This window comes from Cucurbita pepo, chromosome 2 (genome assembly GCF_057944985.1).
Source record: "Cucurbita pepo subsp. pepo isolate OVF chromosome 2, ASM5794498v1, whole genome shotgun sequence".
Classification (NCBI taxonomy): Eukaryota; Viridiplantae; Streptophyta; class Magnoliopsida; order Cucurbitales; family Cucurbitaceae; genus Cucurbita; species Cucurbita pepo.
Window position 1 is genome coordinate 6,474,380 of NC_141799.1, and position 70,301 is coordinate 6,544,680.

The 70,301-nt window shown below is 37.8% G+C and overlaps 7 protein-coding genes, 1 long non-coding RNA gene, 1 other non-coding gene and 1 pseudogene across 21 annotated transcripts; 4 read left to right on the plus strand and 6 right to left on the minus strand.

Moving 5' to 3' along the window:
- Positions 1-4,380: 4,380 nt before the first annotated feature.
- Positions 4,381-6,338, plus strand: LOC111788052 (alcohol dehydrogenase 1). Its single transcript, XM_023668197.2, has 9 exons — positions 4,381-4,494; positions 4,584-4,720; positions 4,795-4,841; positions 4,940-5,348; positions 5,430-5,505; positions 5,579-5,640; positions 5,715-5,810; positions 5,898-6,059; positions 6,175-6,338. The coding sequence occupies exons 1-9, from the start codon at positions 4,458-4,460 to the stop codon at positions 6,289-6,291; spliced, it is 1,143 nt and encodes a 380-aa protein (XP_023523965.2). The 5' UTR covers positions 4,381-4,457; the 3' UTR covers positions 6,292-6,338.
- A 7,240-nt stretch (positions 6,339-13,578) lies between these two features.
- Positions 13,579-15,614, minus strand: LOC111785507 (alcohol dehydrogenase 1). Its single transcript, XM_023665901.2, has 9 exons — positions 15,459-15,614; positions 15,232-15,368; positions 15,112-15,158; positions 14,685-15,010; positions 14,519-14,601; positions 14,380-14,455; positions 14,152-14,309; positions 13,911-14,072; positions 13,579-13,825 (listed from the first exon to the last, which is right to left on the minus strand). The coding sequence occupies exons 1-9, from the start codon at positions 15,493-15,495 to the stop codon at positions 13,715-13,717; spliced, it is 1,137 nt and encodes a 378-aa protein (XP_023521669.2). The 5' UTR covers positions 15,496-15,614; the 3' UTR covers positions 13,579-13,714.
- A 4,373-nt stretch (positions 15,615-19,987) lies between these two features.
- LOC111785500 (alcohol dehydrogenase 1) lies at positions 19,988-22,077 on the minus strand. Its single transcript, XM_023665897.2, has 9 exons — positions 21,964-22,077; positions 21,738-21,874; positions 21,617-21,663; positions 21,110-21,518; positions 20,953-21,028; positions 20,818-20,879; positions 20,648-20,743; positions 20,399-20,560; positions 19,988-20,313 (listed from the first exon to the last, which is right to left on the minus strand). The coding sequence occupies exons 1-9, from the start codon at positions 21,998-22,000 to the stop codon at positions 20,197-20,199; spliced, it is 1,143 nt and encodes a 380-aa protein (XP_023521665.2). The 5' UTR covers positions 22,001-22,077; the 3' UTR covers positions 19,988-20,196.
- Positions 22,078-23,282: 1,205 nt separating this feature from the next.
- LOC111787736 (protein trichome berefringence-like 7 pseudogene) lies at positions 23,283-24,362 on the minus strand (annotated as a pseudogene).
- A 1,786-nt stretch (positions 24,363-26,148) lies between these two features.
- LOC111788058 (uncharacterized) lies at positions 26,149-30,296 on the minus strand. Its single transcript, XM_023668205.2, has 3 exons — positions 30,114-30,296; positions 29,654-29,999; positions 26,149-26,366 (listed from the first exon to the last, which is right to left on the minus strand). The coding sequence occupies exons 1-3, from the start codon at positions 30,242-30,244 to the stop codon at positions 26,301-26,303; spliced, it is 543 nt and encodes a 180-aa protein (XP_023523973.2). The 5' UTR covers positions 30,245-30,296; the 3' UTR covers positions 26,149-26,300.
- A 4,137-nt stretch (positions 30,297-34,433) lies between these two features.
- LOC147793431 (uncharacterized) lies at positions 34,434-36,499 on the plus strand. The gene is made up of 2 exons (XR_015420015.1): positions 34,434-34,896; positions 36,131-36,499. It is a non-coding gene; the product is annotated as an uncharacterized LOC147793431 (long non-coding RNA).
- LOC111789450 (small nucleolar RNA Z221/R21b) lies at positions 34,568-34,668 on the plus strand. The gene has a single exon (XR_002814348.1). It is a non-coding gene; the product is annotated as a small nucleolar RNA Z221/R21b (small nucleolar RNA).
- A 15-nt stretch (positions 36,500-36,514) lies between the features above and the next one.
- Positions 36,515-39,324, minus strand: LOC111788053 (uncharacterized protein C57A10.07-like). Its single transcript, XM_023668198.2, is given in 4 exon segments — positions 36,515-37,173; positions 37,373-37,497; positions 38,338-38,404; positions 38,406-39,324. Coding segments are annotated over 4 exon segments (1,041 nt in total). The 5' UTR covers positions 38,934-39,324; the 3' UTR covers positions 36,515-36,852.
- A 7,402-nt stretch (positions 39,325-46,726) lies between these two features.
- On the plus strand, positions 46,727-50,059 carry LOC111788057 (Thioredoxin superfamily protein). 3 transcript variants are annotated; one of them, XR_015418184.1, is made up of 10 exons: positions 46,727-47,020; positions 47,113-47,178; positions 47,266-47,346; positions 47,471-47,524; positions 47,606-47,674; positions 48,691-48,753; positions 48,871-48,953; positions 49,049-49,114; positions 49,214-49,384; positions 49,750-50,059. XR_015418184.1 is itself a non-coding variant. In XM_023668204.2 (9 exons), the coding sequence occupies exons 1-9, from the start codon at positions 46,802-46,804 to the stop codon at positions 49,242-49,244; spliced, it is 732 nt and encodes a 243-aa protein (XP_023523972.2). In that variant the 5' UTR covers positions 46,727-46,801; the 3' UTR covers positions 49,245-50,059. The 3 variants fall into 3 exon arrangements, 1 of the variants encoding a protein (XP_023523972.2); XR_002814095.2 differs by having other exon boundaries at positions 49,214-49,349; positions 49,458-50,059; XM_023668204.2 differs by having other exon boundaries at positions 49,214-50,059.
- A 3,812-nt stretch (positions 50,060-53,871) lies between these two features.
- LOC111788056 (PHD finger-containing protein 1) lies at positions 53,872-65,387 on the minus strand. Of its 11 annotated transcripts, none has more exons than XR_002814091.2 (9): positions 59,295-59,494; positions 59,133-59,205; positions 57,097-57,182; positions 55,462-55,782; positions 55,156-55,377; positions 54,938-55,062; positions 54,552-54,708; positions 54,404-54,472; positions 53,872-54,294 (listed from the first exon to the last, which is right to left on the minus strand). XR_002814091.2 is itself a non-coding variant. In XM_023668203.2 (9 exons), exons 2-8 carry the CDS (start codon positions 59,133-59,135, stop codon positions 54,423-54,425), a joined length of 912 nt encoding a protein of 303 aa, XP_023523971.1. In that variant the 5' UTR covers positions 59,136-59,205; positions 59,295-59,495; the 3' UTR covers positions 53,872-54,294; positions 54,404-54,422. The 11 variants fall into 11 exon arrangements, 7 of the variants coding, with proteins under 7 accessions (XP_023523971.1, XP_023523970.1, XP_086977088.1 ...); XR_002814090.2 differs by having other exon boundaries at positions 54,394-54,472; XM_023668203.2 differs by having other exon boundaries at positions 54,604-54,708; positions 59,295-59,495.
- Between the last annotated feature and the right edge of the window lie 4,914 nt (positions 65,388-70,301).

Sequence of the window (70,301 nt, forward strand, 5' to 3'; positions counted from 1 at the left end):
TACAAAAATTTTATTGTATTTTATTGTCAATTCATGTTATGGCGGTTAAGAATAGGAAACTGTAAAGATTAGAAAAATTGGGAAAAATCTCTCAAAATGTATTGAAGAATGAAATTGACTATTAGCATTACCGAATACACTAAAAACGAGGAAAAACAACCCACGTCTAACAACTTCTATTAATAATGTGTATGACTAAATCAAATCTAAATCAAATAACTGAATCAAATCTAAATCAGTCAAATAACTAAATCAAATAATCAGACATCCCTTAACAATAAGAATGTTAGCTAAATCTGAAATAACAAACCCTAACGATTCCTCCCTTCAAAACACAAATAGCAATAGGTTTATATCGAACATCTATGTACTCCTAATAGTCCTCAACTTCAAGAAAGCACCAATTTTAGTGGTTTAGTAATTAGGTAACTCCATACATTGAATCTCGTCTTATAAATCCATTTTACTCCAACCTTCTTTCAGCCCTTAGGTAACTCCATCAATTTCCATGTGTCATTTCTGTTTATTGCTTCCATTTCCAGATCCATGGCTTGCCTCAATTTCTCACTCTTCCATACATCTTCAAAGTTTACAAAGTTTACAAAGCTTACAAGTTTACAAAGTTTACAAAGCTTACAGGATCAGTAGTGGTAAACATGGTCAGTGAACTTCATTATCTTCTTCAGAAAGATCTTCTCCTGTTGCATAGTCTCTCATCCAAACTGGTGGTCTCCTATTCCTCCCCTTATTCGAGCTAGCAAAGCTTGCTTTAGCCAAAGAGCCAAATTTCCTCTGCAGCTTCTATATCAGATTCGCTCCCTTCTTCATTTTCATCAAACACATTTGTTGCCTCCTCTTGATCACCCCATTCTAGATCTCACATAATGGATTCTTCATAGGTCTTATCCCAGTCTCAACTCTTATCTTCCTCGAATACAACATCCCTACTTATTATGATCCTTTGTGAAGTTGGATCATAGAGTCGGTAAGTCTTTGAGTCTTCACTAATTTTCAGCAAAACACAACTCAAACTCTTATCATTCAGCTTAGTTCTTTTACTGTCAGGCACATGAACATGAGAGATACATCCAAAAACTCTAAAATGCTCAACTGAAGGTTTAACTCCACTCCAAGCTTCTTCTGGAGTTTTATTTTTTACAGCCAATGTTGGACTTCCATTCAGTACATGCACAGTCTAGTTGACTGCTTCAGGCCAGAAACTTTTTGAAATTTTCTTTTATGAAATCATACTACGAACCATATTCATAATAGTTCTATTTTTTCTTTCCGCAACTCCGTTTTGTTGTGGCGTGTATGCAGCTATCAGTTGTCTTTGTATACTATTTACATCACAAAAATTGGTGAATTCTTGTGATGTAAACTCTCCTCCTCGATCAGTTCGTAAGGCTTTAATAAATGAGTTTGTTTCCTTCTCAACATGAATCTTAAAATTTTTAAATACAGCAAAACTTATGATTTTTCTATTAAAAAATAAACTCATGTTTTCTATCACTGTGAAAGTAATCAAATACCTTTTCTTGCTGTTTGAGATTGGTTTGATCGGTCTACAAATATCAACATGCACCAATTGGAGAATTTGTGAATCTCGCCATGTGCTCCTTTTTGGAAATGAGTGCCTTTGTTGCTTACCCACCAGACAATTTTTACACAATCTCAATGGAGACTTGAGTTGTGGTAAACCATCCACCATCTTCTTTTGTGGAACAATCTTTAATCCCTTAAAGCCCAAATGTCCATATCTACAGTGCCAAACTTGCTCAATATCTTCTGTGATAGTATTGAAACACGTGGATGCTACAGGCTGAGATATAGCATGCAGTACGAAAATTCGATTCGAAGACATCTTTGTCTCCATGATTAAGCCTCTCTCAAGATGAAACACCTTGCACGTTCCATTTTGAAACAAAATGGTAAGCCCCTTTGCTTGCAATTTTCCAATACTCAACAACTTGTTTTTCAGCTCTGGCACATAGAACACTCTTGTGATTATCTGTATGATTCCATTCACTTGCAGCCGTACATTACCTTTTCCTGTTACAACCATGCTTGAGTTGTTGCGCAACTTCACTGAATCTCTGAAACTTCCATCAAAATCTGAAAAATATTCCTTCTTCCCACACATGTATTTGCTACATCCCGAGTCAAGGAACCACATATCTTCTCTATTGGCCTTATTCATATTCACGTAAGCTATCAGCAACATCTCTTCTTGAGTCTCTGCATAGCTTGCCTCCTTCTCCTTACTTTGACATTCTCATTGAAAATGTCCTAGCTTGTGACAATTATAGCACTCCACTATGACCCTGTTGAAGGTTTGTCTGCCTCATCCCCTTCCTTTGCCTCTAAAACTTCCACGACCTTACCCCTTCCTCTAGATTGTTACCATGAGAGGTCTTCAAAGCGTGTTCTTCTTCAACATGAGAACTCATGCGTTGTTCATGCATAAGCAGGCTGCTTTGAACCTCATCAATGATTAAGATGGTTGTATCCTTGGACTCCTCAATGGAACACACAATATAATCAAACTTGGGAGTCATAGATCTCAGAATCTTTACAACTGCTTCAATATCTCCTTTGTTCTCACCATTTATTTTCATCTTGTTGGCTATGCTAAGGGTCCGAGCAAAATACTCATTCACAGATTCTCCTGCCATCATGTGAAGCATTTCAAACTCCTTCCGAAGAGCTTGCAAGTGTGCACGCTTTACCCATGTTGAACCTTGATATCTCTACTTCATAGAATCTCATATGTTCTTTATTGTTTCCTTGTTAAATCTTTTAACTTCTGATCTTTAATGTGCTTCTCCTGAGCATATGTGAAAACAATGTCTTAGAACATCTGTGAAAATGATGTCTTCTGTTGCTACAGGAATCCCATTCACCACCAAACCTCAGTACTCCTTTGAACACAAAAAGTTTTCCATGAGCATCGCTAATGATCGGAATTGCAGGTTGCACAAATGAACTCTCCATCGACATGCTTTTATTATGACACACGTAGAAGACTCCTACTTCTAGTTTTAACTTGGCTCTGATACCAAATGTTAAGAACAAGAAACTGGAAAGATTAGAAGAATCGAGACAAATCTCTCAAAATGTATTGAGGAATGAAATTGGTTATTAGATAGCGTTATATAATACACGGAAAACAAGGAAAAGCACACGTCTAACAACTCCTACTCTCAGTGGTATATGACTAAATATGGTATGACTAAACAAGTCTAAATCAAATCTAAATCAATCAAATAACTAACTCAAATAATCAGGTCCCTCCACAATAGTAATGTTAGCTAAATCTCGAATAACAAAACGGGCACCTGAGTTAAAGTCTTGAAAACAAGTGGTGACACCTTCTCTCTACTCTAAACAAGAAAATACAATAAGTAAATTTAACTGATACACTAAAATGTAAATGGTTTCTTATAGGTCTTAAAACCCATCGTTTCAATTACCTTTTAGATGTAGGTTTTTTGGCTCCAACCTACTCTTTTTTTCAAACACAAAAACGTTATACGTAGAGATATTTCAAGAATTCATAGTTGATGTACCTATTTCTTCAAGGCTGATCATAATTTTCCAATTACAGAATTGTTACTTTACTCCACCATAAATGTGATCACTTGAAACACACTTTTCTAGATTTTTCTTTCCGATAATAAAAATATAATTGTTAAACAAGTTGGAATGATTTATCAAAATATATAGAATAGAACAAAGCATCGTTCAAAAAGCTATTTCGTGGCAATCATAGCTTATAGGGACCGATTTATTAATTTTTTTTTTTTTTTTTTTTTTTTTTTTGTTATAGAGATTTGTAATCGAAAGGAAACGATGTTTGTTTTCATTAAAAAAGACAAAAATGTGTAAGATTATACATATTATTATTAGTTTACAAATGTTTTTTTTTTTTTGTTAAAACCAATTATTAGTGCAACATGGGTGTAATTAGCATAATAATATAATGTGAAACAGCGAAAAGGAACAATCCACAAAGTTGCCATTTTTCTATCTTTTATTCCCACCCTTTGTCAAATCCCAAAACGTCATCAAGAACCCAAGGAACCTAACAAAACCACATAGCCCACAGAGGGATTATAATTAATTAATGGTTTTCTTTGCCACTACGAATATACCATGCCCAGTCAGAATTGATATCCAAGGTCAACGCATGGGAGATTTCACAAGGTCAACGCATCCAGCTCCAAGTTGACATTTTTGTGTGTTTGTTGTTGTTGTTGTTGTTTTTTAAATGCAAAAGGGAACCCAAGGCAGACAACAAAACCACAGACGGTATTCGTCGGCCACAAGGACTGCCTAATTATATTTATTATACTCCTAATGGTTTTGCTAAATACCCACTATAAAACACACCCTTCCAACTCCAAACATTCATCCATCAAAATACAAACCAAAACAACATCTGATTCTTCAAACTCATGTCAAGTACCGCCGGTCAAGTCATCACGTGCAAAGGTTCAAACCCCATTTTCAATTCTTCCAACTTCTTTACTTTAATCCATTTGATGATTTGATTTCAAGTTATGCTAATTGTTTTGGTGCAGCTGCTGTGGCATGGGAAGCCGGAAAGCCACTGGTGATCGAGGAAGTGGAAGTGGCACCTCCTCAAGCTAATGAAGTCCGTGTCAAGATTCTCTTTACTGCCCTCTGCCACACTGATGTCTACTTCTGGGAGGCCAAGGTAAAACAATTTTTAAAACATGTTTTTTTAGTTTGTGGGTCTTCTCAAAATGGCTTCTTTTTGTGTTCTGTCAGGGCCAAACTCCCCTGTTTCCTCGCATTTTTGGACATGAAGCTGGAGGGTATGTTTCAGATCTTCGAAATCTTTGTTTATGTTTATGTTTATGTTGTGTATGAACTATTGAAGTTAATTAATTAGTTGGTGTGTTGGGCAAATCAGAGTTGTGGAGAGCGTAGGAGAGGGCGTGAAGTATCTGAAACCAGGGGACCATGTGCTTCCAGTGTTCACAGGGGAATGTGGAGAATGCCGGCACTGTAAGTCGGAAGAGAGCAACATGTGCGATCTTCTACGAATCAACACCGACAGAGGAGTGATGCTAAGCGACGGGAACACAAGATTCTCCAAAAACGGACAGCCAATTTACCACTTTGTGGGAACCTCAACCTTCAGTGAATACACAGTTGTTCATCAAGGCTGTCTGGCCAAAATCAACCCTGCTGCTCCTCTCGACATTGTGTGCGTTCTTAGCTGTGGCATTTCCACTGGCCTTGGTGCCACTTTGAACGTTGCTAAGCCTCCAAAGGGCTCCTCCGTCGCTATCTTTGGATTGGGCGCCGTCGGCCTAGCTGTAACTAACTCCTCCCTCTACTCTCCTTCTTTTATAATACTCTTCTCTCAATCTCCCTCTCATTAATCATATCCATTTCAGGCTGCTGAGGGTGCAAGGATTGCTGGGGCATCGAGGATCATAGGCGTCGATCTCAATTCAACTCGATTTGAAGAAGGTACATAAATTACATAATTCACTATGCCTTTCCTATTTAATCATATGCTTATCTTAATTATTTGAATCCACAGCTAAGAAGTTCGGTGTGAATGAATTTGTGAATCCAAAGGATCATGACAAACCAGTCCACCAGGTTGGTTTTGTTTTGTTTGATCAATCAACTTTAGGGTAATAACCAATTAATTTGATTTTAAAAAATGAACACAGGTGATTGCCCAGATGACCAATGGAGGAGTGGATCGAAGCGTTGAATGTACAGGAAGCATCCAAGCAATGATCTCTGCGTTTGAATGTGTTCATGATGTAATTAATTATTACAGTTTCAATTATTTGTTAGATAGATGCATATCTGTTTAATATTAATTAGTGGATGATATGATATGTTATCAGGGGTGGGGCGTTGCTGTGCTTGTTGGAGTTCCAAACAAAGATGATTCATTCAAAACGCATCCAATGAATTTCTTGAATGAGAAGACTCTAAAGGGTACGTTCTTTGGGAACTACAAGACCCGTTCCGACATTCCAAATGTGGTGGAGCAGTACTTGAAGAAGGTTAGATATTAATCATATCCTTCCTTTATATATATATATATATTATTAATTGAGACAACCATATTCACATTTCATTTATTAATTAATAGCTTCGAATGTATATTAATTATGGCAGGAGTTGGAATTGGAGAAGTTCATTACCCACTCTGTCCCCTTTTCTGAGATTAACAAGGCATTCGATTACATGCTACAAGGACAGTCAATTCGATGCATCATTCGAATGGAGCACTGATATGTTTCCAAACCCCTTTGTGTTCCTCCAAAAATCAAACAAATAACCAAAACAAAACATGTTTTTGTTCTTTTTTTTCTTCTGTTTTGTTGTTTCTATGATTTTAAGTTTGGTTGTACATTTGAGTCATGTGATGTAATTACAGTTGGTTGAGTAATGTATTAATTCAAATATATTTCTTACTTTCCATTCAATTAGTTTCATCACAAATTTAATTGTCATAATAAGCATATCTTTGCATTAATTTATTATCAATAATATGTGATTACATATATGATAGAAACCTTATAACACTCCACATTAAAAATCTAAATTCAAATCGATATAAATAGATTTACTCTGATGATCAATATCAAGTAAGAAAAACTTATTTCTAAACCTAAAATTTGAATCTCTCGACAAATAGATTGATCTACGTTACTCAAATGATCCTACCATACAATTATAACCACAAGAAATGTAAAGAACACCGAGATTATGACTTTTGTAAGCAAAAGATGCAACTTTAGTTCAAAACCATAATATGAATTTAGGAAGTAATTAGTGTTTGGATTTATGCCCTAAAGTTTTATTAATTATTTTTTATTTACAATTACATTATCCTTTATTTACAATTTACATTATCGGTTATATAAAAATTCTAGGTCATGTAGGGTGATCTTGAACCATATATTATTGACATACGAGAGAATATTCATATTTAAAAAAAAGTTCTAAAGATTCTATAGTATCGGCTAAGATTGGAATCCTTATCTTGGTCATGCTTGTGACAGGGTGTATTTCTTGTTATGTGTTTACTAATCATGTTATGTTAATAAAGGGGTGTGACCATTGTCCAAAATCTAGACTAAAATGCCTCAAAATGTATAGAGAGATGCGACTAGTCTTCTATTCTTCATACTGAGGTTACACGCTATCAAAGTTTGGTTGTTGCTTAATTACTTTCTTACAAAACCGATCTCTAAATGGTTTCTAAAACTTTATCTATCCCTAATTCTAAAATATTTTCTAAGGAACGAGGTCGAAGGCTTAAGCATGCGTCATTCTTGCCAACAACGACCCAAATTCTAATTGGCTGACTTACTCGAGGTGAGAATAAGTGTCGCACAATCGCATTGTGAGTCCTATAGAGTGCGATTGCGATAGTTGGTATTAGAGTCGAATCGGCTTCTTGAATCTGAGTTAACAAACATGTCCACTACAAAACAACTAGGCAAGTCCAAGATTGATCCGCTAGTAAAGATCGAAAATTAGTTCCTCTATCTAAATTAAGTTCATAACAAAATGGGACTTTTGGAATCTTGCATTAATGAGATTGCCACTAAAGCTGACAAGATCAACGAAATGGCAAGCCACTTTGAAGCAATTCCCATGTAACGACCCAACTTATCATATAAGTAGCGATCAGGGTTGTTACGAAAAATAATGTGATTTATTTGGAAAAGGATGAAAACCATGCAAAACGATCATTTATTAGAAATCAAGTGCGGAGTACCCCTTAAAAAAAAACAATGCCGCCTAAAGATATTTAAAACAAGGTAGGAAATTTAAAATGAAAAGGCAGTCTCATGTGACCGCCTAGTTCCCACAAACTAGGCGTCCACAACATAGTTTAAATTAATAACAAAAGTGCGGAAACGTCTCTCCCACAAAATGAGACAAAAAAAAAAAAAAAAAAATCTTGAATCGCCCCATGACTGACTTTGGCATCCTACTCGTCACCTTCGTGCCACAGCTTCACCTGAAAAATCATTTTAAAAATAGGATGAGTACAAAAATACTGAGTAAGGAACTCCCCTATTGGGGTCAACATATGAATCGTCATAAGGCGATCAACCAAAACACGCAGCAAGTGATTATTGCTACCACAACATCAATGCCACCTTTACTTCTTAAAGTGGTTATTCCTAGTTGGTTACCCGAAACACACAGCGTGTAACCATTAAAAGAACCTCACCTCCTTAGTTCCTCCAATTGACTATGTTCAGAAGCAAGGAGTGGACTTCGAAGAGGTATTCGCGCCGGTGGCAAGGTTGGAATTTGTCTGCCTATTGCTGGCGATCACGGCACATCATTCCTGAAAGGTCCACCACATGGACGTGAAGTCCGCTTTCCTCAACGGAGAGCTAAAGAAGACCATCTACGTCCGACAACCACCTGGGTTCATGGACAACGACAACCCCGGTAAGGTACTGCACCTGCACAAGTCACTCTCCGGGCTTCGGCAAGCACCACGAGTCTGGAAAACGAAGCTCGACAGTACCCTTCTGTCGCTGAAGTTCAAGCGCTGTGCCTTTAAGCATGACATGTACACGCACGCCCACGACAAGCAGCGGCTAATTGTGGGAGTGTACGTCCACGACCTCATAATCACCAGAGGCGACATGGAAGTTCTTGGGAGATTCAAGAGGGAGATGTCAAAGAACTTCAAGATGAGCGATCTCGGTGTGCTCAGCTACTACCTCGGCATCGAAGTGCAATAGAGTACTACCGACATCACCATCTGTCAAGGTGCGTACGCAAAGAAACTGCTAGACACAGCTGGGCTAGCAGACAGTAACCCTACAAGCACACCAATGGAGGCCCGACTCCAGCTAAGGAAGGCCAGAACTACAACGACAGTCTACTCCACCAATTACCGCAGCATTGTCGGGAGCCTGCGCTATCTGGTAAACACACGCTCTGACCTTACTTATTCCGTTGGATACGTGAGTAGGTTTATGGAAGCACCTAGGGAGGAGCATCTAGTGGCTGTCAAGCGCATCCTGCACTATGTAGCCGGAACTAGAGGCTGGGGTGTGAGATACTGCACATGGAGAGGAAAAGAGAAGCTTCAGTTGGTCGGCTACAGTGATAGTGACATGGCCGGTGACGTTGATGATCGTAAAAGCACTAGCAGGATGATTTACTTCCTCTCAGGCGGCTCGATCTGCTGGCAATCAACTAAACAAAAGGTGTTTGCTTTGTCTTCATGTGAAGCAGAATACATCGCCGTTTCGATGGCGGCAACACAGTGGGTTTGGCTTGCACGATTGATGGAAAAACTCATCGGAAGAGAAGCAATCCACTAATGCTATACGTGGACAACAAAGCTACGATCTCCTTGATCAAAAATCCAGTCTTACATAACTGGAGCAAGCACATAGAGATCATGTTTCATTACATTTAGAAGTGTGCAGAGCGGGGGCTTATTAAGATTAACTTCATCCGAACAGAGAAATAGCTTGGAGACATCTTCACTAAGTCTCTGGTGCGGGTAAAATTTGAGGAACTTTGTTCAAAGATCGGAGTTCAAATAATAAGGTAGATATACCACAGGTTTTAGGAGGAGATTGTTGGATAAAAGCTATTTAGCTTTTACATGTTTTTACTTAGTTGGTTGAACCTTTCCTTTTGACCATTTGACATACTTCGAATGGATTACCATCTTTTTAGCTGGCCATTTGGGTCATGTTAACAAGAAATGACACACCATCTTTTTAGCTGGCCATTTGGGTCATGTTAACGAGAAATTACACATATTTAGTTGGCCACTTTAGGCCATTTTTAGGATAGAATAGTTATTGAAGTGAATCTAATGAGAAACAAATTACCGTGTTTTTCAATCAAATCCCAAGCCTTCAGTACTCTTCCTATTTCTGTTATTTTATTCCGCTCGTTTTTTCTTCTCCCAACAATTTCTTCTACAATTTTTTCTTCATAAGATTTCCTCACCGGCGCTCAGTCAGAGATAACATTTGCCGCCATACTGCGGGCCATGCCTCCACAGATGCTAGCATCTCTCTCCACCAAGCGCACCGCACAATCGACCTGAGAGGGGATCAAATCCTACCGGGTTGGTGTGCAACGAGTGCAAGAGTCCAACATCGAGCAGCTGTGGAAGGAGTTCTTGGAGATCTGCTTTAAGGACGGCGAATCCATCATGATTTTTTCATGCGAATCACGGGGCTCGCCAACAACATCACCACTCTTGATGGGAGCATCAGCGAGACGAAGATCGTGAAGAAGATGCTGCAGGTCGCCCCAAATCACCTCGAGCAAGTCGCAATTTCAATCGAGACATTACTTGACATGAACGACCTAACGGTAGAAGAGATGACCGAAAGATTGCGCAACGTCGAGTAGAGGAAGAAGAATGTCGCTTCAGCTGTCGACAAGTAGGGTCGTCTTCTCCTCACCGAGGAGGAGTGGTTTGCTCGCCTAAAGCTCTATGACAACTTTGACGAGAGCGGCGGGTCCTCTAGCGGCAAAGGTGGCAAGAAGTAGTGGAAACCTCAAGGGCGCGCACGGTAAAGAAGGGGAGCAGAAGAAGGAGTCGGCTGATGGCGGGTCAATCTGGTGCTCGAACTACGGGAAGAAAGGCCACTTGGGCAAAGATTGCTGAAGCAAGCCCAGGAACAAGGAGAAGACCCATGTGGCCCAATCCGAGGAGGAAAAGCCGATACTTTTCATGGTAAGTGCATTGGTCTCATCTGTCATCCCCAATTTCGATTCCAAATCTACAGAAGCAATTGACGGCGGTGCTGCTCTGGTGAGCGTCGTCGATGAGGAGTCGATAGATCCCGAGGAAGAGCTCTAGCTGGGCATGGCAGAGGCACCGACTGGGGAACTGATTCAACTGAAGGATGAGCGGCGAAAGGGGCGAGCAGCGTGAGCACCGAAGATGGGTCCTCAACACGGGGGCAACAAATCATATGACAAGGGCCAGGTATGCGTTCTCCGAGCTCGACTCAGGGATTCGCGGGACGATGAAGTTCGACGACGGCTCCATCGTCGAGATCGAAGGGCGCGACACCATCCTGTTCATCGGCAAGGGAGGCAAGCACCTCAAGCTGACCGGTGTCTACTTCATCTCGAGACTCAAGGCTAACCTTGTGAGCGTAGGTCAACTCGATGAGGTCGGCGGCTACATTTTCATAGAGTGCAGGCTGCTCAAGATTTGCTCAATCAATCGTGTTACGATTATACATATATGTTAGTACATCCAAATAATAGTGAAAACTCGATCCTAACTAGTCAATCAATCTTGGGATAAAGGCTATCTTGCACCTATGTTTATTTCTGCTCAACTCTTATGCATAGAAAATGAGACTCAATATTTTGACTAATTTTAATTTATCTAACCTGTTTTCTTTCACTCATATAACTATCTGATTTAATTAGTTGAAGACTTGTGTTTCAACATCAAGGAACATCTCTTTTTCTTAAGAATAAAATACATAATTATTTTGTTAAAGTTGTTGGAGCACACCAAATATTTCATCCAAGAATATTCAAAATTCTGCAATGATGAATGAATGGAAAAATTGGTTAAGGGATCATTATCACTACGATTTATATCTGATTAGATGGGCAAAAGTATTCCCACAATAATGGCGAAATAGAGTAAAAAAAGATCGTATGGTAAAAAAATAAAGATTTTAAATAATGTTATTCATATGAACAAAACCGATTAATTAATTACAAAAAAAAAAAACAAAATGATTTTTTTTGGACTTGGTGGAGTTTGATGTAACCTTGAGTTTGAAAGCATGCATAACTGCAAGAAGAAGAAGAAGAAAAAAAAAAAAAAATCAAAGATAATTCTAGTGAATATATGCTCAACTCAAATTGAAGGCAAGTCTAGAGCCAGTTTCACGAGGGCGTCCACATGTGGTCAGTCACGTGTATGCCTCCCTCCGGTCGTGTGTGAACACACGTGAGGCATGTGGGTGAACATTTTTTCTCCTGTTTGACCATTTTTGAGTTTGATGCTAATCCTATTATTACTTGACTTAGAACCAATTTAAAAAATTTCACGAAATTTAGAGAATTAAACTAGCACAAAAGATCAACTTAGGCACTCACGAGCAGGTAAGTGGTCGTAACGGATTTCTTTCCAGCAATATTTATACAATATGCTAGCATGCAAGTATGATTATCTGATATAGCTTATGTATGCATAACTTGGTACTCTATGCTACATAGGAAGATTTACTCTATACTAGGAACTCTAATTTAAATGAAAGAACTAAGATTTAGGTGATTAATAGATTTAAATCCGTTTGCAAACATGAATAGATGACCTAAGTCAAGATTATGACCTTAGAACTGGTATGGTTTCACGATGATGAAATTAAGACGTTTTTAATAAGCCGATCACCCATGGATAACAAGTTGTGATTAAATAACTAGACTTTAGTGTTCCCACAACACAATTAGCTACAGGAGCAGATAGTCATGGAAATAAGAATTCAAGTTATGAACTATCAAAATGCCCTACAACACCGAGTTTACTATCATGATATTTAGGAAAGACCAAGAGAGTTTACTATGCCTACTAGCATCGTAAATTGATAAGATAAGGAATCGGAAGTAAGATTCGGATTACCTTGTCGAATATCTCAAGGCAATAATATTGTTTGAGATTCGAATCACTCCACAAGCAAGATCGATCATGTCTAGCTTGAATGATTCTTGTTGATCAAATATCTCAAGGCAAGAACATTTGATTGAGATTCGAATTACTCCACAAGCAAGATTGATCATGTCGAGCTTGAATGATTCTACATGCAACCTAAACTACAGAATTGCAAAGAAATTGGCTAAGAAAAGCACCAATGTACTCTATTTTCCAAGTCCCTACAAATACAACATACATGGCTTTATATTTTCCAAGTCCCTACAAAATTGTAACAGAAAGTAAACTAAAAGTCTTAAAATACATTAATGAAATACAATAACTCTAAATTACTCTCAATTGTAATCCACCCAAAATTTAAAACATGAAACTTCATCCTTCTTCAATGTGCCATGAGTTGAAATATCTTTGGATGATTTCAACAATATTTTCTTCCCATCTTCATTGAAGCCTATTAATTGTAATCCACCCAAAATTTAAAACATGAAACTTCATCCTTCTTCAATGTGCCATGAGTTGAAATATCTTTGGATGATTTCAACAATATTTTCTTCCCATCTTCATTGAAGCCTATTGCATGATTGATGTCTCTTGGTTCATATTATGAATGGTATCACCAGAGCCAAGATTACAATTCAATACTTCGAGCTTGACTCAAATTTGTTACATATGATAGTGTGTTGAGGTTATTCTATGTCTAGTACCACTATATGTTTAGTACCCCTAGATTCAATGTGACTTTATAGTCCTATAGAATGGTGACTAGTTAATCTTTCAGACTCAAGATATCGATGATTCATTCACTTCCTCAACAATGTAAGATAGTACAGATAGAAGATAAGAAAAATTGGTTCACTCCAAAAATCACATAAGTGTTCAAGAGATGGTGAACATCAAACTCTGAATAGAGCTTTATTAGTTTCAGAGAGTGAAGATATGCATACAAAAACCAAGAACAACATGAAGGTTCCCCTCCAACAAAGCAAAACACAAAATTTCAGAACTCAAAATCAATCCACAATCTCACATCCTAATAATACACCTAATTGACTCCCCCTTCAGCATGTACTCGAATGCCTTGTTGATCTCAGCAAATGGCACCGAGTGTGTTATGAACTTCTCCAATTCCAGCTCCTTCACCAAACAAACCAAACCACCCTCACCAACAATCAAACAACTCTGTCATCTCTACAAAATACTAAAAAAACAGAGATCTTACCTTCTTCAAGTACTTCTCGACCACCCTGGGAATGTCGGTTCGAGTCTTGTAGTTCCCAAAGAAAGTTCCCTTCAGAGTTCTCTCATTCAGGAAATTCATGGGATGAGTCTTGAACGCATCGTCCTTGTTCGGCACCCCGACCAGCACCGCAACACCCCAACCCTGTCAACCACACAACAAGTTTGTTTCATGTTCCAGTTTGGTATATGCAACATTGAGGATGAGATTTGTAAGGAGTTACATCGTGAACACATTCGAATGCCGAGATCATTGCTTGAATGCTTCCGGTGCATTCGACACTCCGGTCGACTCCTCCGTTGGTCATCCCGGCAATCACCTCCTGAACAGGCTTGCTATGATCCTTTGGATTCACAAACTCGTTGCAACCAAATTTCTTTGCTGCAATTGTTGGGAAAAATAACATCATAATCCATCCTAAACTATGAAAGTCCTTGTAATTTGATTGTACCTTCTTCAAATCGAGCTGGGTTCAGATCAACACCAATGATCCTGGATGCCCCCGAAATTCTTGCTCCTTCAGCAGCCTTAAACCCAGAGAAAATTCAGTGATTCAAAATAATGAAAATCAGAATCTATTGTAAACTTACTGCGAGCCCAACAGCTCCAAGTCCGAAAATTGCAACAGATGAGCCCTTTTTAGGCTTTGCAACATTCAAAGTGGCACCAAGTCCTAAATTTCAAACCAAATTGGGTTAATTCATGAATTCATGCTAGCGTAGTATCATTAAAAACAGGGCAAAAAGTTGTGGAAACCTGTGGATATTCCGCAGCTAAGAACACAAACTTTGTCGAGAGGTGCAGCTGGGTTGATCTTGGCTAGACAGCCGAAGTGAACAACGGTGTATTCGCTAAATGTGGAGGTTCCAACAAAGTGGTGAATGGGCTGTCCTTTTATGGAGAACCTCGACTTCCCATCACTGATCATAACACCACGGTCGGTGTTGATCCGAAGAAGATCGCACATGTTGCTCTCTTCCGATTTACAATGGAGACAATCCCCGCATTCCCCAGTGAACACAGGAAGAACATGGTCTCCTGGTTGCAGATCCTTCACACCCTCCCCTACACTCTCCACAACTCTGATAACATAACATAACACAGCACAACACAACATCTCAGAAACAGAACAACCTTAACAACACTAAACATGAAACTGTCTCAAATTCATTCAAACATTTACCCTCCAGCTTCATGTCCAAAAATGCGAGGAAACAGGGGTGTTTGGCCCTAACAGAACACAAAAAGAAGACATTTTGAGAAGACCCACAAACTAAAAAAACATGTTTTAAAAATTGTTTACCTTGGCTTCCCAGAAGTAGACATCAGTGTGGCAGAGGGCAGTAAAGAGAATCTTGACACGGACTTCATTAGCTAGAGGAGGTGCCACTTCCACTTCCTCGATCACCAGTGGCTTTCCAGCTTCCCATGCCACAGCAGCTGCAACAAAACAATTAGGCATAATTTGAAATTGGCTCATGAAAATGATAAAATTAAGGAAGTTTGAAGAATTGAAAATGGGGTATGAACCTTTGCATTTGATGACTTGACCGGCGGTGCTCGACATAGCTTGAGAAGATCAAAGATTGAGATGAATGAGTATCTGATTTGTTGATGGAAATGGGGGATTTTATAGATTGAAAGAATGAATGTGGAAGGGTAGGCAGTAAAAGCAGTAGCGGTTGGCGCGGGGAGCAAAGCCGCTGGCGTGTCCAGTTCTCGGACGGCGCGGGTTTGTAGTGGCGACGCGTGGTATTATTAATAAAAGGTTTAGAAGTGGTCAAATACTCTTTAATTATAAGTTGGAATAGAGTTATCCAGGGTCCAGATATTAGGGAACCCATTTATTTCATCCACAATTGGGATAAGATTAACAGTAAGCATTGACGAGGATTGGGGGTTATCACCAAAACATTTTTCTACTTCTTATTCTATTCTTATAAAACAAAAACAAAACTTCCTCGTTTTTTCCATATAAATTATTAATTACGGTTAATTTATTCCTCCTATTAAAATATAAAATTAATGTACACATCATTAATAAGTAGCTCAGAGAATTGAGCGATCAAACGAGGAGAAATTTCTTCCCACTCCCTCTCCAATTTCTCATCGTTCGGGAAGAATCCCCACAAGATCCTTACGTTATAGATTAAATGAACGTCTCTGCTTTATAGTGCTTCAAGTTTGAGAAATTTGTGTATATTAAATTGGGTTTAAATTTAGGCTAAATTAATAAAAATATAGAATTTTGGGTATCTCTAGATTTTTAAAAATTTGAATGATATTCTTAAATTTTCGAAAATATCATTTTCAATAATAATATTAAACTTAAAAAATAAGCGTTAATATTTATGCAATTTAAAAAATATTCATAAACTTTCTAAAATAGTAATTATATGGCGAAGTTTTAGAAATAAGTTTAAAAGATTTTAGGGTTAGTATATAAACCGAACTCATTTTCTAACCTTAATTTTTTTATAAACATTTTGATACATATTTTTTATATTCGGTCGATCTAATTTTTTTACCACAGTTAAATTTTTAAAATTAAAAAAAAAATATGAAAATTGTTTTATTTATTTTCTTTACTTACTACTAATTGGATACTTAGACGAACAATTAAACTACATATGTGAGCCTAAATTCGAGAATAGATAATTTATCTGTTTTATTTATTTATTTTTATAATTGAAAGCTGAGCTCAAGATTATTATTATTTATTTATAATTTTCTTTAATTTAAAATTAGCAATAAAAGTAAAAGTGTGTGCACCACATCTAAGACCATGCCAATATAATTTTATTTAAATAAAATTTTGAAACAGTAAAAAATAATTATAGAATTTAAAGTTGTAATTATAAATACAACATTATTATTTTTAGGAATGATGTTTTCAAGATTGGTGATGGGTAACATTAGAATCCAAAGTTGAAGAAGATGGTGGCACTTGGATTGTGCTAGAATTGCTTCCTTCATGCTTCCCATGCAACCCAAACCCATGCCTATGTTCTTTCTTCTTCGCTATTTCGTCGATATGGACATCGTCCTCGATCGTCACCATCACAGCCTGCCGCCCGTGGGCGTCTTGTGCGACATCTTCATGGACCTTCCTGTGTCCATCGACATGGATGACCTCTGCAACTTCATCGCGTGGACATGGTTTCTTGTTTCTCTTTTTGATGAAACAACAAAAGAATGCAGCTGCGACGAATGTGAAGAACAAAAGACACGAGCCTAAGGAAATGAAAACGATTACGATAACTGCGGTGTGACCATTCGGGGACGGGGACGGGGGCGGAGGCGGAGAGATGCGAGCGAGATTGGAAATGTTTTGAGCGGCCATTTTGGTGTGTAAGTTGGTTGGTGAAAAGAGGTGTGGAGATTATGGGTATTTATAGAGTTTGATTTGTTGGTTTGTTTGGTTTGAGTGTTGGAATTGGAATGAAAGAATTGGAATGAAAGAATTGAAATGACTTGACTGTTATTCTAAGGATGGGTTTCTTTGGATTTCAAAACACTCCAACTCCCTCTATTTGCTTAATGTCTCTTACAACCTTATTATTATTATTATTATTTTTTTTTATAGCTAAGAATTTGCTGCTAATTGCTTTCCATTAATAAAATACTTAATTTAAACACATGAAATCTACTTATTTTGATGCACAAAAAAGAAAATAATTTATGGTTTCAAATCACTTTTTAAAGACACCCATGATTATTACCATAAAAATTGATAAATCACTCACGTTTGGATTGGGCCAGGGTCCAAACATTAAAGACGAGTTTACTATGTCGCATGAAAGTCCCACATCGACTAATTTAGAGAATGATCATGTGTTTATAAACAAATAATACTATCACAATTGGTATGAAGCCTTTTGGGTAAGCCCAAACCAGGAGACTTTATGCTCAAAGTGGATAATATTATACCATTATGGAGAGTCTTGTTCATCTAACATAATAATTCTTTTCAAAATTCGAAGATAAAAAGTGCCCACGGAATTGAACCCACTTGTCATAATCACACTTTGATGGCAGCAGACTTGCGATTGTGCGGCACTCACTTCTTAGCCAAGCAATGTATGCTCGAGCCTTTGAGAAGAAAGTTTTAGTTTTAGTTTTAGAAAGCAGGGCCTCTGAGAAGAAAGTTCGAGCCTTTGAGAAGAAAGTTTTAGTTTTAGTTTTAGAAAGCAGGGCCTCTGAGAAGAAAGTTGTCGCATGCTCGAGCCTCTGAGAAGAAAGTTTTAGTTTTAGAAAGTGGGGGCAAGAGAGTTTTAGTTTTAAAAAGTGGGGCACAAAGATTGAGAAGAAAGTTTTAGTTTTAAAAAGTGGGGCAGAGAGATTTGGAAGGAGAGTTTTGAAAGTAAGATCGGTGTTACATGAGAATGTAAGCAAAAGGAACCACCCTTACTACGTCTAACTATGAGAAGTTGACAACTAATCATGTCCCCTATAATACATTTTGGGGCATTTGTGAATATAATAATTCAATCATTTGTTAACTGCTCCAAATTAGATTCAGTTCAAATAAATAATAATTTTATGAATTGAGTTGGAATCAACCGACTTGAATTAACTATTAATTTTAAAATATATATTTTTAACTATGTGAAAGGTAAATTTTTACCCTATATTGAAATTGAGTAACATAAATAAGTAAATATATATTTTATAAACTAATATTTTACTTTTATTAAAAAAAAAATTCGAATAATATCGGAACTACCCAAACTAAACTCAAGATTCACCATCTAATAAAGATTGTTTATGTTGAAAGAATTTACAACCTAAACAATTAGGTTGGGTTTAAAAAATGTTGTAGCTCGGCTAAGCTCATTCCATGAACGCCTCTAATCAAATTAAGAATGTGCATGGTTCAAAATATGAATTTTGTACGTGTATTTGATACTCCTTAAATGTCACACAACTTCTTTTTAATTACCTTTAGAATTAAATATAGATTTTAACTTCTTTTTAATTTTATACCTGATTCAAAATATGTATTTTGTCGTACAAAATAAAGTTTTCGAGAGCCATAGAAGGGCAAACCCTTGGACCTTCACCTTGTTATATTGGACCTCATCTCCTAGTTGGGGTCGGGGTTGGGGTTTGGTTCCCTACTAGTGTCAGGTGAGGGTTAGCTTGGCACTCAAATCTACCACTTCTCTGACAACCTCAAGGACTGCTCTTATGTCCTCGTATATTTTATAAACCATTTGAATGATAATATCTAGGAATTGCTTAGGCTCGTGCTAGTCAAGCTATCCTCACGCTTGAAGTCAATAGCTGTTATGACCTTGTCTTCTAGCGTCTCAACCCTCAACATTAGTTCATAGATAGGCATTGCCACAAAGTGGCTTGCCATTTCTTCGATCTTGTCGGCTTTAATTACAATCTCATTCATGCGAGATTACTAAAATCCCATTTTGTTATGAACTTAACTTAGATAGAGCAATCAATCTTCAATCTTTACTAGCCGATCAACATAGGACCTACTTCGTTATTTTGTAGCAAACATGTTTGCTAACTCAAATTCAAGAAGTCGATTTAGCTCTGATACCAACTGTCGCAATCGCACTCTGTCGAATTCATAAAGCGTTTTTGCGACACTTACTCTCACCCTCAAGTAAGGCAACCAACTAGAATTTGGGTCGCCGTTGACATAAGTGACGCATGCCTAAACCTTCAGCCTCATTCATTAGAAAATATTTTAGGAGGGATAGATAAAGTTTTAGAAATAATTTGGAAATCAATTTATAAGAAAACAATGTTATAGGCCAAAAAAAAAAATTAAACAACAACCCGGGTAGGAAGAATTGAGCTTCCACCTCACATTTGTGTAGTAATTAAGCAACAACCTCAAATTCGATTCCAATCCTTTTTCCATTTTTTTCGATTCCAATCCTTATTCCAATCTTTTTCGTATCAATTTATAAGAATTTGAATCTAGGCGACTTAAGTTTTTATTACTCTCGATGTTGATCATCAAAACTGATAATAAGTTGAAGCGAAGATAGAGAATTAAATTTGTGATGAAACTAATTGAATGGAACATAAAAGAAAGAAATATGAATTAATACATTACTCAACAAACTGTAATTACATCCACAAGACTCAAATGTACAACCAAACTTAAAATTATAGAAACAACAAAACAGAACAAAAACACTTTGTTACCAGAAGAGGAAAAAACAGAACAATGAACATGTTTTGTTTTGGTTATTTGTTTGATTTTTGAAGGAGGAACACAAAGGGGTTTGGAAATATATCAATGCTCCATTCGAATGATGCATCGAATTGACTGTCCTTGTAGCATGTAATCGAATGCCTTGTTAATCTCAGAAAAGGGGACAGAGTGAGTAATGAACTTCTCCAATTCCAACTCCTGCCATAATTAATATACATTCGAAGCTATTAACTAATCAATCAAATGTGAATATGGGTGTCTCAATTAATATATATATACTAACCTTCTTCAAGTACTGCTCCACCACATTTGGAATGTCGGAACGGGTCTTGTAGTTCCCAAAGAACGTACCCTTTAGAGTCTTCTCATTCAAGAAATTCATTGGATGCGTTTTGAATGAATCATCTTTGTTTGGAACTCCAACAAGCACAGCAACGCCCCACCCCTGATAACATATCATATCATCCACTAATTAATATTAAACAGATATGCATCTATCTAACAAATAATTGAAACTGTAATAATTAATTACATCATGAACACATTCAAACGCAGAGATCATTGCTTGGATGCTTCCTGTACATTCAACGCTTCGATCCACTCCTCCATTGGTCATCTGGGCAATCACCTGTGTTCATTTTTTAAAATCAAATTAATTGGTTATTACCCTAAAGTTGATTGATCAAACAAAACAAAACCAACCTGGTGGACTGGTTTGTCATGATCCTTTGGATTCACAAATTCATTCACACCGAACTTCTTAGCTGTGGATTCAAATAATTAAGATAAGCATATGATTAAATAGGAAAGGCATAGTGAATTATGTAATTTATGTACCTTCTTCAAATCGAGTTGAATTGAGATCGACGCCTATGATCCTCGATGCCCCAGCAATCCTTGCACCCTCAGCAGCCTGAAATGGATATGATTAATGAGAGGGAGATTGAGAGAAGAGTATTATAAAAGAAGGAGAGTAGAGGGAGGAGTTAGTTACAGCTAGGCCGACGGCGCCCAATCCAAAGATAGCGACGGAGGAGCCCTTTGGAGGCTTAGCAACGTTCAAAGTGGCACCAAGGCCAGTGGAAATGCCACAGCTAAGAACGCACACAATGTCGAGAGGAGCAGCAGGGTTGATTTTGGCCAGACAGCCTTGATGAACAACTGTGTATTCACTGAAGGTTGAGGTTCCCACAAAGTGGTAAATTGGCTGTCCGTTTTTGGAGAATCTTGTGTTCCCGTCGCTTAGCATCACTCCTCTGTCGGTGTTGATTCGTAGAAGATCGCACATGTTGCTCTCTTCCGACTTACAGTGCCGGCATTCTCCACATTCCCCTGTGAACACTGGAAGCACATGGTCCCCTGGTTTCAGATACTTCACGCCCTCTCCTACGCTCTCCACAACTCTGATTTGCCCAACACACCAACTAATTAATTAACTTCAATAGTTCATACACAACATAAACATAAACATAAACAAAGATTTCGAAGATCTGAAACATACCCTCCAGCTTCATGTCCAAAAATGCGAGGAAACAGGGGAGTTTGGCCCTGACAGAACACAAAAAGAAGCCATTTTGAGAAGACCCACAAACTAAAAAAACATGTTTTAAAAATTGTTTTACCTTGGCCTCCCAGAAGTAGACATCAGTGTGGCAGAGGGCAGTAAAGAGAATCTTGACACGGACTTCATTAGCTTGAGGAGGTGCCACTTCCACTTCCTCGATCACCAGTGGCTTTCCGGCTTCCCATGCCACAGCAGCTGCACCAAAACAATTAGCATAACTTGAAATCAAATCATCAAATGGATTAAAGTAAAGAAGTTGGAAGAATTGAAAATGGGGTTTGAACCTTTGCACGTGATGACTTGACCGGCGGTACTTGACATGAGTTTGAAGAATCAGATGTTGTTTTGGTTTGTATTTTGATGGATGAATGTTTGGAGTTGGAAGGGTGTGTTTTATAGTGGGTATTTAGCAAAACCATTAGGAGTATAATAAATATAATTAGGCAGTCCTTGTGGCCGACGAATACCGTCTGTGGTTTTGTTGTCTGCCTTGGGTTCCCTTTTGCATTTAAAAAACAACAACAACAACAACAAACACACAAAAATGTCAACTTGGAGCTGGATGCGTTGACCTTGGATATCAATTTTGAGTGGCAATGGTATATAAAGTTAATAACACCAAAGTTAAATATAAAATTAAATCCAATTATAAGACAATATTGCTTTGAGCCTATTAAAATTAAAACAATATATAAAAGTAAAAGCTCGGTTATAAGACAATTATAAGACAATGTTATTCACTAACTGACCTAGTGAGTATGAAAGCTCGGTTAGTGAGTTTCATGTACATGAAATCGATAACATTCTCAAAACAACAACACTAAATCGAGATCTTATTAAAATTAGTATTCTCAGCTACATAGGAGTAAAATCAATGTTTTACCCCCAAAAAAATAATGTAAAACATAGGGTTTCAATTGTTGTGGGAATTAAAAGAGGAGATTTTAGGAAGAAAATAAGTTAAGATAATTTGATTCCAAATATCGGGAAGCCCAGGAAGACACCAATGGCCACAATCTTGCATGCCTGGGTTGTCACCCCAATTCCCCACATGAGCGTCGCTTCTATACGATCCCATCGCCGTTAAATGCATCACTCTCACCGGAACCCTCTTCATCTTCTTCCTCAAAACTTCAATTATTATGTCTGATTTTTCACTCTTCTCTCTCCCGTTCGTCTCCTTCAATGGCTCCCAACTCACATCGCATTGGTTCGGCCCTCTGCATGCACCATTAATCTATTAGGACCCATGCCCTTAACTTACCCATGTCAATAAACAAGTTGTGAGCCTCGAAAGTATAGTCAAAAGTGACTAAGTGTCAAACAAAGTAAGAGTGTACTTTGTTCGAGGACTCCAGAGAAGGAGTTGAGCCTCGATTAAGGGGAGGCTATTCGAGGGTTCCATAGACCTCGAGAGAGGCTTTATGTGGTACTTTGTTAGAAGGGAGTCCCACATTAGCTAATTTAGAAAATGATCGTGGGTTGGGTTTATAAGCGAGGAACACATTTCCATTTATAAGTTATGAGAGCTTATGCTGAAAATGACAATATGGTAGAGATCTCTTACCCATAAAACAAAATTAACATTACCTCCAATGAGTAGACTCGATAGTGCGGAAGAAAACGGCTGTCCTATTGGAATTGATATTAGCCTCAGCCCAATCAGCCCATGTATTCAACGCCATCTTATACCCATCAATCACTGACATTCCCATCTCCAATGAGTCCCCTATTTGAAAAAAGCATCTCCTGTGTATCCATACGTCTTTAATAAAAGATCAAATATGATATATACGGTAAACTATATGACATATTCTTAACACTTACATCTCGTTAAAAAGTCGATTCTCAGTCCACCAACCACCGGTGTTGAAAACCAAAACATCTGAATCAACCCATTGGTCACGAATATCGTCCACTTCGTCCAATCTAACCGTCATCCTCACGTTGTTCGGTGCACCCACGGGCACTTTATAATCCTTCTTCATTAAAAAAACCGACCTATAAAAATCGACGCTGATATTATGGTCTCTAAACCTCACTCCCAAATGCCGAATTGTCTTAGTGATATTACTCCCATTGATTTCATAAACGCTCTCCTTATTCTCCACACCTTCCATCAGCATACAAACCCAGGACTCCCATTGTGTACGGCTGAGTGAGTCGCCAACAATCACTACCCGTTTTCCTCTCAGCATCTCCAGCGCTTTCCCAGCGTCGAACCTTGGAATGTGGCATTGCTTTGGCTGCCACCGCCAGTTGATGTACGCCGTGTCCTTCCGCCCGTTTTCCAAGCAGCTGAACCCTCGCTCCGCGAAGGGGCAGTGGGTGGAGTTGTAGATTGGGTAGGTGGAGGAGTTGTCCTCCACCCATTGGCCGTCGAAGACGTTGCATTGAGGTGGGACCGTGGGGGTGATGTGGAGGAGTTTGTGGATGTTGGGGAAGAGGAGTGTGTAGGTAGAGGCGATGGCGATGAGGAAGGTGAGGAAGCAAGGGAGGATCCATACTTGGTTGAAGCAATGGAGGATTGTTCTTGGTTTGGCATTGTTGAAGCTTGGAAGAGTTGAGTAGGAGCTTTGCTTGTTCAACACCATTGTTTTGCTCTGAATTATGGGTTATGAATTATGGTTTAAGTAGAGGAGATGGAGAATATGGAAACTGTTGATTTGTTGTTACATTTCAATTCTATTCTGTATTCAATTAGGAGATTAAGTTTTGGAGTTTTTGAACTAATTTATTGTGTATTAATTACAATAAACAGTTAATCTCTATGTAGCTTAATTGGGGACGTTAAGAGATTATAGTTTGTCATGTATAGTTGATCAATATCTAAATCCCGTGTTTTATTTTGTAACACCTTAACTCTCATCACTATATCTAGACACTATAACTCTTAATCTGTCTTATTGGGTTAATGTTTACTCCTTAACACCCTAGGATATTATCCAAGTCTTACTTACTTAGAATTGTTAGCATTAACTTTACGTCACGTTTGAAAGCTTGCCTACTGGTGTAGATACAATTAACGTGTTTTCTAGAGGCTCTAGTCCTATCGATCATGTTCATCAAGTCTTTCTATCCGGTAAGAATGCATAAAACTAGATTCTAACATCATAATTACAAAATAGTTAATGACTAGCATGTTAAATTATGGGGAGTAAGTCCCACCTGGGCTAATTTAGTGGAAGATTATTGGTTTATAAGTGAGGAATACTAACTCTATTGATAGAGGCTAATTTAGTGGAAGATTATTGGTTTATAAGTGAGGAATACTAACTCTATTGATACGAGGCCTTTTGGTGAAACCTTGTAAAGCGAGAGTTTACACTCAAAGTGGACAATATCATATCATTGACATATTTTTTTAATTTAAGTTTTACTACCAAACAAAATCTAAAAACAATGAAACATAGAAACCAATTTTTATTGAGGTGATTAAGTTTACGGCCTAGAGTCTAGATAAGCCCAAACACCTACACCCGGTGACCAACGCCACAACTCGTGACCCGTGACGTGTGCCTCGACTCGCAACTCGCACCTCGACCCCAAGCTGCTTGCACACACATTGGCCTCCTATTGCGCCAAGTGGCACACTTGTAGCACGCATCCCTCGCCTCGGCTCCGTGGCTCAAAGCGCACTCATTCGGCTCCTAAGTGAGTTAAGAACTCCTGCCTGAGTGACTCGATCTTAGTATTTCACACGATGGCGTATATAGGTGTGTTAAAGGAGTTCTGCCTGAATGACTCATTAATTGAGAAGATTAGTATTCCACACTATTATATGTGAATCGATCTTAATCCCAAATGAGTTAAGAATTCCTGTTTGTGAGAACTTGTCATTTGATATGCATGGGTAAGAATGACTCTGGTAGTCGATTTAATATGCCTACCACTTTGAGGACTTAAGGGAACTAAAACATTAAGATGACAAAATGAAATTCACTAATTTCTACATAAGATGAATGGTTCTTTTAAAGGTTGATTTAGAGATTTGAACCATGGAACCAACTATCTCATTTGTCCAAGATGAATTGAACCATAAAACAAATGAATTGAACCATAAACAAATTATTCATTAAAGAATAACAACAGTATTAAAATGATAAACATAATAAAACAAAGTTATAATTAGGAACATAATTTGTCTCATAAATCATACTTGTAAAGGATGGATATGTTTGATAAATTAATTTTATATTATTAATGCTTATAATTTGTAGGTGCTAAATTAATTTAAATTTAAAGGTTTAAATTAATATTTAATATATTAAATATATTAAATAAAAAATATGTATATTTTGAAATGTTTAAATTAATATTAATATATTAAATAAATAATATAATATAATATATATATATATATATATATATATATATATATATAAATGCTTTTGCTCAGCAACTTATCTGAAAAATCACTTATAAAAAAATATTAAAAATGATTTATCATTAACCACTTTTTACAATACTTATAATAAAAGTAATTTTGCTAAATTATAATTTAGAAGTCTGAAACACATTATTTATTACAATCTTTGTTCTCCACACGGCATTGTTCTAAAATAATAATAAAACATAATTTAAACTTTACTTACAATCTTGGTGGCGATGAACTACGGATCTAATCCTCAATTTCAAATGGTACCCCATTTTCCTTTCCCAGGTCGTAAGTAGTATGATCAACAACCTACAAAGAGAAAGAGAAGTTACATGAAGTATTATTAAATTATAATAGGTATTAAATTAACCATGGCGTTCTAGAATAAGATGGTTTCGAATCACATGTTCAAACTTTGCTTTTACTTCAACAAATGGACATAGACATTATTTCAACGTAATATGATCCTTTAGAAATTCTCAATTTCGTATTATCGTCATATCGTCATATTACGTTATCAGCTCCATTTTAGAAATGTTTTGGTCATTTACGTATTTTAGAAATAAATATACTTATATACTCTTAAAAACTGATTTAGATATTTTAGGAATAAGTTGGGTAACTTTTACTATAAATACTCCTCCACCCTACCAAAGTTTTCATCTCAAAAAATTCTAAGAACAACAGAATGGAGTTTCCACAGGGTGTCTTCTTGATTGGTGTTCTTGATCAGTATTAATAAAGAGCGTGAATGTTTCCCATAAAGAGTTGTGTTCAACAATTTGGTAACCGAGCAAGGTTGGTGTAGGTTGTCTGATCTCTTAGAATTCTTAGTGTGCTTTGTGGTTGCTACTCTGTCTGATTTTCCACGTCAGAAACAAATTCTTGATATTATTAGTGAATGAGTTTCTTTGTGCCGTGAGTAGTCTATGACTCTACAAGTTTTGTGTCAAAAGAGTTTTTTTAGTATTACTAAGGCATACCCAACACGATGGGTGATTTCCAAATCGTTGGAGGAATCAAGAAACTCAACAACAACAACAACTACAACAACTACAACACATGGACAACATGCATGATGTCCCATTTACAAGGACATGACCTTGGAGAGGTCGTTTGCGGGAGCAAAACTACGCTGCCAGAAGATGATCTAATGGCGTCTCGTGCAAATGGAGAATCAAAGCAAATAAAACAATGTATGCCTTGAAGACCACAATTGAAGAAGAGATGTTAGAACACCTAATGTGGCGCAACATGTCGACATGGGAATATGGAATCAGACGGGCAAAGAACTCCCTATCATCTATATTCAAGAAAATAATCACCCTCGTGATCAGGTTGAGCATTGAGTGAGTTATTCCCAAAGAAAATTGGCCAAGGGAGCAAAAGGTGAACACATTTAGATGCGAAATTTATGAAAACTGATATGAGATGTGAATTTCGACTTCCTAACATTGCAGCGATTACGAGTGTCAGTAAGACCTTAGTCGATTTCTCAAGGGAAGAACCAGAGTGGTAACCACACCATAGGAGGTGTTGAAGGATAAGCAGATAGCTTGCCACTCATAGGGGCATGGATGACGATAGCAAGAAGCCTTCTTACACCACAAAGTGTTAAAAAGGAGAGAAGTCAGAATGAACCTCAAGAAAACACCTAAGGAGGGCATTGCATGAGTAGATACGAGCTCGAACGGCGTTTCAGAGAGATTTCTGATAGAAAAGCTAAACTGTCATGTAGGCACGACATTCAAATAGTTACGCCAGATTTCTTACAGAAAAGCTAAACTGTCATGTAAGCACGACATTCGAATGGTTACGCATGCCTCATGTGGCGAGAAGAGTTGAACCTAAACACTGACTCACTGGTTCAAGCCATCTGTGATATCTATGTTAGAGATACAGTGGCGCTATTACATGAAGTTAGAAAAATGAAGAAAGTAGTTCCTACGGGGGGTAAGATATTTGTCTAACAAACTTATGTTGACAAAAATAGTGGCCAAGGGTCTTCGCTATTAGGCTACAATTGTTGCATGTGCGGTTAGTAGCACGAATTCACTAACATCAGGCATGATACGAAAGCAACATCCCAGAAGTTGACATACTACGATAGACCCTGTGTTACAAGATGGACGAGATTGAGAATCTACTACTGCTGGTATATGCAATAAGGACATTGATACGAGAATATGCTCAACTCTAGATGAGTTGGTAAATACTATACTATGTAAGCCATAAGAATTTTAGAGACCTTCATAAGGGCCACGTATCTTAGAACCCGACATAAGGGTCTGGTACTTCAAAGCCTGTTACAAAGGCCGGATAAACTAGAGCTTGCCATAGAGCCTAATAATTATATACTCCTATACTAGAAGTGTATAGAATTGTAAGCATAAGTCTTAGAGGGCAAGAATAGACTAGAGCCTAGTCAATGGCTAAGGATTATAGTTGAGCACATAGCCTAAGGATATGTTATGAAGTATACGTACGACGAGAGCCTACAACTAGGTTGCTTATTGAGTATTTTTATACTCATTCCATGTTATTCTTTTTTTTCTTTTTTTTCAAATGGGAATGTTGATAGCAGGAGAGTGCTGAGCCATGCAGCTGCAGGAGTATCCTTTAGATTGAATCATCTTCCTTCTTGTCATTTTATTATTATGTGAAATGTTGTTTCTTGAAACTTATATACTTTTTGTAAATCGTTTTGACTTGACTCTCTAGATAGTGTTTACCTTTAAATTACTTTTATCTCGATTTTGAATGCATATTTGAGTTTCAAATTCCTTGTGTCTTCTACTTTACAAAAAGAAAATTTTACCACCCTTTACTTTGAGTGTACATGGCAACTTGTGATTCAAGGCATCGAAAATTAGGCCATTATAAGAACAATTTTTTTCTTGTCTCTTGAGTTTGAGTTTATTGTGATAGTCTATTGCAATTCCAACCTACCGCTGAAGAATGATTTTGGAATACTGTGAATGTAAAAGATTTCCAAAATCTAATACGTATCTTTGAGAGGATGACAAAGACATAGGAATGACAAAAAAAAGTTCCCCAAGACTAATAGTTGAAATGGACATAGGAAAGACAAAAGATTTCTTGTATATAGTTGAAAGGTTGGCATGAACATAGGAAATATAAGAGATTTCTGAAATCAAGTATCTATCCTTGAAAGGTTGACATGAACATTGAAAACATAAAAGATTCTCAAGTCTTGTATGAATCTTCCAAAGGTTGACATGGACGTGGGAAAGACAGAAAGATTCCCTAATATGTTTAAAAGGTGAATTGGACAAGAATTCTAACTTCTAATGTGTATGTTTTCATTGGTTAGCTATCAAATGTATATGTTTATTGTTTGGATGGCAACTTCCTCCACCTAGTTTCAGAAACTACAAGAGGGAAAATAAAATAAAGAAGTTTTGCTTTTTCATATTCTACCTTTTCCCTTTAAGATAAAAAATCTGGGTTGAATCTTCAGAATTAATTCAAGAAAACAGTTTGTTCAGATCACTTTACGAATTCAACACTGCAATAGAAAAAGAAAAGGCAAAAAGAAAAAGACAGAATCATAGAAAGAAAGAGAGAGAACTCACATTGGTATTAGTCAATTCCAAGTTGTAGAAATCCCTGGCGCTTTCTCTAAACAGAGGACCAGCATGCCATGTCCCTTTATTCAGCTTCACAAACTTGGCCCCTGAAATTTTGAACACCTTAATTTCATCAACACAAGGCGGCAGAAACAGATGGCCACTCTTAGATCTCAAAACCGATTCGCTCTTATCAATTCCAGTTTTATGTTCATCGTCCACAATTGACGGCTTCGCAACCGCAAGATACCAAGGCTGCCGATCCACCGATCCAAGGCACTGCGTTACTCTCGCATGATGCGTAATCATCGAGAAATTGAAAGGCCGATTCTCGATATGGAGAATGTAAAACCTGTTGGCTCAGATCAGAGCTATCTAATTCAGAACCCTAGAATCGAGATTCTGCAAAGCAATTCGGGGGAATCGGGAGGGAAGAGGATTTGAAGGGATTTTGTTTGTGATTTACCTAGGGGTTCCATTGGTGAGGTCTAATTGAGCGTCATCAGGTCCAAATCCAAGGCCGTCGTCCGTAGGTTCGATGACTTGGCCATACTCCGCGAAGCTCTCTGGCGTGGCTTCTATGGCCTTCAGCTTCATCCTCGGTTTCAAACAAATCGTATTTTCTGTTTATGTGTGGCCCGACTTTATACCCATTTCCGATGTCAGATTATCACATTTAAATATAACGAATTCGCCCAACAAAAAAAAATAAATAAATAAATAAATAAATAGATCGATAATAAGTAGGTGGACAGCATTTTCCCAAATCCAATCTAATTTGCAAGCATAAGATGTTAATTTAAAAGTTTAAAGTTGCCAAAAGTTGGATGAACATTTTTCTTTTTTTTATTTTTTCATTTGAATAACTAGTTCCATCTAGGCTATTCAATTTTTAATTTAATCTGTTAATTATGTAATTGGTTTGTTCCTCGAACTTGTTATTTTTCTACTGCGTGAGTCATGTTGAGGATGGTTGGTCCCACATTGGCTAATTTAGGGTTATGATTGTAACCTGCTATAGAGCCCTGTCCTAAATTTAGTCATGACAATAGAACCTTCAAATATGGAACAAATAATTGTGAGCCCCAAAAGTGTAGTCAAGAGTAACTAAAGTGTCAAACAAATGGTGGTGTACTTTGCGTCAATTAATAGAAGGAACGGATAAAATTACAAATTTGACTCTTTTTTTTTTTCCACAATTGCATCTCTCGATTCTCTTTAATGACTCTACCCTTTTACTACTTTGAACGAGTACTCTTCATCCTCGTAGTCACTTCCATACCGTTCTTGATCACTTCTTTTCAATCGAAGTCAACCATTACACTTGATTGTCTCAATGACGGTGACTGCTTGAATTAGTGCTATAAATCTCTTGGTATATGAACACGAAAAATAGTATGATAAGTTGAGGGGAGAATTTCTTTTTATTAAGATGCTTTTCTATTTTCTCTCTAAATAAAATATAAAATTGATGGCTATTAAAAGAGATAAAAATGCTCCACCATTAATAACTTCTTATTGAAATGTTCTAACATTCCTAACTTCTCCACCGTTAATAACTTCTCCTTTTCACCTATGAGCTTGACTTTGTTCGAGATTCTTAGCAATTCCGGCATCTCCATGGATTCAACCCTTGCGAGGGCCTTAGTGAATGTAAGCACGTGCTTTGTGGTGCAAGCGAACTTCACAACATTTTGTGGTTTCTCGACACACTCACATATAAAGTGGAAACAAGTGTCAATGTGTTTGTTACATCCATGAAATACCAAATTTTTCATTGATGTAGTTGCAAATATATTATTGATGTTGAGAATTACTTGCTTTAGCTCACTTCTGATCGCCTCGTTCAATAAGTTTCTCAATATCGCTTCCCAAATTTTGAGGCTTCAAGAAGCCAGGTTGAGACGGATAGACTACGCAGAGAAAACATGTATGATTGAAACAACGACAAATCTAATAAATTTTGCACAATTTAAAATCGATACTCGACATATTAAAACTAATGTAAAAAATTATGAGTACATATGTATTATGTTGTTTACAAAGAAGGAAATGGGTTCTGGATACAAAAATACATGGTATGATACTCTATAGAATGTAGACAATAGATTTCTCGAGTCATACCCCTCTATGGCTGCAAAGTGTCACAATCGCATTTTTGATGGCAGTGGACTTGTAATTGTGTGACACTCACTTCCCAGCAACAAATGAGTTAAAGTCAGTTCGTTCTTGCGTCGCCTATGGCCAGGCAACGTATGCTTGAACCTCTGCCCCCGATTCAAGAAGAAAGTTTTAGAAAACGGGGGTAGAGAAAGATTTCGAAAGAGAGTTTTGAAAGAAAAATTTGAGAGATTGAAATTGGTGTTATATATGATACAAGCAAAAAGGCAACAACAACGGCTTACAATATATAACTATCAGGTAGGGAGAAGTTGACAACTAGTCATATCCCCCTATAGTACATTTTGAGGCGATTCAGGTCTGGCAGACCTAGACATGATTTCGCCGAAACATCATACTCTCTAAAAATATAAAAGTAAAGCATTACAACATGGAAAAACATAAAGAGTTTGGCTTGGCATGGGCATGCAGCCATGAGCAACACGTCCTGGACGAGCATAACCATGACACAAAACACTATTCAAATGAAAAATAAATTTTGGGGTGAGCATAAAATTATACCTAGTAAGAAACCTACTTATAGGCTCTTATCGCATCCTAGACTTAGTAGAGTACCATGAATTATTCTTTAGATTCTAGGTATATGACTCTGGTCAATCACAGACTTATGTAGCTAGCTTAGCCTATGCAGCGGTCGACCAGTATGGTGGTGCTAGCCTGCTCGTCATTTGTAGGAGGTTAGTTGGTGAACTCGTCCCATAGGACCATATAGTCATCCAAAGTCGGGGGGCGACCCACCTGTGCGTGCCAGCTCCAATTTCTACCTATGTGATCCAGATCCCCCCATAAGAAGAATCAGTTGTGCATGGTAGTCCAACTAAACAATCAAGTCATACATCCCTAATCGACCCCATGTCTGGCTTGGCGATACTATAATCGGAGTGAAAAGAGAAGTGAAAGATCAACAGGCAACATACTAGATACTATCGGCCAAGGATGCTATCTTTGTCATTTTGGGTTTTCGTGGTGATCTTCTAAGTCCCTAGGGTGTTTTGGCGTTACTGAGATGGATTCACGTCTCTAGGTTTCTCTGTTCGACTTCTTGAGTCTAGTTCAGTTGGGAGCACTAGAGATTAGCCATACAGATCTCACTCACGACTCTAAGGTGCTCAAACTACTGGAGGTAATTTGTCCTAGATCATAGTCTAGAAAAAGTGACTTTAGCGCTCTAATCTTATTCTGTTACTACTACTTACACGAGATCATACATTCAATCACCTGAGGTTAATGTATATTAAATCATGCATACAGTCACACATGCTCAATGGGCGGTAACATCAATCAAACACCTGTTTTGCAAATAACAAAATTCTCATCCTTCTTTCTAGCATAATCATGTACAAAACTGTAGTGAAACAATTAATAACTAAACACAAGTTTAATCGATCACGGTAAGCTTTACCCTAGCATGCATGCATGCATATCCAAGCAATGCCTACAAGTATTATTTGCCTAGAATCTGTGTGGTTACTTACTTGATTGTCGCGTACCTTCTTGAATTTATTTTTCTGCTTGTAGGATGCTCCAAATATCTTGAAAACCCACTAGTAGGTCTTAGCTCAAATAGAATTAAGGTAAGTATTGAAATTGTGGTGAAAAATAATCAAACGGAGATCAAACGTAGTAAAAAGGGTCACTTGCATGCTTCCCACACACGCTCACATGCTACAAAAGGATACCATGTGTGTCGTGTGGTGCAGTTGCAGGTTGCAGAAATCAATTCGAGTCAGCTAGAGGGATGTAGGTCATGCTTTATGGGTTAGTTTCAAAGGCGTGGATCAGATGTGGTTAGACGTGGGTTGAATTGTTCGATTCACTAGCGACGCGTGTCCCTCTGGTAAGTCGACGCACTTCTTCGTCCAGTTCCTAACACATATCGACGCCATACACAGACACACTATCTGGCCAAATGGTCGATATGCGTCCCTCAATTCCTTCAACCTGCGTGATTAACCGAGGATAGAATCACTCATAACTATATTTGAAAGGGCAATATAGTTTCAAAAAGTTATAACTAATAGAATAGGATCACTCATGAATCTGTGGATGGTCGTTAGGTATAAAAATTCAGAATTATTCGAACAGTAGGTGAGCTTACTACTAGTAGAACAAAAGTCAGGAGAGGGGGCTAACTGATGATAGATTTTCGGGTGACCCCATAGTTTACGTGTTTAAACTCTGAGCCAATCAATAATTCTATGGAAAGTCAGGGGTTAATCGGGATCTCCGAGTGGTGAACTATTCTTATGAGTGAGTTGAAAGGATTATCATCTTTAAGTCGATCAATCTTATTATTATAGACTAGGGATTATTCTCGATAGAAAATATAAAAATATACCTACATAACCTATGTAACTAATATACATTTATTAATGTAAAACAATGATATAATTCAGAAAATTAGGTCAAAAAATACATTCAATTTTCTTTTTGGTTACAAGTACTTTAATTTGATTGTATTTATACAAAGATTTAAGCCAGGCCCAGGCCCGTGGTTTCGAATCTCGAGTCCCTTCCGGCCATTGAATGGCAGCAATGTAAATTCGAAATAATCATCGGGGTAAAATAGTAAAATAAGTAATGCAAATTAGGGCTTCTCCTTCGACGCCTACATAACCACGAGAGCCGCTTCCATCATCAGTTGAATCGCCCAGAAGCAACTTCTTCGTCTAAGAGTTTGTTTGTTTCTCTACCGTAGATTTTATTTTGACTTTTGAATTAGAAAAATGCGAAAAGTTGTGGCAGTGATGAGGATCTGAGATTGTCATGCACCACTCTGATGATGATGCTTGCATCAATCTGTGCTGATAAGTTTCTCAATACCCATTGAATCTGAGCTTCTTCTTTCTCAATTTCTCTCCGATCCTCTCTTTGTCTGTGTTTCTATCTGTTTGTTCTTGTAGTTTTCTGGTTATCGAGTCGGACATTTGAAGTTTTAGATTCTAATTCTGATTTTGATTTTCAATGTGTTGGAGATGAAATTAAGGAACCAAATGATGGGCGTCTTCTTCGGAAGACGCAACCATGATGCGGACCGTACAGCGTTTAGCTACTGGGGATTAATTTTGGTCTCTGATGGTTCCTTCTTTTATTTATTTATTTATTTATTTCTTATTATTATTATTATTATTATTATTATTATTTGTGGGATTTGATTCCTCGGCCCCTTTGAATGGATATGCCGCACTCGACTTAGCTGAAAATGGTACTCTGATGGTTCCTTATTCATCACTTCTCCACATGATGTTCGATTTTCATGTTTTTCAGCATGATGCATGCTATTGTGTTACATTCGAAGTGATTTTGAATGGTTAAAATGACTTTCATTTACAAAATCTCACTAAGTTCGAAGTTATTCTAATGTTTCTGTCTACGTGTTTTTTAATGTCAACGTATCATCGATTACTTTGAATGGTAAATGCCATTGTTTTCTAATCGTTCTCAAACATGTGTTTGTTTTTATCAACTATTGAATCTATCTGCTTAAATGATTGTAATTTTTTTTTTTTTTTTGCATGCATTAAAATAATTTGCAAATCGCAACTTTCCTATCAGTCTTTTGTGGAATCTGAGATCTCAAATGTAAAATTGTGAGAAGATAGTTGCCTTGGTGAGGCGTCTAATTGTTGTAATTCAAAACCCTCTTGTTGACGAGATAGCAGGTTTATAATTTTTCTGTGTTAAATTCTCAATTAGTAGTGATTACTCTGTTTTGAGAATTTTAAAATATCACCACCCTCGAAGGGGAGGGCTCGATTTAATCAAATATTGGTTGATGGGCAGACCAAAAGGTTCAAATAGATTTTACAGGATCTGTTGTCAGCTTTCACGTTGGATTGTACAGGCAACAGATGAGATGATTTTTGCATATAACTATACTTTCCAGACAATCTTACATCGTTCCAGTTCCAAGCTATGTACACTAGTTCATCCATCAGTTATGCTAATATGAGATTGAGGACTGAGTTTTGTAACGCTCATTTACCAAGTGTCAGATTAAGGCTAGCAACATTGTTACTACTTTTGTATTACGTGATTGAAATCATATTTTATGCCTATATATTCACGATTTTTATTAAATAAATAATGTCATTTTTATACTACCATGGGTCAGTAGTAACATTGATTGTTTTCCTAATAGCATGTAAGACATGTTTGAGCTTTATGCTACGTATGTTAATTGTTTTTTATTTTTTTAGTTTCCCTTGTAATTCATTCCAAATATAGTCATTTTGTCACAATTCCTCTTAATTGTTGGACCTATATTTTCAGGTTTGCATTCAAATCTAACCCTATTTTCAGGTTTCTCCTTAGATTGAACTCACGGGAAGATAAGCTTCAATCATATAAGCATAACCCAACCCCTTGCCTCCTATCGCTAGAAGAATGTGTGAACTTCCGCGAATCTCAGAATTTTCAGTCGATGTGTTTCATGTCTTTGTGCTAAAGAAGTATATGATGTATCTATAGCATGCGTGACTTTGAATGAAGACTATGAAAACCTTGCTAATTAGATTCTACAATTTGAAAAGCTATTAGATTCTACAATCTGAAGCAACGCATCCTATCCCTTTCATTGGTTGTATCATTTATTTACTACATTATGGTTGATGTTTGTGTAATGAACATGTCATTATTTAGTTAATGAGGTTCATTAGTGAGTAGATCCAATCGTAAATACAAAGATTATCACTAAAGAGTTGGGAGGGGGGCATCCTTAATTCCACGCCTCGAACATAAGTTTTTACATTCATAGTTATTCCATGCCTGTAAACTCAAGTTCCGACAGCATAGTAATAGAGTGATAGCAGAGCATTTGGAAACACTAAAACCTACATAATCTTCTCCAACAAATTTCACGTTTTCATCTCTTTATATCAAGCCATCCATTAGAATAGCACCTTGTGTTGTGTTGTGTTGTGTTGTGTTCACATTAGGAATGTTAGATCTAACCTGGTTGTTTAGGCAAAACCATTGGTCCACAGTATAACTACTCCGTCCTACTGAAATCATGCCGATACACCTCATACAGTCCACGGCAGGGATCCCGGATAAGGAGCTGCTCTACAATATTTGAAAAGCCCAGCAATCTCGGGACACCCGTTTGGATAAGGTATCGACCGATGAAAAGGGTCTCTTCCAAGCTTTTTGCGGTAGAGGGCACCTTGGCATCCAAAGGGATCGTCTTGGAACTGAGCTCGTACTAATGCTTCGCCTTTTAGAGCAGCTTCTTTCGATGTCATTGAAGCTGGTGTGCCAGCGTAGAAGAACCTTGATTTCGGAAAGTTAATGGCAGACCTATGCAAATTTGCAAATCTCTTCTCTTTAAAATCGTAGCTTACCACCTGATAATTCAAGTATAATTAGTACCACTTCCAATAATTGCTTCACAATACAACACAGCTTAACCAACACACCCATTATCCTCCTAACAGATTAACATAGAAAACCAACTACACAAGAAAACGAGAAGCCTTTCCTTTATGTCTCAAACATTCATGTACATATTTCTACTCTTTAAAACGTTCAAGTAAAACAACTTACGGTAATGTTTTGAGGATATTTTCCAGTTAGCTCCCGGAACCGACAAACGCTGAATAGGAGATTCTCAAAGCTGTCCCTGGCATGCTCCTCTGTGAGTGCTCTTGACCTCACATTCTCCTTCTTCCCTAGACAGATCACCACAATTTGTAAGATACTCATGTTATCATTACCATGATCAAATTACGATCTATAATAGCATACTTTCTATGATCTTTCCATGTAATTATAAACTATTAAATGCTCATATTTAATGCATGAAACATACTTTGGAATCACTACAACTTGCATCAGCACTAGAAATTAGATGGAATGTAGGCTGGGAGAATAAGCTTATGCAAATGCACAAGCACAAGATGTATGAATAGAAACATTGTCCGCTTTGGACTTTTAGGGAGAGGTTTCTACACCCTTATAAGGAATGTTTCGTTCTCCTCTCTAACCGATGTGGGATCTCACAATCCACCCGCTTGGAGGCCCAATGTCCTCGCTGGCACACCGCTCGATGTCTGGCTTTGATACCATTTATAACAGCCCAAGCCCACCGCTAGCAGATCGCTTTGCCCGTTATGTATCGCCTTCGGCCTCACGGTTTTAAAACGTGTCTATTAGGGAGAGGTCCAGACCCTTACAAGAAATGCTTCGTTCACCTCTCCAAACGAGGTGGGATCTCATAAATAATTACAAAAAAGTAGCCAAAGACACTAGCTAATGCAGACATACAAATCCATTTCATTTACTAGATTCAAATCAGAAGGCAGCACCAAATCAAAGTATCATTAACGATTTCTATAAAAAACTGAAAACTAGTTAAGATCAAGAATCATTCTACCGAAAAGGTTTACTTATCGATTAAATGAAGAATACAACAAGACTTAGAAAGCCAGAAGAACAGAAATTCATGTACTTGATCATTCAGATAACCTATGAACGTGATACCAAGATTTAAGAAATGCAAGAAAATTTACCAAACCATTGTTGAGATTCAGCAACAGCCCAATAACTCTGTGCCTCACTTCGAGGACCAGCATTTTTTTCTAGTCTCTCCACCACTAAACAGCAACAATGCAGCATCATCCCTCGCTGCAGTCTCAATTCCCTCTTTAATATGTGAAATAAACGTAGCAGCTTGGCCTGGATGCTTCTGATACGACTCCAAAACCCATGAATCTTCCTTCTCAACCTTCTCACAGCTACTGCTTACATAAACCGAATGACCCGCAACCATTACAAGATTCTGAAGCTTCGGGAATGGGAATCCCTCCGAATTTACATTCAATTTCTCGTAATAATTGGTCATTCGATAGTGGTTTTCGTACACAGACAGGATTAACAGAAGTGTAACTCCAATTGACAAACAGATGAACAAAACTACAACCGGATGCAACTTGTAATAGTAGTGGATCCGGTTACTAACAGATTTGAACATTCTAACGAGATAGATTGGGGAACTTTTGGTCTTTCGGATTCTTTTTAGGGTTCCTCCAGATTCTAAATCGAAATCGCCTCTTGTATATGCATTGAAGGAGTTGGGACTCGAGGACCCATATGAAAAATTGCTCATGATATCACAAATCTAGGCGATGGGTATCGAGACGGGAATGAATTGAACATACCCGAAAGGCGAAATCGAAAGTCGATGCTATTGGATGATTGATTCCTTAAACGATCATCAAATTCAATCAATTTTAGGATGAAAGGTGGAAGCAACTGACCAGATCTGTGTGCAGGAGAGTCAAACGATCCATCAAGAACAGATAAATACACTTCCAAGCTTTGGAGAGGGAAGTCGAGCAGAGATCGAATTGACGTATTACTCACAGCACGACACCTACGGTAGAGAAATTTCAAACACTGTGCTGCCCATTGGTATTTATAGGGATGATTATGCTCCAGTTTCTTTTAGAAGCGAATGGAGTTCAAATCACAATACATAATTCTTTTGTTTGAATGCTCACAAGAAATGGGAAGAAAATTAAACATTTTAGTATTAACAACAAAAAAATAAAACAAACCAAACAAGCCATTGGCGGCCTAATTTCACTCGAGAACCCTAATTAACAAGCTTGAGACGAAGAGCATTAGGAGCCAAATCTAAATCTTGACTTTCGTCTGTTATTCATTAGTTCTTTGAAGTAGTCGAATTGAATACATACAATCAAAACTCTACATTTAGCGATAAAATGATGATTTGAGTAATATTCAATCATTTCTCAATAATTACACACAACTAGTGATGTTCAGTGATGTTCATTTAATCCGCAATGTCGAGACCCTGTGAAATTCGAGATTGGATATCCTAAGATTTCTCAATGTTAGATAAATGGATCCGAGAGATGAAGATTATATTTTTGTCTTCGTCCCCACCCAATTTCCCGACCTGTCTTGCCCCTACTTCAAAGTAGAGACATGAATTGTGGGTTAGCCCAACCTGATCCAAACTTGAGACTCGAAGTTCTAGTACCCAACCCAAATCGACGACCGACCTGTTGATCAATCCAACTTGACTCTACAACCTATCTGAGCTCATCATGCGTTGTGTAGGGAGCGTGACTTTCGAGCCTAGAGCACACATGAGATCGCACATAAAACCTTATTCTGGCGCGTGAAAGCCATGAGCAGTGTATGCCATTTGACCTCTATTGTCAGTTTTTTGTCTCGATTTCGATATTGAGCTTAATTTTGTTGGTCTAAAGCCTACAGTGAGTTTTTAGAAAATTTGGAGCTTCCTACTATCAGAAAAGTGAACTCGGGAAGTCACGTTACAACCACATAAACAACCACACATATCCTAGGAAGTAATACTTGAAGGTATCATTTGGTAACCCATGCACGGTAGTAAAACAAAACTCTAGGTTAATAGATTCAGTATGACCTAAGCCTAAGACAATCGGATAAGCATGAGAATAGTTACACTTGTTATTAGCATAACTGAATTATTCTTTGCATGATGTAATGGATTGTTTTTCCACTGCTTGTAATTAATCGTGTTGTATCGAAAAATAGGAATTTGTGTATATGTACTCCGGGTGTTTGGTGGATGTTATCATGTGTTGAGACGACTAGGTGTTCCAACCTTGTGAATTGGCCAAGGGTCTCCTAAATAGGGTCACTGAGCTATATACTCGTTCTTGAGGGGGGGAGAATGAGACCACGTAGGTTGACCCTGTAGATGGGTGGCACATGAGGGGTTGCTCCCTCCAAATTTATGTGACTTTATGGTTTTGTGGGAGGGTCTCCAAGCTAACCTCCCATGGATGATGTTCAGACTAGCAAACACCATACTGTCCCATAAAACTTAATGAGGTTGTTAGGACCGCACAACAACGCACACGCTCGATCTAGATGAACACAAAGAAAAAAGGATAGAGAAAATTGCAAGGAGAACTCTGGCTAAAAAGATTTTTTTATTGATGACTTCAGGTATGTAAAACAAGAGAGAGTACCGAGAATAGAAAGTACATTTTCAAAGCTCCCAGATATATATGTGGTATAGTTTACTATATATAGCTTTATCAGATTTAGCCATCTTCTATATATAGCTATTTACCATATATAGCTTTACCGGATATAGCTTTACCATATATAGCTTTACTATATATAGCTTTACTAAATATAGCTTTACCGGATATAACCGTTGACCAAGCTATAAATAAGTATCAGGCTCCATAGCCTAACAATTCTCCCACTTGGAGACTGATCTAGTCAACCAAGAATTTCACTCTCAAACGACCATGAGCATCCACTGCACCATACCAATTGAGGTTTTGCACAACCTCAATATTCCAACATCAACACATTTTGTCAACATGTTTGCTGGATTCTTTGCATCCTCTATCTTCTCAAAACACATCACCATCTTCAACTAACCTCCGAGTGAAATGGTATCGCGGCCTTCTGTGTTTTGAATGATAGACCGGGTCCCTCGCCAACAGCATGAGTCTCAGGAGTTTCTTGAGTATTTGCTACAACATCACTATGTGAATCTTTTAGCAACTCAACCTCAACTCCCACTTGCTTCACCTCTGGTTTCTCAGCAAGAGTCTAAGGAGTTTCTTGAATATCTGCTACAACATCACTCGGTGAATCTTTGAGCAACTCAACCTCAACTCTCACTTGCTTCACCTCTGGTTTCTCAGCAAGAGTCTCAGGAGTTTCTTGAGTATCCGCTACAACATCACTCTATGAATCTTTGAGCAACTCAACATCAACTCCCACTTGCTTCACCTCTGGTGTTTCAGCAAGGGTCTCAGGAGTTTCTTGAGTATCTGCTACAACATCACTCTGTGAATCTTTGAGCAACTCAACCTCAACTTCCACTTGCTTCACCTCTGGTGTTTCAGCAAGAGTCTTCCGGCCCATGCAACCTCCTCTGGAGTTTCAGCGACGCTTCCAGCCGACGCAACCTCCTCTGGAGTTTTAGCGACGCTTCCGGCCGACGCAACCCCCTCTGGAGCTTCAGCGACGCTTTCGGACGACGCAACCCCCTCTGGAGCTTCAGCGACGCTTTTGGACGACGTAACCCCCTCTGGAGTTTCAGCGACGCTTCCGGCCGACGCAACCCCCTCTGGAGTTTCAGCGACGCTTCTGGCCGACGCAACCCCCTCTGAAGCTTCAGCGACGCTTCCGGGCGACGCAACCCCCTCTGGAGTTTCAGCGACGCTTCCAGCCGACGCAACCTCCTTTGGAGTTTCAGCAACGCTTCCGGCCGATGCAACACCCTCTGGAGCTTCAGCGACGCTTCCGGACGACGCAACCCCCTTTGGAGCTTCAGCGACGCTTCCGGCCGACGCAACCCCCTCTGGAGCTTCAGCGACGCTTCCGGCCGACGCAACCCCCTCTGGAGCTTCAGCGACGCTTTCGGACGACGCAACCCCCTCTTGAGCTTCAGCGACGCTTCCGGCCGACGCAACCCCCTCTGGAGCTTCAACGACGCTTCCGGACGACGCAACCCCCTCTGGAGCTTCAGCGACGCTTTCGGACGACACAACCCCCTTCTGGAGTTTTTAGCGACGCTTCCGGTACTTTTCTTCAATTCTCTAACAGTCTTTGTGAAGCTAACTCGTTTATGTTTGCTCATAACGCAGTTCTCACAAAGACTCATAACAATCTCTGTATCAAATACACATTGTTCATAGCCGACGGTTTTTCGTACATATTCGACAGCGTCTTCAACAGACCTGACGTTGTCTTCTCCTTGATAATGTTGAACACCACGTTTCTGGATAGTGTCAACCGGATCAGCCCCAAGGCTTATCGATCCTTGAGCTTCCACTGTTTCATGGTCATGGTATCCGGCTTTACCCCCAACAGAGGTTCGTGAAGATCTTTCTGGTACAGATAATCTTCAATCGTGAAGATCTTCCAGAAACCGAAATCGGATCCATCGAACTTCTCAATTCCAATCTTTGAACTTTCCATCTTCACAGATCGTGGTGAATTTCGCCTGGCTCTGACTTCCGTCTGGCTCTGACACCGCCTGGCTCTGACACCGCCTAGCTATGATATCGCTTGGCTTTGATACCAGTTGTTAGGATCGCACAACAACGCACACGCTCGATCTAGATGAACACAAAGAAAAAAGGATATAGAAAATTGCAAGGAGAACTCTGGCTAAAAGAATTTTTTTTATTGATGACTTCAGGTATGTACAACAAGAGAGAGTACAGAGAATAGAGAGTACATTTTCAAAGCTCTACCGGACCAGATATATATGTGGTATAGTTTACTATATCTAGCTTTACCAGATTTAGTCATCTACTATATATAGCTATTTACCATATATAGCTGTACTATATATAGCTTTACTAAATATAGTTTTACCGGATATAACCGTTGACCAAGCTATAAATAAGTATCAGGCTCTATAGCCTAACAGAGGTAGCACCTCAACCTAAGACACTAGTCATTCTCTGCGTAGGCAAAGCAAACTATCTAAGTCAAAAAACAGAAAGGGCCGGACAACCTATACAAACCTCTAGGGTTAACATTCATACCAAAGATTTGTTCAATGCTTCAAGCCTCCCAATGGCTTAGATAGCCGAAGAAATAGGGTCATAACTACCTAGAACCTAGAGAAAAGTTTGTGGATGCCTACTCGGTTAAAAATGCAAGGAGAATCTATAAGTGGGTTGTTTATTAAGTATTTTTATATTCACCCCTTTCTACATTTTCCTTTTTAAATGATGTCGTTGGTCGAGATGAGTGGGTACTTGGGAGCTCTGCAGCCATAGAGGAGAGTCGGCCTAGAGCATCTATGTTGTCTGCATATCCATGGGTTGTCATTGCATATGTTTTGTATCTAATCTCATTCCCTCTTTTGTTTGCATATCCATGAATATCTCAGGTTTCGTAAAGGTTTTGTATTGGTTTTAATAATGGTGTTTGAATAACTTTAAACCGTGCAAAATTTTATTGTATTTTCGTTGTTATCATTTATACATGTTTACTTGCATAGTCTATAAGTCACGTTGGCATTTCGAAGTTTCAAAAATTGAGTCTTGACGTATAGAGATTAGGCCCGTACTTTCTAAAGTTTAGAGAAAAGTCCATGGTGACATGTAGATAAGGATGCAATAGGAACCTACAATTAGGCTCATACTTAATAGGTGGCTTATCGAGTATTTTTGTACTCACCCCATTTTTGTTTTGTCAGGTGACTACCGACCACTAATCGAGGTGGAGGAGTGCTTAAGAGTTATGCAATCACAGTAGATGTCATCTCGAGGTGTCCATCCTGACTATGTATTTTGAGACTTTATATAACAAACTCGAAAAGCCCTAGTTTGTAATTAAGTTTCAATTTATTTTTAAATCATGGTATTGTTTGTTTTAAATTACCCAAAATTTTACGGTATTTTATTTTATTTGTCCACATTCGTAGCCGAAAAAATCAGGTGATGATATTAGTTATCGTTTCTTGCATTAATATGAATCGACTCCCTTTTAAAGATTCAAACATGTAGATATCTTAAGTAGAACAAAAGCCCCACGTTATGTTTAAACAACTTGGATACATTGCGGCCTCATTATGGTCCCAACTTTACTGAGCTTCAAAGGGTCTGAGATGCAGCCGCATGTGGGCAACCATTGCTCAACCCTCTCAACATATATTAATCAATTTCAATCTTTAAATATATATTTATATTTTATTATATATAATATACATAAATTATTATTTTAATATGTAATATACAAATACAATAAATATAATTCTCTTTTATATTTAATATTAATTTCAATACTTCAAATTCAATATATATATATATTTTATATTTTTATATGTAATATATTTAATATTAATTTTTATCGTTTAAATTAAATATATTTTTCTCTTTTACATTTGGTATTTTATTTAAACATTTTAAAGATCATTTTAATGTTACTCATGTAATAGGAAGACTTTATGGACTAATAACCTCCGATTATCCAAATTTGATTAATTAAACTCTTTAATTAATCAAATTTTATTCATTAATTAGATATAGGTCACTAGATTTAAAATTGCACTCTGATGCACGGTAAAACATTTGTGTCTATAGACATAATCATTGCAACCAAGTCGATCATTCACCAGTTGTTTATAATTATTACTGGATTAAAAGTTTGTTTTATCCATGTAATCACTCTTTCATCTTGTGTAACCCGATCTCTTTCATGACTAATTTGTTTATTATCCTCTTAGGCAAGAGAGAGAGAGAGAGGTTACATTGTTTAAGTTATGGGAATGAGTGAATTTTATCCGGTAAGATTATGATCTCAAATCTCTATTTTTTTCAAGTCTTAAAATAGTAGGCATATTAAACCAGTTACAAAAATCATTCTCATTCATGCAAATAAAAAAACAAATGACACAACTGAGTTTATAACTTATTCAAGATTAAGACCAAGTCTCATATTAACACCCTCAAATCTCCCCTTTTCTTTTGATCTTAATCTTGAATATTCACTTACGTCCATACTTCACCTGTTTCGAATATTCACTTAATTGACATATTTTTAATTTAAGTTTTAGTACCAAACACAATTTAAAAATAATGAAAACATGAAATTTGATTTTTACGAGGCAATTAAGTGAATATTCAAAATTGGTGAAGTATTGACGTAAGTGAGAATGAATTCGAAAGACAAAAAACAAGAAAATTTGGAGATAGATAGAATTTGGCTAAGGCCAACCAAGTAAGTGGTCTTACTATCGATATGGTTAGAAATTGATGTTATATGATGACGCGTGCTCTGCGGTCCTACACGTGTTATATGCTTGATATGTGGGAAATGTTTATGAAACGATATGACTAAAATATGTTTTTATGAAACAACATGACTATGATATGTTTATGAAACGATATAACTATGATACGATTATGAAACGATATGACTATGATATATTTATGAAACGATATGACTATGATATGTTTATGTAAGGATATGACTATGATATGTTTATGAAACGATATGACTATGATATGTTTATGAATTATATGACTGTGACCTGTTCATGAAATGATAGGACTATGATATGTTTATGAAATGATAAGTCCAAGATATGTTCGTGATACGATGTGACTATGAGATGATACATGAATGTTATGATATGTATTCTAATGTGATATATTGATGACACAATAAATGTTATGATGTAATACATTTGGCGATATAGTACGTGATATTACACGATAGGCTGATGATATAATGTATGTATGATATGACATGATATGACACGATGTATGATATTAGTGATATACGATAAAATATGTTGACATGATGCACAACCCTAAAATTTGTATGAAAAGTTATGATAATGATACAATATGAACGAAAATGGAAGAGAGTTGTTATACATGATAATGAATAAAAATGTTAGGATCTCATGCATCATTGTGTGTTCATGCATGGGGGAACACCCCTCATTACGATGGCATAGACGCGTACGTTACGAGGCAGAAAAATGATCATTATGTTTACCATAATGCTAGTACGACCGTCATTATTCTAATGAGTGTTCGACATCAATAACTACCAAGAATCCTCGCCCGACAAGAAAGGGGCCTAGGAGGTGCGTGAACCGACTGGTGGGTCCATACTCACATGTGTAGGCCGTGTGTAGAACAGTAAATACACATCCAATTAGCCCGGTAAGGATAGTCACCTAAGGAACATATACTGATATAATAGGTCCCACTTGGGATTGTATGTGTTTGCATCTAACCCCAACAATGGAGTCTTCTTAAAATGGTGAAGCCACTGTTACTTCTATTTCAGGTAAAGGCAAGACGACATGGAAAAGTAAAAATGATTAGGTTATGATAATCAATCCCCCAAGGAGGAAAAAAAATAACATAAACAAATGGACTTACGAGAGATTATTTCACTTGTACCAGTACGAAGCAACGGCCACCCACTGCCCTGTTCGAAGTTCGAACCTTATCGACCATGGCTGCTACAACTTGTAGTCTTTCATCAATCGCCTCACCATTTCTTCCCCAGGCGTTTAGGTCAGTCGCCACACGAATTCAAATCACCCCATCCCCATGCTTATCCAAAATGAGGTTTCAACCCTTTCGTCTTCGGACACGGAGAAGTTTTGTTATTCGATGCGCTCGAACCGAATCCAAAGTGGTCACATTAGGTTCCAGAGCCCCAGATTTTGAGGTAATCAAACTCCAATTCGATATCCAAACACTTCAAATTCATCCCCAATTTTCAGTGATGATAATTTGTTTTTGGTCGGGCAATTGGTTTAGCTTCCTGAACCTCTTACAGGCAAAGTATGGAAATTAGAAGATTTTGAACCCTATCCTGCTTTACTGGTAAAGTTCATTTTCATTTGCTTCAATTATTGTTTGGTTCTGTCTTAGACTTTAGTGTTTGTTTAAGCAATTCTTCATTGCTTGCAGGTTATGTTTATTTGTAATCATTGCCCATTTGTTATACACTTGAAAAAGGATATTGTGAAACTTTCGAATTTCTATATGAAGGTACAAAGGATATGGTTCTTTTTCCTTTTTCTCATTGCTTGCTTTTGAGATCCGTGTGTTGTTTCAACAAGAACTTTGAAGTCCAACCATTGTGATTCATTAATGTCATACTGTGATCTTTCAGAAAGGACTGGCTGTTGTAGCCATATCTTCAAACTCTGTAGCTACGCATCCACAGGTTCGGTTAACTTCGTAATTGGAATTACAAGTTGCGTTGACGGATTGGTTAATTGTAAGACCGTGCAAATTTTCATGACAGGATGGACCAGAGTTTATGGCAGAAGAAGCAAAAGCTTTCAAATACCCCTTTCCATATTTATATGATGATGTATGTTTCTTTAAACCTTATGCTGTTGTTTTTATTTAGCCATTACTTATGTAAAATAATGTGATTTGGTTGTTTATGACTTTAGATACAGTGCATTCTATGATCATGATGATTTAGGCTTGTTTTATCAAGTTATGTCTTTTCATGTAATGATATTGTAGCAATTTAGGCACATGCTTGTGAACACTGCATACACATCCTAACAGAATCTAAAATCCAATGTACTGATTTGTGTCACAATCGCACTCTTGCGGCAACGGGATAATGATTGTGCGACACTTGTTCTTGACTTACGAACAATGTTAGTGTATACTCGAACCTTGAGTCACGTTTGAGAGAAATGTTTTAGAAAAACGTGAGCGAGGAAATACGTTGAAAATAATTTTAAAGAAAAAATGTTATAGGCTGAAAGCAAATGAGCAACAACGGTTTTGATAGCATATAACCTAGGTAGGAAGAATTGACAACTAGTCACATCCCCCTATAGTACATTTTGAGGCATTTTAGCCCTGGAGGGTGTAGACATGATTTTGATGATTGGTCATACACTCCCGTATTGACACAACAAGAATAGTAAAGGTCTATCTATCATGAAAGGAAGTAAAAGGGGTATGTTACAGGCATGCAGTGATGGACAACATGTCCTAGACAAATATGATCGGGACATCCGACATGCAGCCACAGGCAACATGCCTTGGACTAGTATGACCGTGACACCTTGCACCTTACAATGTTGAGCAATTACTGTTCTGAATATCATTGCTAGAACTTATATCTATTTGCACTTTTTTTTCGAAACAATAAAATTACATGTATAGCTGTGAGAATTGTGAGGGCCTGAAGACTTGTAGATGATGATGCCCCTTACGTTGGAAAGCAATTGGAACTCCAATGTTCCTTGTAATAGTAATGCTTAATCATTTTGATCTTACAAGCTGTGTATCAAAGAATTCTTATCATCTTTTCTGTTGAAGCATTGATATCAATTTGAAAGCTAATTGTACGTCCAATTGCAGTCACAGGAAGTTGCAAGGGATTTTGGTGCAGTTTGCACACCAGAGTTCTTTCTATTCAAAAAGGTACTCTGTTAAATTTCATTGTTCATTTTCTAATGTAATTTTAACTAGCATACTTGATTTTCAATCTTGCTTTAAGAAACCAAGATTTATTGAGTGCAGTGCTTAAGTATGTAACAGGATGGGCGAAGGCCATTTGAGTTGGTTTATCACGGTCAATTTGATGATTCTCGACCATCAAATAGCAAGCCTGTCACTGGGAGGTCAGTGTCCTCGGTTTAATTTTCATTTTTTGATCTGTACATTCGAATTGCAGTTGTTTGAAGTTAATAACTAAATTGTTCTATAATTTGAGTAGGGATTTAAGTTTGGCATTAGATTGTGTTCTGAGTGGCCAACCAGTATCCACATTGCAGAAACCCAGGTCTTTTTTCTGATATTCCATCAACTCTCTGCATATGTTTCATGGAATCACTAAATTGCATATAGTATGACTAATTCTTACCTTAAAATTTTCCTTCAGTGTTGGATGTAGTATAAAATGGCATCCATAGAAGAAGCAATGATTACTAATCTCATTTTCGGCTGCCCGAAGATCAAATCTCCGAGCAAAGGCAGTCAATGCAACACAGATTGTTAAAGCCGAACCAAAAAGCAATGTGATTTCTTGAATCATTTGATCCATCCTATTCCTGTAATGTTTTCTTTTCTTTTCTTTTCATTTTTCCTTTTTCTTTTTATAGAGATGTTTCATTTTCTATTGCCAGGGCCGTCAAATGAAGAGAAAAAAAAAAAAGGATATCGTTTTCTTTTTTCTGATCCAAGTTCAGTACAAATTTAACCGAGTGTATCATCCACATTTTATAAAATGTATGAAATATGCAAGTAAATTTTAGTCTTGCTGCTTTGATTGCTTCATACCGGGGAACAAACCATTTTGTGCTGAAAGCAAGTATAGGACTTCATTGCAAAACCCATCTTTACAGCTTGATCTTTATTTGTCTAATGCCAATAGTTTGTCTTTCTATGATGTGTATTTGTTGGTTGAGCTGCCTCCAGACAACTCAGTAGGTTATGAAGGCAAAAATTTCTTTTCATGGTCCCCTCCCTATATTGGTTACACCAGCTGCTACCAAACTTATGTTTCATGAAGGTTTCTTGGTAAAGAGGTTTGATTCCCTTCAGTTCATTTATGCAATGGGAAATACAGCATTGCAATCTGCATCAGAATGTAACAAGCTGGACGTACTCAGTGTGAAAAACGAGAGAGAGATCTTCAAGCAGAAGTACAGATTCAGCCTTGTCATTATTGCTGCTACATACTTCCAACCTATTCAAATAAATGTCATACTTAACAAGGAAATAATAGGTGAACTGAATTGTTCTTCAGATTTGTTTTTAAATCTATGGTTCTGCTGAAGGTACAGCTCTAACTAGAGGCTCGGATGATCTATGGTTCTGCTTGATCTCCTTGAGCATGGCGGTGATGTCTTTCATTGTTGGTCATTCCCCGGCGAAGCATTGACATAGAGGAGAGTCATGCCAAGTTTCGTGGTCATACTCGTCCAAGACGTATTGCCCATGGCCACATGCCCATGACACGCCAAACCCATTTACTTGTTTTTATGTTGTATTACTTTCTTAAGTTTATTTCTCTTGTATGACTGAATGGCAAATCATGTCTAGACCTGAATTGCTTAACATGTATTATAGGGGACCAAGTAGTCATCAAACCTTCCCCGACCAAATATTATAATCTCTTTTGCTTACATGTTTTTTATGCAATTGACTTTCACAATGCTTACTTCCAATATGTTTTCAATGATTTCTTCGCCCACGTTTTCTAAAACTCCCTTTCTCCCAAAATGTAGCTCGAGGCTCGACCATACACCTGAATTATCTGCGAAATTCAATTTTGACATGACTAGCTTGTTCGCTGGGTTAGAACAAGTACCAAATAATCGCTAGTCTGCTACTAAGAAAGTGCAATTATGGGAAATGGTATTGGAGTTTTGTTAGTTTCTTAATGCATTGAGACTGAAACAAAGTCGATGATAAAATTGACTCCTAAATCACAAGTCGTCCTTGACACTATTTGCTTCTTAGAAGGACGAGTGACAGAATTGAATGGAAAAGTCGAGGACATAGATGCAATCGACCACTACCTAGATGGGTTACTAATGTTTAGAGTTGACTCCCTAGAAGAAAGGGTTGCCTAAACAAGTAGCTCAGAACGTATTAGTAGCTCCGATAGCGCTCTGTCGCACACATAAAGGAATGTGTTGAATAGCTAGGCGGTTTGTAGAAGACCATTCTGAAGTAGGCTCTTTTTCTTTGAAATTCAAGTCTCAGTACTGTTTCCTACGGGATTACTGATATATTGGAAAGAGTAAGGTTCTTTTCGAAACGCGATAAAAAGTTGTGAATGGTACCCTGCCGACAGATGAACAAAAATTGGTCGGGAGCAAACTTTTTTTGGTGTTGGTTGCCGATCGTATGTGTCGAAATCATCAATTTGAGAATTCTTCACAATAATGCCAAAAAAATTGACCGTGACAGTTTTTTCGCGTGAGTGCTTTGAACGGCCCAATTAGGGTTTCCAAATTAGGGTTACGATTTTAAACTTGTACATACAATGTTGTAGGCTCTTTTTCTTTGAAATTCTAGTCCCATTACTTCTTCCTAACAGAATATTGAGATTACTTCTTCCTAACGTAATATTGAGATGTTGGAAAGAGAAAACAACTTTTCGAAACTGACCTAGAACGCGGGCGAATAGCCGCCGATGGTACCCCAACGTGGGTTAACAAAAATTGTTTAGAAGTGAAAATATTTATGGATGTTGGTTGCCAATCATATTGTTGAAATCATTAAATTTGTGCATTTCCTATAACAATGTCAAAAAATATCGATTGTGACTTAGTTTCTCGCGTGCGTGCGTGCTTCAAACAGCCCGTATGACACTCAACAGCCATTATCTGTCTGGGACCCATTATCTGTCTCCATAACCAGGCATAGTTTCTCGCGGCGCTGGTGTATAAGGAGCTACTTCTAGGGGGTCTCTCTGCCCACAGTTCTCCTTCACCCTATTCAGGGCAGTTGTGTCAATGCATAACCTGGTCGACGATTAGAGGTATCTCTTCAGCCTCATATTGAGGTGGGTATTACTCTGCCTCGGGTGGCGGAACTGCAGCGCCCCTTACGGGCCTTCCTCTTCTCCCAACACCCATTATCTGTCATCAAATAGATTGGGTCAAAACCAGTTTCAAACATTATTCAACAAACGGCAACAAATCGATTACGCTACCAAACCACAATAATTTTATTCAACAATTTCAAGTTTAGATTATTTACCTGGCCACCACCGAGCGTGTCGGCGGGTTGAGTCACAGAGTTAAAGACTCTCGACAAGATCTAAACTCATCTACTCTGATACCAATTTGTCACCACCCGAATTTTGAGGCATTGAAATACGGGAGGCAACTAACATACTATACAATAGAAGATGAATGTATGAGAAAACTATGGAAAACTACCATCAAATTTTGAGGGGTTTTTAAACTATTCGACAACATTTCCAAAACAAATGTAAAATCGAATGTATGTACATATGTTCAATTTGTTCGTTAATATTAAGTCGTTCACAGCACTCGTGCGAAGAAATAGAGTCACGACCGATATTTTTCGACATTGTTGTAATAAATGTTCACATTTGATGATTTCAGCACGTATGATTAGCAACCAACACCGAAAATGGTTTTGCTCCTAGTCAGTTTTGTTTGATCGACGTCAAGGTACCATATGCGGCTTTTCATTTGCGTTCTATGCCAGTTTCGAAAACTACTTTCTCTTTTCAATATCTCAATATTCCCTTAGAAATAGTATTGAACTTGAGTTTTGAAGAAAAAAAACCTATTGGCTCTGTACGTATGGGCTTAAAACTGAAACCCTAAATCACCCCTTTCTGTAGTTGAGAGATGAAAGGACATATCAATTAAAAACTATGATATTTAGATAGTAGACAACCTAAGCCACCTAGCTACTCTAGGAACCTAGTAGACCTCCATGACATTCAAGAATATAATTAAGGTAGCTTTCCATGCTAATAAGAGTATGAACGGTATCAACAAAGTTTCCACTACCCTTTCCACTTTGGTACTAATACTATTGAGCTAGGCCTAGATCGGTTAGGCTAGTGCGTCAAGACGATTACGTGCTCTAACCTTGTGGAAATGGTCAGGAGTCTCCTCAACGGGACTATGCTCTAAACACGTTCTAAGAAGGGGCATGGAACCACATAGGTTGACACAGGCACATTGGGGGGAGGGGGTGTCAAACCCCCTAACTAGGGTAACTTATGGTTTTTTGGAAGGGTCCACTAGCTAACCTTCCAAGGATGTTGTTCAGACTAGCAAACATTGTACTGTCCCATCAAAACTTTATGAGGTATCGCCCAACCCAGGACACCAAACATTCAATATGTAAGTAAAGCAAGCTACCTAAGTCGAGAATAGAAAAGATTGAACAATCTGTACTGCCTAGAGGTGAGATTTAGACCATATATTTGCTTGGTACTTCGAGGCCTCCCCAGTTGCTCAGGTAGTAGAAGAGATTAGACCAAAACTACCCAGAGTTTGGAGAAAAACCATAGTTGCATATTATGTTAAAAATGCAACGAGAGCTTATAAGTTATAAGTTGCTTACTGAGATAGTTTTATACCCACCCACTTTTACATTTTTTTTCCAGGTGAATGATGTCACTGATCAAGATGAGCGAGTGCTCAAGAGCTTTACAACTACAAAGGGGTGTCAACCCGGAGCGTCTATGCTGTCTACATTTCCATGAGTTGTCAATCTATTTATTTCATATCCCAATCTCATTCCCTTTTTATAAATAATTTGAACATCAAACTTGCTTTGTAAACATTTTGTATTTGATTTAGTAACGGTGTTGAATGACTTTAAATAACACAAAATTCGACCTAAAGCAATGTTGCACAACCACATAGCATACTCACAAATTTGCTTAATTGAACTTTGGGCGTACCAGCTTTCGTGCCTTTTATTGTTCATGTTTATGTTGTTGGGTGTAAAAGAACAATAACCTCTCCCTTTAGAATCATCAGCTAAGCCGCTCAAACCAAGTTTCACATACCTGACCAACAAATATTAAGTTATAGATTGTTCGACACAAAATAATATTAACGTAGACAAACATATAAAATTTTTTCCCTTATAACAATTCATTGCATATCATGTCTTTTCTTCCTTGCCTTCTTTGACCTTTCTTTGGAGCTCTAATCATCCCAAACCGAAATCAGTAGTAGCTCCAAGGACCAATCTACTATCACATATCACCAACAAACCAAGGACCAATCTACTACACATATCACCAACAAATAGGTAAACCAAAGCCACAAGACAAAAGCCATTCCCAACAAAAGGTTAAAGAACTACAAAAGGCTAGTAAAGGGTGGCATTCCCCCAAACTTCATGTGGCCTCCTCTCTCCTTGGCATATGGCATTGAAGCACAAAAACCAGACCTTTGGACAGTTGCGTAAATGGCCTCAGAAGAGCTGAGATCAGGTAGGAACTATGTACATCTACATCAGTAAAGAAACACAAGACAATACAGATTCATCATCTACTGATCCTCCAAAATTGTTTCAAGCATGAACATTAGAGAACTCTTGAGCTCTCACCATTCCTAACCTCATGTCTGACCTCTTCATCATCGCCTTTTGGTCACAACTGTATTTTTGTTGGTCTCATAGTTCGAATCTACAGCCACTTAAGCCAGATTACTGATTTTGTTTAACCAATAAGTCATGACAGAGGAGAGCAAGAAGAAACAAGTGACCTAGAATGAAGAATACTGGTATTGATTAAAGGACTTATAGGGCTTTGCATACAAGGTAATGACTCAGTAAAACTTCTCTCAGAAGCCACATTATTTCTTGGTTGTGCAGCTTGCTTTCCCCGGAACACGCCCCACAAATAGTACTTTGTTTGAAATCCTGCACATGAATTTGCTCAGTGCTCTAAATATAGCATACAAGATGCTGGAAATTGCATTGTTAAATGAATTGTGCCTACTAGGAAAAATACTACGTATCCAAGAAAAACTCAGAAATTATATATCTCCAATGCAAAGAAACCTCAAAGTCGATACAATCATTCCTAGTTTTCAATTTACCAAGATTGACCCAACAAACTGAAAATTATGAAAAGTTCATGTGGCCTTACTCCAGTATCGCATTGGTAACATGGACGAAGTAAAAACTAATAGCTCAGCATTTTTCAGCACAGCTTTCATGGCTAGGTCCTTGCACATCATTGCATTGACCAGAAGATCAAATGCCCTTTGGCTTCTGCAACCACCCAAAAATGAAGACATTGTCACAAATAGGAGCAGGAGAGAGACAGACAGATAGAAATGGAAGTAGAAGCATAGAATCCATTACCTTTCGTCTTCTGGAAAGAAATAAAGAGCAATACTTAGATCAGTTGGCCCTAATTTCTCAAATCCTCTAGGCCATATTTCACATCTACAGAGTAATTCAACAGGGAGTGACTCGGGTAACGATTTTGCCTCCTCATACACTTTTGAGCATGCTAAGCTAGACATATGGGCAACAAGTACACCAACTCTGGCAAAACTTTTGACCCAAAATTTTAACGTTCCCCTGTCATGACCAGAACACCAGAACACCAGTTTTACTATATTTTACAAATTTGATATAAAATAAACATAAATAAAAGGCTCTTACCTCCAAATGGGATCTACTATAGGCCGTGCAACATAACAGTTGTGCCCTAAAAAGTTGGATGCATCAGATGATGTTGTGACTTCACCATGATTGGCCCCACCTTCTCGAACTTGCTCTCCCAGCCCTCCAGGTGTTGTATCATTTTTCTTTTCACTGCAATGTGCCTCAGGTGTTGTATCATTTTTCTTTGATTGTTCGACACACTTTTTCTTTTTTAACTTGACATCAGATTTTACTGCTGGCATCATAATTGCCTCACAATCTTCACAAAACCAAGTAACATACTCATCAAAAGTTTTTGGCAATGCATCTAAGCAATAGCTGCACAATAAAATGACCAAGGTTGAAGGTACTAAATAAAATAGATATCTATTTCCTTAATAAAATCAATAGTGAAATGCGATCAAATCAAGCATTCAGCCAAGCACGTAATTAGCATCGAAGCAAAGGAAATTACTCCATTGACATTGTAGATTTCCGCCCTTTTACAATCTTCTATTAAAAAGGGGGGCCCAAATTTGAACGAACCACAAGAAAGCAATCTTTTGCATATCAACTAATGGATAACAAACACGAAGGCTGTTTTGGGCACATCTCTGCACAAGAAGTCTCAATGGCTCAATCTCTCTCTTTTTAATTTATATTTAAAATATTAGCTTTTGTTAAGATGAAAGAAAGAAGAAAGCAAGGCCAACAAAAGATTGAAAAAACCAATACAGAGAGAAAAGATAAAAATTTCAAAAGCCAGCCCCAACGCTCACTAATCAAACATAAAGGGTAATTACAGAAAAAGCAAAACCTGATGAAAGGAGTCACAATGTGACGATTTCTCACTATACGCATGACCTATTTAAATTTGGGAGACATATTTCTTTCCAACGAAATTAACTACAATAAAGCAAGATAACCAGCTTGATAATACTAAGTGCCTTTTTATCCTGAAATGATGGATACAAGCTACTTGACGCTCTCACCTTGTGAGGTCAAGCGCACAAAGTAAGAAATTTAACCATCTTTAGATTCTTTCACCTTCTTTATCCTTTCCTTTTATAATTAGTTTCATTAGTTGAAACTTCTCTTATAATATATTTAACTATTATTAGATTTTTTAAGAAATAAGAAATTTAATTTCTCCAAACAACTATAATACCTGAGTTGTGTTTTTAAATCAACTTGAATGACTATTGTTGACTAGACTTGGTGGAGTTAGCCACCTATATCAGTTGGTGGCCAAGGAAAAAGCTTCCAAAGAGGGGGAGACCAAGTAGTCTCCAAGTAAAAATCTATTTATATCTCATCATGTACCTTTTAGTGCATTTAGCTAAACTTTATCTTGTCATTGAAAAAGGCCTTTTCCCAATTATTATTCTGTTTAATATAAAAAATAATCAAGAAAAAAAACTATAACGTACACGCCCCTCCATTTATTGCAATTACATTTAAAAAAATAATATGTTTACAATGTTATTTCATGCCTATAAAACACGAGTTGGTGCAAGTGTCACGTCTGTGGCTCCATTACAAGAGTATAAAAGATTCGACAATTTGATACATTTAACAATTATAGAAAACCAATGATAATTAAGATTTGATATAAATGAAAATTTTACATAACCAATGGTCAGTAATGCATACCGATGGATAGGGTAAGTCTGGCATTTTTTACAATAATTTAAAGCCTCAACAAAGCCTCTGTCTCCACATTTCTGACAAATATCAACCTGCAGTGTTAGAAATGGCCATTATTGACAATCTAAGAACCAAATAAACTGCAGAAGTGAAAGCGCTCTTCAGAATAAAACGCAAGTACTGGCACCCTATTTTCTCCCTCACCAGTATTTGTTATGAACAAGAGTTACAAACCCACCAATTTAGCAGACAAGAAAAGCTATTTCTTGCACAAATTAATCCTTCATTCTTAGGATGAGTGGAGGTCATCGGGTATAGAAGACTTCTTGTTAAAGCTAGATCTAGGCAAGCCATATGATAAGGTGGATTGGTCTTTCCTTGATGCCATCCTTGAGTTGGAGGGCATTGGCATAGATGGAGAAGGTGGATATTGGGATGCCTTTCTTCGAAAAAAATATCTCTATCCTTAAAAATGGTCGACCTAGATGTAAAGGGAAAAGACCTTCGGCATGGAGATCCCCTGTCACCATTTTTATTCAATATTGTGGAGGATGCTCTCAGTAGATTGATTTATTGTCACCGTGAGAAGAGATTGATTAAAACCTTTGTAGTTGGGAACCTCACAATTGAGGTCATGCACTACAAATATACGCGAGGGTGATAATTTAATGGCATGGTGGACTATTGTCAACTTGTTACTCCTTCATTCGAGCCTGAGTTTAAATGTCCTGAAGATGGCCTTACATGGGATAAACATGGACATCGAGAGGGTGGTTCAAAAAGCTACTTTTTTTTTTTTGGTAGAAAAGTGGAAATATTTCCCTTTAATTATTTGGGGTTTTTCTTGGTAGAGAAGTTTAGAACTAACGTTGATAAGTGGAGAAGGGTGTCTCTTTCTAAAGGAGACATTTACTCACACTCATGCGGTGCTAAATACCCTTCTGTATTACTTCTTTGCTCTTCATGAGAGCTCCTGTCAAAGTGATCAATTGCTCAGAGAAATTTCAGAGATTTTGTTTGGGATGGCAGTACACTTAAATCGGCTTCTCACCTAGTTACTTGGAAGTGGAAGTCTTTACCTACAAATTATGGTGGTCTTTGGACTGGCTCTCTTCATAAGGAGGAATCTTTACACCATCTGTTTCTTCATTGTCCTTTTGCAACGAAAGGATGGCAGACTATTTGCAATGAGTTTGGGGTGGATCTTCGTTTCCTTACGAAGATTGATGACTGGTTGGTAGGTTTTATTGGCAGTAATGGAAAAGTCCTTTGGAGATGTGTTACACCCTCCTTCCTTTGGGGCCTTTGGAAGGAAAGGAATAGCACATATTTGAATATAGATTTTCTTCTTTCAAGTCCCTTTAGCTTTTGGGCAACACAATGCCTCTTGGTGGTACATATTATACTAAATTATTTTGTAATTACAACCTTCTAATGATTATAAACAATTGGAAGGCTCTCCTTCGTAAGTTTTGTGGGGAGGAGTTATCTCTATACCCTGCCCTTGGGCTATTTTGTTGGTTCTTCTGAGGAATATACGTCTCTGTTTCTTATCAGAAAAATAATAAAATAAGCATCATAAAAGTATCTCGGCCTTTCCCACTCCCATTTGCAAAATTGTAAGCATAGTTCTGTTGTTTCAGAACAGTCAAACAACGAAGAGATTAAGAAACAAACTTGTTGACGTTGCATTGTCAAAAACCAGAGAAAAAGGAGATGAAGCTTAAACCCTTCATCTACGAAATCATAACAACAACAACATCATGTACATAAATATCAACATGGAACATATTGTCTCAACTTCAGCATAGTTCAATGGTTATGGCACCCAAAACCTTCTCAATAGGTTCAATGTTGTAATTCTCCAAAAAATAAAAAATAAAATGTGGTATTGGTTGAAGCAATCGCAATCCTTTCTTATGTGGCCCAACATGCCCATTGCTCTAACGAAACCCCCAATTGTAAGCCAGCCAAAGGAAACAAAGACATGCGCTCGAACGAACAGGAAAGGGAAAAAGAACAAAGAATCCAAAAGATCTCACCATTTCAACATCAGAACAGTGAAGCAATGAGAAGACCAACAATATTCGCCGCTACAAACGCGTATGCAGGGAGCTGCGGACAATGCATCGCAAAAATCAAGAAACGATTGATTGAACAGAATTAGAAAGGAGAGAAATGACAGAAAACGCGAAACTCATTACCCTCTCTTCCTCCAGAAACCGAAGAGCCGAGGGGAAAATTTGGAGTCCACAGTGGAGGGTACGCTCTATCAGTTGGCTGGTTTGTACTGCAACTTGAATAGGTCTAAAAGTTCTCTGCCATGGCAGAACCCTCCTTGCTTTTGCAGAAAATGGCAATTGTCATGAATACAGAACATACATCAGCAAGTCGGTTGTTTAAAATTTTCTAATTTAATTTTTTAGTACTTCAAAACAATTCATTCTAATCTTTTTTTCAATAATTCTCCTCGAATGTCTTGTTTTTCATTTCTATAATTTCATACCAATAATCAAGTACACCTTTGGCAAACCCATTAATACGAGTAACTTTCTTAATATAATTTATACATTTTTATTTGACTCGAATCAATTTAATGGTTTTGTTTCATGAACTCGAAACCGAACCGATTCAGTTCGGGTTTAGAAAAATGAACCCAACCCAATTCTTATATAGTTTGGGTTGGGTTGGTCCGAATTTTCGGATGGTCGGGTTGAATGCACAGGAAACAGCTGTCACAATCGCATTTTGATGGCAGCGAACGTGCGATTGTGCGGCACTCACTTCTCAGCCTCAAGTGAGTTAAGCCTATTCGTTCTTGCATCGCCTAAGGCTAAACAATGTATGCTCGAACCTCTTGCCCCGGTTCAAGAAGAAAGTTTTAAAAAATGGGAGCCGAGAGATTTCGAAAGAGAGTTTGAAAGCAAGATTTGAGAAATTGAATTGGTATTATATGGGAATGTAAGCAAAAGGCAAAAACAAAGCATATAACTATCGGGTAGGGAGGAGTTGACAACTAGTCATATCCCCAATAGTACATTATGAGGCATTTTATGTCTAGCAGGCCTACGCATGATTTTTCCAACTTTCTTAAAAATACAAAAGTAAACACTACGACATGAAAAGACACAAAGGGTTTGGCTTGTTATGGGCATGCGGCCATAGGCAACATGCCTTAGACGACCATGACCGTGACAACAGACACCCTAACCTAGCATAAAAACTCAATTAAAATTAAAATTCCTCATGGGTAAGAAAATCCATAAACCCTGAAACTTTTAAAAGTTTAAAATTCTCCCTGAATTTTGAATACGAGTGCAGGAATCTAATCTTAAAATGTTCGGCTAGTTCAAATTTCGGTAAGGTATCAGAGTTGGAGAGAATGAACCTCAATTTGAACTAGTCGACCGTTCTAAATCATCAAGTTTCATGATTAGTTTGAACTTCAATTTATTACTTTATAGTAAATCTTAAATCCGTAGTTTGAAAGAATATAGGTGAACAATTTTGGAGAAGAAATCCAGAGTTGAAATGGCCTCCATCAAGCTCACACTCCAATTTAAAGAACTTGTTTGTCACCAACAATACACGAATTCTGGAAAAAAAAGTGATGGACCAACCACTTGCCATTGACCATAACTTTTGAGTTGGTTGGCCAAAATTGATGAAGTTGGTGCTAACTTCTTCATGGAAATGAAATCTAAAAGTTTCATGAAGAAATAAAATTCACTCACGGCCTAGAACGATCTGCATGAAAGCAAAAAGAGATGGGTGAAACATGAAAAAAGTAGAGAATTCTGGGTTGTTTCCCAGTTTAAACAAACCTCGAATGAATTTTAGGCGAGACCTATGGTGAGGTTAATAATGAGTTATGGATGATTTCAAGGTCATATGGTAGTTGTGGCCAGATGAGCCAGCTGAATGTTAGTAAACCTTTAGGTTGGCCCTCTTTACTACTCCTCGAACAAAAGATGGACTAAACATCATAATAACAGATACCTACTTTTTATTTGGTTACCTGGTTTTGTGAGGTTGAACTACGAGCGTAAAACCTCAATATACCTTACACTAGTAGTGCTAGTGGCTAACAAACAAGTTCGACAAGTAACATAGTTATGTCGAAGACGGTTTTCATAAGCCATTATAGTCATTATGAGATTACTTGTTGCAATATTTATGGAACTAATGAACTGAGTTTTTAAAGACTTTCTCAATATGTTCGTCAGTATCTTCATTGATGATATACTTGTGTACTCCAAGATGGACGCTGTAACGACCCTAAATTTCCACATATCTAGAGTCGCCACTAACGTCTCATGCTCATCTCTAATGCAGAATAAAAATCTAAGCATGCTCATATTTATTAGCGGAAAAATTTAAAACTTCAGACTACATTAAAACATTGGAAAACACTGCCAGACTTACGTGTTTTAAACATCGTGCTGGAGTTCAAAAAGATAAAATAAAACGATTACAAATTAATTAATATAAATGAATGAAATGCAAACGCCCTATCCTAACCAAGACTAGGAATTAAATATGCAACTATCCTATGCACGCGCCACAGTCTCTGATCACGATGCCACCGTCAACCGTACATGGGAGCCTTGCCTTTACCTGAAAAACAATATGGCACACGGCCTGAGTATTTCGAAGAAATACTCAGTAAGTGACCCCACTATAGGGGTCATGCTAATGCAAACACATGCAATCATGAATAGGGACCTATCTCTAATCATCTTATGGGTGGCCTCCAATCTCGGACAAATTGGATGTGTAGTACTTCCCTACACACGACTCACACGTGCGAGTGTGAGTCCCCAGGGCGCTCGCACACCCCCTGGACCCTCTGGTCAAGCTAATCTGTAGCGACGTCCGGAGGTCAGCGGAACCCCATTGTGTCTTGCGCCTCATGAACACCCTCATCTGTGTGCTTTCGCACCTGTGCGCATTCGCGCTCATCATAAGGTGCGCGTCCGCACTCATCATCTCTAGGGGAAGTAGCCCTATGCTTATGAACATACAAAATGCATGAGGTCCCTCTAAATCCATCGTAATGTCTCTTCTGACACAACCTTCTAGTCTCATCTCTTTGTTACTCTAGGTAACGCATACTCGTGGATATTTATATTAATATCATTTTCATGCTCTTAGGGTTGTGTCCTACGTCGATCTAACGACATGATGCAATATGGCACTCATCATCATCTAGCATGCTCAATATGGAAAACATCATCATATTAAGGTAAAAATCATGCAATCATCATGCTCATCATAATGCCACAACGTGCGTCAAACATATCAAGCGTCACTCAACAAAATATGTATATACTGGCACATATCATCAAGCATCATATAATTTATTTAGTCTATCCTATAGTAAGGCCACTTACTTGGTTGGCCTTGGCCGAAGTACTCCCTAAATAGCTAAACGTAAGCTCCCGTTCCGTGAGAGCTGCTTCCTACGTCGCCGGGGTTTGTTTCCTATCACACCGTTCACCACTTTCCGTTAGTATTTCACAATTAATTTACCTATAATTTAATAAATGTGAAATACAGCTCTAAAACGGCCTCAGATACCTTAATCGGGGCTGAAAACAGATCCGGGAGGGTCAAAACAGTGGAAACCAGGCTGAAAACAGGTGAGCCGAGTCGAACAGCCGCTGGAGGAGCCGCCGGAGCGTCACTGGAGGGAGCCCGAGCCGAGCCGAGGGACTGCCCGCGCCGCTGTGTGACACGTGGCAGCAGCAGAGAAAGCCACGTCGGGCGGTAGTGTCGGGTCGAAGCGCGGGTCGCAGTCCGGTTCGGGTCGTGGTTCGGGTCGCGGGCTGTGGAAGGCTACTGGGCCAAGACTAATCGTTGGGCCTCGGCTTACTGGGCTGGGCAGCAAGTGTTTGGTTTGCAGGCCGGCTCAATTGGACCGTGGGTCTAGTCTGGGTTGGTTCAACTGAACCGTAGCTTCTGGGCCGGTTTGAGGTTTGGGCTGGGCCGAAGGTAGAGGCCAAGGGAGGAACGGGCTGGCTCTCCCGGGTTCTGGGTTCGGGTTGACCCGGATCCGTGGATCTCGTCTACCTTACCCGACTTCGGCCGATTTCCCAGCGAGCTTTCTCTCTCCTTCCCGCGGCGTTTCCGTTGCCGATTTCGGTCCTCTTCCTTCCCTTTTCCTCTTTGTTCGTCATCCTTCTTTCCTTTCTGGGAGTTTTGCGGCCTAAAAGCTCCTAAAAGCCACAGATCTAATAATCGATTAAGAAACCTAATTTTCCGACCTCGGTTACCGACGACGACACTTACGAAATAACACAAAACGCACCCTGAGTTATTGTGCTTTCGTTAGGGATCCCTCTTATGGTGGTAACAGGTCGTTTGGTGTCGGTTTGAGGGTAGTTTGAGGGCTCGTCGAAGAAACTGGACACTCGCCGACGTTTGTCCGAAATCTCTCTCTCTCTCTCGAAATTTTCTCTCTTTTCTCCCTTTGCAGATGTTCTGAAGATGCTGGGTGTCGTGGGTTGAGGGTGAGCGTGCTGTGGCCGTCGTTTCGCGTGGGTTCCGCGAAACTCGGCGGTCGCCGGAAAACTCGCGGGTTTTCCGGCGACTGAGTTTTTTTTTTTTTTTTTTTTTTTTTTTTGTCGTTTTCCTTTATTTATTTATTATTATTATTATTATTATTATTATATATATATATATATATATATATTTATCTTTCTTTCTTTCTTTCTTTCTTTCTTTCTTTCTTTCTTTCTTTCTTTCTTTCTTTCTTTCTCGGGTCCTTACAGACGCAAATCATAAGAATTGCTTGAGAAAAGTATTGTTGGTGCTAAGAGTACAATTGTGAATTCTAGGGATGTTGGATAAGGGACTGGGTTGTGTGTTGATGCAGAAAAACTATAACTACCCAGATCTATCGTTAGCAAATATTGTCTTTTTTGAGCTTTCCTTCTCGAGCTTCCCCTCAAGGCTTTAAAACGCGTTTGCTAGGGGAAGGTTTCCACACCCTTATAAATGGTGTTTTATTCTCCTCCCTAACCAATATGGGACACTCGGTTAAAAACTCAAAATTAAAGACCAAGGTCCTCTCAATAGAACTATGCAAGAACTTATAGCTCAAGAACAAAGCCTAAGAACCTAAGATCAAGAACATGACAAGAAATGAGTGTGCTGCCCTAACATCCACTATAGATACGACTGAGAACCTCAAATAGACTACTTACTAAGTTTTTGTACTCACTCTATATTTTCCATGTTTGATAGGTTATAAAAAAGAAACTGATCCAGAATGGAAGCAGATCTGGAGTAGGTGCTATATAGAGCCACAGTTTAATGTTTTACATTATTTTGTTTGCAGAGCCCACCGTATTCAAGCTATTAAACTTTATTTTAGATTTGTAAATAAATTTATATTTATCTTTTTTTAACGCAAAATTTTTTTATTGTATTTTACTGTCCTCCTTTTATGTTTTCAAGTTTTTAGTTAGTCCCGACTTCTTAAAATTGGGTCTTGACTAAAATGGTATGAGAGCAAAAGTTTTACTTAGTCCCGCTCAAGAAACGCTATGCCGCAATCAGGTATGTACACCTTTAAGGCTTATAAGTTACTTACACCTTTAGGGTTACTTATAAGTTAAAGACTCCAGGTAACCTTAACAACTCAATGACAAGTAATTACCCTAAACCTAAAGTTTCACGAGAAAATAATTAAGGTTATAAACCTCTCGAGAGTACTTGCATGGATTAAGGAAGACATTGAAAGGCAAAGAAATGACTTAAGACCCTAAGAATCCACCAATATGTCTCGTACGATAAGGAACAAAAAGGACCTCTAAGATACAACCTTGAAAGAACAAAGTTGATTATGTCGAGGCTTATTGAGCATAAGGACGAAGATAAGTCTTAAGATGTAAGGTAATACAAGGAAGACTTGCCTTCCCCACAAAAGACGTTGAGAATTTTGTCAAGATGAACAAATGTCAAAATAAATACATGACCTCAAAACATAAGTTAAGAACTAAAGGACGAAAGGACAATTATAAGAACAAGCCAAAGAAGGACAAACTTTAAAGGAACTAAGGAAAGAATTAAGAGACCCAAGAAACGTTAAGGGGCCTCGGGAAGAATTTTTCAGTTCTCTATCAAAGAATTATAGGGAGTCGAGTCATTTGAAAAAAAAAAGACCTGATTTCTTATTTGTTATGGAGAAGAAATTTCAAGATGAAAAAAAAAATAATTTAAAAACATAAAAAAAAAAAAAAAAAAAAAAAAAAAAAAAAAAAAAAACTGACCTATGGAGGGTCCTACCCTGATTTCGGCTCTCATACATGCTACTACGATGGTAGCAGTGAGAATTTTTCTTGTCGCTCGGCTTCTTCTGCTTTTCGTAGTAATACCTTACATCATGAATCTAATAGCTTTTATAGGTATAATAGCACGACTATTTGGAGCTACTTTAGCTCTTGCTCAAAAAGATATTTAGGGAAGTGTAGCTTATTCTACAATGTCTAAATTGGGTTTTATGATGTTAACTTTGGGTATAGGGTATTGAGTTGCTTTATTTCATTTGATTACTCATTTTTATTCAAAAGCTTTGTTGTTTTTAGGACCTCAGTCCATTATTCACTTAATGGAATCGGTTGTTGGATATTCTCTAGATAAAAGCCAGAATATGGGTCTTATGGAGGGTTTAACTGCACAAAATTGTTCACATCTTAAACTTCAATCGTTGGATAGAGCTGAAATTTGAGTATGTTAAATTGAACGGGTGATATTCAAACCAAGATTGGTAGAACCCTCATCAGAGTATATATTTTCAACGGTCTATCTAGAAACTTCAAATTAAATTTCAACACGTCCTTGAATGATTAAAGGCGGTACAAGCTTCATCAAAAAATAAAAAAGTTGTAGGCAATGATTTGGTACAAGAATCAAATGATGAGAATTCCTATAGCTCGAGAAACAAGCCTTTAGATTTTGGGTATTCTTTCCTCATATTTCTTCTGAATTCGAGAGTTACGGTATACAATTTTTTCTCAAACCAATTCCTACGCCTTCAAAATGAGTTTTTCAACAAGTTTCTTGAAGGATTCAAGAGCTTCGAAGTGTTCTAAATGTATTCCACCTCCATTGATAGTCAAGACATCAAAACTCAAAATGCAATCGGAGGCTAGAAGCAAATTTTCTTTCTACCTATGCCAAACGCTTCCTGAGATGATAAGAAGTATTTTTCATGCAAACCATGAAAACTAAAGAGGTCAAGTACGAGGGTAATTGAAGGAAACTCCAAATTCTTCATCCGTGAGTAAAAGATGTCATGAAAAAATCGTAATCCAAGGTGGTGAAGAAATCATGAGCTAAGGTGGTCTCTATCGAGTTGCCAAAGAAATATTGATTCCCCTTGAAAAAAATGTATAAAGAAACATGAAACCTTGCTCCAAGAACATAATAGATATCTCAACATAACTATCTAAGTACACTTTACGAAATTATCACCAAAGAAAAATGGAAAGCCTCATTTAAAAGTAGCACTCAACTACCGACCGTCGAAAAAAAATAAAAAAAAAATAAACATCTCATCATTGGTATTTAAAACTCTCACACCAATAAACACGGTCAAAATTTCAACTGGATTGGACCATAGATTAACGCATTAAAGTTTCAACACAATTGATACTAAAGTTCACAATTGATACTAAAGTTAAGATAACATAGACCCACATGGGCCCTTGGCTCGTAAAGTGAGAAAAAGTACCTATTAGGTAACATGATAATAAATAATTTTATATTTTTCTTATTTTATAACCATTTTTTTAGAAATGAAAATGAATTTAATTTGATTAATATATATAAATAAATAAATAAAAAAAGAAAAAACATGAGTTTCAATATTATCTTTTCCCCTCGAAAATGGAGTAAAGAGACAAAGGGAGAATCTGTGTCTCAAAATCACGGGTCCTATTCCTACCGCTAAACCCCACCACTCCCACACCTTTAAATCCCATGATTGAACCAAACCTACGGTCTGGTCGGTCACCTACTAAAAAGACAACTTAGGCTTCTGAGGGTAATTCCGTCATTTCACAACCTTGTCTGAAAAATCCAAAAAAGAAAAAAAAAAAAAAACAAGATATTAAGGGAAGCATGTCAGTTCCTGTAGTCTCCGAAAAGATGCGACATGGTCAACGTCAAGTCATCGTAACTTTGTAATGCCCTCAACTCTTAATTATTCTTTTTAGGCTAAAACACATTATCTCTAACTTTATTTTTGAATTCGAAATTATTAGAACTAAATGTTTATTTTTCTTTATAACTTATTAATTATAAATTTTAGTAAGTTGTTGTTGAAGGAAATGTTGCTGGAGTTAAATCGAATTGGAAGTGTCGACGTGCGTTAAGAACAGTGAGGTTTATAGCTTTGCACCGACTTTGGATGTGCTTTTGTTTATTCGGTGGTTGATTATAAATTAGAAAAATATTTTTGTAAAGGTGGATAAAAACTCTATAATTTTGGTGAAAGAATCAAGTCGATTTGAATTTTGTATGAGAAGTTATGAAAATCCAAAATAAATAGAAAAGAATTGAAAACTCAATGGAATCTTATGTCAGGTATCGAGAGGTGGAATGTTGTAGGCGTAGCGCTTGACACGTGTTGTGTTGTAGCAGTTAGTGCAACGCTTCTGACATTTGGTGGTTATGCATTGCTTGGATCCAACCTGCACCCGTGAACTGGCTATGGTTTAGCTTGTGAACCAAGGTGCGACTCGATCCGCCAACCTGACACGACCTGAATTGCAATGTGCTAGTTTGTGTGCGTCACGTGTCTCGATGTCATAAATCATGAGAATTCTTACGCAGTCGAGGATCGAATGCACGCCGCATGAGTTGAATTGCCAAATTAATATACACGTCGCGTGAGTTGAATAGTCACGTAGACTTTAGACAAGTAATGCTAGTATGCGGGCGTCCCTTACCCTGAGTGGGTAGAATAAACATGTTTAGGACTGCATAAGGACAATTTTTTATTATAAATACATTGTATTTATAATGTGAAAAATTACCATTATGCCCCTAGGATAAGATTCCAAAAAGGAGGTTGTTTTATGTTTTATTCAAAATTAAAAAGAGAATATGCATGATTGGAATATGAGTGGGACAATATAGATGAGTAAGCTACGAAAGATGTAAGAAATTACTAAAATGCCCCTGTGATGAGATTTATGATAAATGTTGTTTTAGAAATGCTTTCCATTGTGTTAGAAATTAGGACGGACTATTATGATATGTGCTTTAGAAAATTGATTGGTGTTATCTCCTCGTTGAGCTTGTTTGTCTGCATGAATGTTAACAGAATACCTCCATAATAAACTTGTACCAATGTTTAGATAATGTATAACATGCTCTAGATGATTATCCTGCTTCCCCTCAAGGCTTTAAAATGCGTCTACTAGGGGAAGGTTTCCACACCCTTATAAAGGGTGATTTGTTCTCCTCCCCAACCAATGTGGGACATCACAATCCACCCCCCCTTCGGGGCCCAGCATCCTCGCTGGCACTCGTTCCTTTATCCAATCGATGTGGGATCGCCCTCAAACCCACCCCCCTTTGGGGCCCAGCATCCTTACTGGCACACCGCCTCATGTCTACCCCCTTTTAGGGAACAGCGAGAAGGCTGGCACATCGTCTGGTTCTGGCTCTGATACCATTTGTGATGACCCAGATCCACCGCTAGCAGATATTGTCCTCTTTGGACGGATTGTGATGTCCCACATTGGTTGGGGAGGAGAACAAATCACCCTTTATAAGGGTGTGAAAATCTTCCCCTAGTAGACGCGTTTTAAAGCCTTGAGGGGAAGCCCAAAAGGGAAAGTCCAAAGAGGACAATATCTGCTAGCGGTGGATCTGAGTCGTTACAAAATGCCTAGATGCTCCTAACAACCTATTAAACCTCCACAACATCCAAGAACAACAAAGGTAGCTCTCCAAGTCATTAGCAGTATGTACGATTTCTCCAAGCCATCAAGGTAGGCACAAGTCAGTCAATGAGGTCCGGACCTTTGAAGATGGTTAAATAGGTATGTTGTATAATGATGGCATCATTGAAATTAATTCCATAATTATTTTATTACAAGGACGTGCGCGCATCAACTTCACACACCACTAAATTCAATCAACTTGGAAGCCAAAGTCACTTGCTTTCATTAACCTTCATTAAAATCTATTTGAAATTTAAAATTTCTCAAGTAAAAAAAGCATTTCAAATAACCTTATCCAAATAAAATACACGGATAACATGGTTTAAGTATTGGCTCGACACAACTCAATACAGATGGATAACATGGTTTCAAATAACTTTATCGAACTAAGTCATCGTCGGCTCAACACAGCTCGACTCGTTATCTCATATTGGCTTGGTGATTTTCTTTCGGCTTAGGTGGCTCAAACGACTTAGATTTGAGTTATAGGACCATATTTTACCATTTTGGACTATCTCGGTGCCATTTTTGACATTTCTAGAAGCATTTGAGGTTAGTATGACCACTGTTTGATCAATTTATATTATTTTTTAGCCAAAAGTAGACAAGTTGAATCGTTTATTATGCCTTAACCCAATTTCGTGGACTCACGTAGGTTGAACTGGATTACAAACCTACTGGATTACAAATGACAGAGGACTAGCATAAGGATAAATTAGTGACTTCAGCTTAGACCAACCAGGTAAGTGACTATACTATTGCCTTAGTTGGATGAATTGTTTGAAGTATGCACGTGACTCGCCTTGTGGCCCTTGCACATGTCGTGCCTTGTGATTGTTGAAGGCCTCTTTGTAATATTATTGTTGTGATGTGAGTATGTCATGCAATGGAGCACAATATATTATGTTATGCAATAGTTATGAGATAAACTATGTTATGGAATATTCCATTGACACGTTACACCATGTGGAATTGTGCTATCTAATGCAAAATGTTATACCATGTTATACATTGCATATGATATGAAATGAACAAAGGTATAACACTTTGCATAACATAATTTAATCATTTCATGTCATCTCATAATGCATAACATGATTTAAGCTATGGGGACCTCACACATCTTGTATGTTCACGAGCATCAAGATACTTTCTTGCCATGATTAGTACAGACACATACACTACGATGTTATGATAAAATATTGTGTACACCATAATACTATTCAAGCTCCTTTCCCTTTGAGCGTTTTC

Excerpts from the sequence above, each read along its gene's own strand:
- LOC111788052 (XM_023668197.2), top strand. The coding sequence starts at position 4,458 with ATGTCAAGTACCGCCGGTCAAGTCATCACGTGCAAAG. Across the intron at positions 4,842-4,939 it reads TTTGGACATGAAGCTGGAGG|AGTTGTGGAGAGCGTAGGAG; the intron begins GTATGTTTCAGA and ends TGGGCAAATCAG. Across the intron at positions 6,060-6,174 it reads TGGAGCAGTACTTGAAGAAG|GAGTTGGAATTGGAGAAGTT; the intron begins GTTAGATATTAA and ends TAATTATGGCAG.
- LOC111785507 (XM_023665901.2), bottom strand. The coding sequence starts at position 15,495 with ATGTCGAGCACCGCCGGTCAAGTCATCAAATGCAAAG. Across the intron at positions 15,369-15,458 it reads TCAAGTCATCAAATGCAAAG|CTGCTGTGGCATGGGAAGCT; the intron begins GTTCATACCCCA and ends GTTTTGTTGCAG. Across the intron at positions 14,602-14,684 it reads TAGCTGCGGAATATCCACAG|GACTTGGTGCCACTTTGAAT; the intron begins GTTTCCACAACT and ends TTTGAAATTTAG.
- LOC111785500 (XM_023665897.2), bottom strand. The coding sequence starts at position 22,000 with ATGTCAAGTACCGCCGGTCAAGTCATCACGTGCAAAG. Across the intron at positions 21,875-21,963 it reads TCAAGTCATCACGTGCAAAG|CTGCTGTGGCATGGGAAGCC; the intron begins GTTCAAACCCCA and ends GTTTTGGTGCAG. Across the intron at positions 21,519-21,616 it reads TTTGGACATGAAGCTGGAGG|AGTTGTGGAGAGCGTAGGAG; the intron begins GTATGTTTCAGA and ends TGGGCAAATCAG.
- LOC111788058 (XM_023668205.2), bottom strand. The coding sequence starts at position 30,244 with ATGAAGCTGAAGGCCATAGAAGCCACGCCAGAGAGCTTCGCGGAGTAT. Across the intron at positions 30,000-30,113 it reads CTCACCAATGGAACCCCTAG|GTTTTACATTCTCCATATCG; the intron begins GTAAATCACAAA and ends CTGAGCCAACAG. Across the intron at positions 26,367-29,653 it reads TGGAATTGACTAATACCAAT|GTTGTTGATCATACTACTTA; the intron begins GTGAGTTCTCTC and ends TTCTCTTTGTAG.
- LOC111788057 (XM_023668204.2), top strand. The coding sequence starts at position 46,802 with ATGGCTGCTACAACTTGTAGTCTTTCATCAATCGCCTCACCATTTCTT. Across the intron at positions 47,021-47,112 it reads CCAGAGCCCCAGATTTTGAG|CTTCCTGAACCTCTTACAGG; the intron begins GTAATCAAACTC and ends CAATTGGTTTAG. Across the intron at positions 47,675-48,690 it reads TTCCATATTTATATGATGAT|TCACAGGAAGTTGCAAGGGA; the intron begins GTATGTTTCTTT and ends GTCCAATTGCAG.
- LOC111788056 (XM_087120962.1), bottom strand. Across the intron at positions 55,378-55,461 it reads ATAGTAGATCCCATTTGGAG|GGGAACGTTAAAATTTTGGG; the intron begins GTAAGAGCCTTT and ends TGGTCATGACAG. Across the intron at positions 55,063-55,155 it reads TTCTTTCCAGAAGACGAAAG|AAGCCAAAGGGCATTTGATC; the intron begins GTAATGGATTCT and ends GGGTGGTTGCAG.